Source organism: Equus przewalskii, chromosome 18, assembly GCF_037783145.1.
Source record: "Equus przewalskii isolate Varuska chromosome 18, EquPr2, whole genome shotgun sequence".
In the NCBI taxonomy this organism is placed as follows: Eukaryota; Metazoa; Chordata; class Mammalia; order Perissodactyla; family Equidae; genus Equus; species Equus przewalskii.
In genome coordinates, this window is record NC_091848.1 from 6,509,241 (window position 1) to 6,581,329 (window position 72,089).

The following is a 72,089-nucleotide window of genomic DNA, read 5'->3' on the forward strand; positions in this document are numbered from 1 at the left end:
TCCAAAGGAGGGTCCCCATATGGGCCCTCCCGTAGTTGATGGAACTCTGAGGGATTCTCTGGTAAACTATTATGAGTACTCCCTTAAACAGCCAAGGGGAAATAGAAATTAAAATTAATGAGAAATCTCCCCAAATTCTAGTTGATACTGGAGCTACTTTTTAAACTCCGCCCTCATAAAACAAGAAATCCCTCAGAGCGTAAAGGAGGTTTCTATAGGGGGTGTCTAATAAAGTTCAAAGAAAATTTTTATCTCATCCAGTACAAGTGACTCTGGGACTTTCAACAATCCTTTTTGCTGTCTTTACAGTCCTAGTCAATCCATTAGGCAAAGATCTCATTTCTAAATTAAAAGGACAAATATGTTTTGTCTCTGATGGAGACTTCAACTCGGAATTTCCTGAGCAACCTGAACCTGATCTTTGACGTTCCTTGCAGTCTGTCCCAGACATAGAAGAGGAAGAAGTTCAATAAAATTCCATTATTTTCATAGTGCCCCAAAATCTATGGGCAACTTCTAATACTGACATTGGAAGAATAAAATGTGAAGAATCTATAAAGATTCAGGTATCCCTAACTAAACTACTCCCTAAATGACCACAATGTCTATTGAATCCTGAGCCCATACAAGGCCTCATGCCCATAGTAGAAGACGGAACTGCCCCGGACTAGTCCTTGCAACACGTCAATCTTGCCCGTCCAAAAGCCTAATGGATGGGGAAGACAATTTGTACAGGACTTAAGAGCTATTAATAAGAGTTATTCCATTTGCCAGTTGTTCCAAACCTGAACACCCTTCTATCACAAGTTCCACTTGACTCAAAATGATTCACTGTGGTGGACCTATGTTCCTCAGGATCGCTGTAGACCCCAAGAGCCAACATCTATTTGCTTTTACTTGGAACAATCAGCAATAAGCCCAGACAGTCATGCCACAAGAGTTCACTGAGGCCTCTTCTTATTTCTCCCAAGTATTTTGCCAAGATCTAAGTACCCTCCAGTTTCCCAGAAAATCAATCCTTTTACGATATGTAGATGACCTCTTCCTGTGCTCAGTTACCCAAGAGGCATCCATAAAAGATTCCATTTATTTGCCTCAACAATTCTCTCAAAAAGGACACAGAGTCTCCAAGGGGAAGCTACAATTATTTCTAGACACTGTTCATTACCTAGGTCATAGTCTAAGCACTGAAGGAATTCAATGATCTCCAAAAAGAATCAAGCTAATGCAGGAATTTCCTAGACCCACAACCTAGCACAGATTCATGGATTTCTAGGTTTGGCTAGTTATTGCAGACTATATGTTCCTAAGTTGTCTCTATTAGCTTTCCCACTCTATAAACTTACTAAAGCTTCAGTCCCTTAGCCCCTTCCTTGGGAAGATAAACATGAGCAGGCTTTCGTAAAGCTAAAATAAGTGCTGCAAGAATCTTTATTGTTGTTAATCCTGCTATGTCACTACCTGTACCTGATGAAGGTGAGCTCCGTGACTGCGAGATAATAACGTCCCATTTTGTTACACCACATCCTGATTTATGAGACACTCCTTTAACCAATCCTCATCTAAGCTCGTTTGTTGATGGGTCATGCTGTAGAAACAAAAAAAGGAAATTTTCAAGCTGGTTATGCTATTCCTACCCAATATGACTTATTTGAAAAGGGAAACTTCCCACAAGCTAAATCAGTCCAACAATCAGAGCTCCATGCCCTTATCCAAGCGTGCCAGTCATCAGAAGGACAGACTGTTAATATTTGTACTGATACTAGATATGACTCTGAGGTCATCCATGATTTTGGGATGTTGTGGAAACAGTTTTTCTTACGTCCTCTGGGACCCAATAAAAAATTGGCAACAAGTAAATACTGCTGTTCTCTTACCTTTGGAAATTGCTGTCATCAAAATTGAGGCTCACACCAAAAGTACTGAATCTGAGCATCAGGGCAATGGCCTGGCTGACTTCCATGTAAAGGCAGCAGCAACAGAATCTGTAAAGATTGTGGCACATGCAGATGAAATCCATTCTGCCTCTGCAAAAAATGGCTCCTCATCACCAGACTTTTGCCAACCTGATGTCCTTATAACATAGCAACACTCTAATCCTGAATCAGAAAAATTAAGATGAGTAAACCATGACTGTAAATTAAAGAAACATTTGTGGCTGTGGGAAACCCAGGACAGCTGCTGGGTTTTCCCTGGCTCCCTGGCAAAACCCATTTTTCAGCTTTTGCATTCTTTCACTCACCTTAGTGCATTTAAGATGACGCAAATTATGCATAGACGTTGGTGGAGAGACTTGTATAAAATTGGGAAAGCAGTCTACTGGCAGTGTTTGATCTGCTAGGTCCATAACACTGGAAAATCTATTTTTGTTCCCAGAAGCCTCACACCTTCTCCCTCTGGACCCTTTGAACAACTGCAGCTGGACTTCATTCAACTGCCGCTTAGAATGGGTTATCAATGTGTTCTTGTTATTGTATGTATGTTTTCCAAATGAATTGAAGCCTTCCACTGCCACCAGACTGATGTCCTCACGGTGGCAAAGAAACTGTATTTCCCACTTAGGGTAAACCTTCCACAATCTCCACTGATCGAGGCACTCACTTCACTGGGCAAATCACACAAGCCCTAACCAATACCTTGCAAACTTCTTGGAATTATCACCATCCGTATCACCCTCAATCATCAAGCAAGGTCAAGAGAACTAAAGGAATTCTCAAACTTAAAATTTCTAAGCTTATCAAAGCTACTGGACTGTCCTGGTCTAAGGTATTGCCTGTGGCCTTGCTAACTGTTTGCATTACCCCTTTTGAGAAACATAAACTCACTTGACATGAGATAGTCACTGGCAGACCAATATTTATTGATATACAACCTTCTGCTGATCCCTTATTGTTTCATGCTAACGTGACTAGCTACTGTAAGTAATATCTTATAATCAAGACTATTATCAACAGGTTAAAGATGCTTTCCTGGATCCCAATTCAAAGGATCCTGTTGGACACCATATAGAGCCTGGTGTCTGGGTACTCTGGAAGCATCATCAGAGGAAGACAGCTCTTGAACCCTGTTGGAAGGGACCTTACCAAATACTCCTGACCACTGATACTGCTGCAAGACATTGAGATATATATCTCACCACTGGAGAAGGCTGCCCCTGACATCTGGTTCTGTACAGACACCTGAGACCTTCCAATCAAACTGATGATGAAGAGAAGTTACTGACAGAAAAGTAGACTGTTTCCACTCAAGACGAGGGATCGAGACTTCATACTTTAACTAAGCACGAGACTCTTTCTTCTTCTCTTTCTTTCTTTTATTCTGGCATTGGTGTGGAAAGATAACTCTCTCTCTTCACTTCTAAATTCCCATGTAATCTTAATCAACCATTCCAGAATTTTCTGGTCAAGCAGCAATAAAGTAATCTGTCACATGGGCCCTCTCCATCCCTTTGAGGAAGAAGAACCAATATGCATGATAAAACCCTTGTCATTTCTTTCCCCTAAAACAAATGTCCAGGCCTAAAAATAATCCTTTCTTTTCTTCTCCTAATAGCCCCCTTGTCCCACCTTTCTTCCTATAGAAACCTCCGATTTTGTACAATGCCTCCAAGTATCTCCCTGCTTGCTAAATGAGAGAGATGCTGCCCAATTCATGAATCACCTAATAAAGCTAAGTAGATTTCAGATTTACTCAGTTGAATTTTGTTTTTAAAATCTATCTATCTATCTATCTCAAAGGCCTGGTTTTATGCTGATTATATTGAGAGAGAGTATGAATATGTAGAAAAATATCTTGCTTTATTTTGTATTACATCTTGTTTAAATGAATACACAATAAATAACAAAAATAAGCAATTCTTAAAAATTCAAATATTTACTTTTGTGCTCAGCTCTGGCATATAGAGAGCTTCAAAGTCATCACTCCTGTCAGTATAACAAGAAAAAGCTATAAAAATTCAAAATCAATGACTTGTCCTGGCCAGTTCAGAAAACTGAGATCATAGGGCAAACTGAAATCTGGAAAGACAGGCACAAGAAGACAGATAAGGCAACTGAGATCTGTTTACCTGAAGCAAAAGCTCCTGAAGCTATACACTAATAGGAACGCAAATGGTAGTGATGTGCTCTGCCTTTCTTTATGCAAATCCACGTTTCTGAATTACATTGTTTTCCCTCTCTCTAAGAAACATCTTTTAGCATTTCTTGCAGGGCAGGTCTTCTGGTGATGAATTACCTTAGTTTTTTGGGAGTTTTTGTCTGAGAAAATCTTTTTTTCTCATTCACTTTTGAAGGATAATTTCACTGGATATAAAATTCTAAGTCATGTGTGCATGTCTGTGTGTGTTTTCTTTAAACACTTTAAATAATTCACTCTAATTTTGCTTGAATGGTTTCAACCAGAAATACACTCTAATTCTTATCCTTGCTCCTCTATAGGTGAGCACCCTTCACATTTTTTCAAGATTTTTTTTTCTTTTGTTGGCAGTTATGTTATGATATATCTTTGTGGAGATTTTTTGGGGTATTTATTCTGCTTAACATTCTCTGAGTTTCCTGAATATGTGATGTGGTGTCTGTCATTACTTTTGGAAAGTTACCAGCCAACATTACTTTAAGCTTTGTGCTCTATTCTTTCTTCTCCTTCTGACATTCCAATTACAAATATGTTACCTTTTGACACATTCCACAGTTCTCATTCTATTTTTTAAATGTTTCTTTTTCTCTTTATATTTTAATTCATAAAGTTTTTATTGATGTATCTTCAAGCTTATGATAAGTTTCTTAATTTGTCTGGTCTGTTGAGGAGCCTGTCAAAGGCATTCTTCATTTCTGTTACAGTGTTTTTGATTTCTAGAATTGCCTTCTGATATTTTTCTGAGTTTCCATCTCCCTGCTTACATTACCCACTTATTCTCATATGTTGTGGGCTTTTTTCTTTAGAACCCTTAACATATTAAGCATAGTCATTTTTAGTTATTTATCTAATAATTCCAAGATCAGTGTCATATATGAATCTGGTTTGATGTTTTCTTTATCTCTTCAGACTGTGCTTTTTCTTGGTTACTAGCCTGGCATGTAATTTTTTTGGTGAAAGCTAGATTTTCTATATACAGTAATAGGAACTATGGATAACAGGCCTTTAGTGTGAGGATTTAAGTTACTCTGGTTAGGCTGTGTTTAATGTTTCCTGTAGCTGTAAACACCAGAGGTTTCAAATAGCTTAATACCAGTTTTCTATCTCTCCTACTGTCTTCGAGTTTACTAAATATTTCTCACGTGAGAAAAATTTTTTCTTGAACTCTTTACTGCAATCCACTGTCATTATGCTGGAGCCCTCCTGGTTGGTGGTAAGGTATGGGCAAGGAGAAGCATTCTCTAATCCTATAATGAGATCCGCAGTTTAGCAGGACTGTCCCCTGGGCTACGGTCTGCACAGTGTTTCCTAGCTCCCCCCACCCCATTCTATAAAGATAGAGAGGTTAAAGGGTCCTATAGTCTGGGAAATGCCTTTCTCTCATGTCAGATCAGCCTGAGTCAAAGTCTTTTTCACTGAAAAGTAGGTCTTTAAATTAGGGAGAAGACTATCAGCATATTTCACAATGCTTAATTTTCCTCTTCCCCGCCGGAGCCATGAGTGAATCTTTCTTGGCTTTACCTGGGGGTCTTCCTCCTGGCAATACCTACAAAAATGTAATGGACATCCTAAGGCTACACATTCTCATTTTCATGTTAGTTCACACTCAGCCTCCATTAATTCATTTAAATGTTCCTACCAGTTCCTGGCTGAAGTGATCGGGTCTATATATGCAGATCTCTGCCGGTACTCTCAGGCTTTATCTGCCTCTCCAGGTGTAGGGCGGCAGTGTGCTCTGCCATCTTAGTTCTCTAATGAGTCCAACAAATGTAATTGATTCTGTTTGCTCGGCTTTTCTTTTTTTCTAACCTATTTTAAGAGAAGGAGTAACAACTTTCAAGCTCCCTACATGTTTACATGGGGTTATCTTCAATAATCACTTTAAATGTGGTTGTATAATGACCCAAGATAAAAGACAGGGATTATCAGAATGCATTAAGAAATCATAACTATTTGTTGTCTTCTAGAAACTTACTTTAAATTTATATACTCAGATAGATTAAAAGTAGGAGGAGTGAATAAAACATACCATGCCAAAACTAATCAAAGAAAGCTGGAATAGGTATATTAATTTCAGATAAAGCAGAGTTCACATAAAATTAGTCAGGGATAAATAGAACCATTACATAATGATAAAAGGGTGAAGTCTCCAAGAAGACATAACATTTCAAAGCATATTTGTATCTAAAAAAGATGCTTCAATATATGTGGAGTAAAAACTGACAGAACTCAATGAAGAAACATAGAATTCCCTGTGGTAATTGGAAACTTCAACATCCTTCTGTCAGTAATTGATATAACAAACATGCAGAAAATTTGTAATTATATAGCAGACATGAACGACACTATAGATCAACATACTGTAATTGACATTTATAGAACACTCTATCCAACATCAAAATACACTTATTTTCAAGATCATATAAAATATTCACAAAGGTAGAACACTTCATGAGCTATTAAACACACCCTAAGAAATTTAAAAGAATAAAAATCATGTAAAATGCCGATAAGTGCACCCATTCTGCTTCTGGCGGCCGGGGCTTGCCAGTTCAGATCCCGGATGTGGACATGGCACCGCTTGGCAAGCCATGCTGTGGTAGGCGTCCCACACATAAAGTAGAGGAAGATGGGCACGGATGCTAGCTCAGGGCCAGTTTTCCTCAGCAAAAAGAGGAGGATTGGCAGCAGTTAGCTGAGGGCTAATCTTCCTCAAAAAAAAAAAAATTTTTTTTAAGATTCAGAAATGGTCACCTTATTTCAATCCAGACAGCTCAGCATAGTACAAGTAATGGCAGAAAGATCCATTTGTTCAGATTCAGCTTGCTTTTTTGTTTTAATACTGGGAGATAAATAAAAAAAACATAAATAGTTTTTATCATTTGTATCCTTCATTTCTTTCACTGGAGGGATAGATTTCTTATTAATAAATAAGAAATCAATAACAGCTTGGAAAATCTCCAGACATCTGGAAATGAACAATGCATTTATAAATAACTCATGGGTCAAAAAAAAGTCTCAAGAGATATATAAAAAATATATATGTTGAAATATGGAAAACAAAATGAAATTTATTAAAACTAGTTGGATGCAGTGAAAGTAGTACTTAGAGGGAAGTTATAACAATAAATGGACCTATTAGAAAAGAAGAAACCTCTAAAATCTATAACCAAAGCATCTGCCTCGAGATACTAGAGAAAGAGAAACAAGTTAGGCCTAAAGCAAGCATAAGAAATAAAATAACAATTAGAGCAAGAATCTAAAGTTGAAAACAGGAAAACAATAGAAAGAAATCAGTAAAATCAAAATCTAGCTCTTTCAAAAGTTCAAAAAGTTGATAAACTTCAAACCAGGGTAACCAAGAAAAAAATTAGATACAACTTACTGATATCAGAAATGATAGAGGGACCATCACTACTGATCTCAGGGACATTAAAAGGACTTTAAATGAGAATTACAAATAGCTCTATGTTGAAAAATATTATAACTTAGATGAAGTGGGCTAATTCCTTGAAAGTCACAAGTTACCAAAACTCACAAGGAGAAATATATAATCAGAATAGGTCCATACCTGTTAAAGAAATTGAATAGATAATAACCTTTCTAAAAATAAAGCACTAGGCTCAGATGGTTTTCTGGTGAAGTCTACCAAATATTTAAGCATGGTTGTATATCAGCTCCCATTATGTCTTCCATTTAATAAAAGAAGAATTAACACTGCCTAACTCATTCTGTGAGGCCAAAATTATCCTAATACCAAATAAATAAAAACATTAGAGGAAAAGGAAACTAAAGACCAATGACTCTCATGAGCAAAGACACAAAAATCCTTTGAAAAATATAAGCAAATAAAATTCAGCAATACAAAAAAATGCAGAATGACAAAATGTGTGATTCATTCCAAAAACGCAAGCCTGGTTTAACATTTATAAATCAGTCATTGTATTTCATCATACAAACAGACTAAAGAACATGTAAAAAAAATCAATAGATGCAGAAAAATCCTGTCAACATAATTAGACACTAATTCATTATAAAAGACAAAAATAGGAAGAAAAAAGAACTTCCTTAACCAAATAACAGCAATATACAAGACACTTAGAGCTCTATTTGGAGCTACCATTCTCCTTAATAGCGAGAATATCTGGATACCTTCCTCCAAACATCAGAGAAAAACAACGATGTCCACTCTAATGATTCCTATTTAACATTATATTGGAAGTGTTAACTAGTTCAAAAAGACCTATATATATATATATGTATATATATAGTATACCCTCGTTTGATGGAAATAAAATTGTCTTTATTCATAGCTAACATGATTATCTATGTAGAAAACTCCAAGTAATCTAGGAAAAAACTTCTGGAACTAATAAGCAAGTGCAGTAAGACCACAAGATACAAAGTTGTATCTTTGTATATACAAAAAATCAATTATTTTCTATATTCCAGAGATGAGTAATTGAAATTTGAAATTAAAACTCAATACAATTTATAATGGCACTACAAAAGTACTTTAGTATAAGGAACAAAATATGTTCATGATTTATATGTGGAAAACTACAAAACAATGATGAAAAAAATCAAAGGAGAAAATTAATGGAGAAATATTCCATGTTCATGGATCAGAAGACTCAATGTTGATAATATGCAAGTTTTTCCTGACTTAATTATATTCAGTGCAAATTCTACCAAAATTGTAGGGCAGGAAGACACTTTCTCTACCCTCTCTAAGTCCTTCTGGCTGGCCTAAGAATTAAATTGACATGAGGCAGAATAAAAGGAGAAAATTAAACAAAGGTTTATAACATGTACACATGGGAGAAACCCAGAAAAACTGAGTAACTTGCCAGAGTGGCACAGGTAGCCAACTTAAGTACCATTGTTAGGTAAAAACAAAGGAGTGTGTTGGGGGTTGTAGTCTGAGACTTCAAGGGGGAGGAAGGCAATTTACATGGAGAAGGAAAACCAAATGGGCCAACTATAGACAATAACCTGAGAGACACATTTTACATTACATTACGATTATCTTATGGTGTTAGCTTCTTCCTGGAACAGGCCCTTCTATTTTAAATTATTTTAGGCAGTTGGAGAGTGGTCAAAGTTTCTTTCAGAGTCTTTTGTTCTTAAAAATAATCAAGCCCGGGGCTGGCCTGGTGTCGTGGCAGTCAAGTTTGCACATTTTGCTTTGGCAGCCTGGGGTTCGCTGGTTTGGATTCTGGGTGTGGATCTGCACACCACTTATCAAGCCATGCTGTGGCAGGCGTCCCACATATAAAGCAAAGGAAGATGGTCACAGATGTCAACTCAGGGCCAGTCTTCCTCAACAAAAAGAGGAGGATTGGCGGCATATGTTAGTTCAGGGTTAATCTTCCTCAAAAAAAACTTTTAAAAAATCAAGACAGAGAGACACATTTTGGGTTGGCCAATATTGATCCCCCACAAAAATCTTTCAGAGCTATGTTGGAGATATCAAAAAACTCTTGATGAAATGTATATGTAAAGGCAAAAGACCTAGAATACCAAAAAAGAATAAAGTTAGAGGATTAAATCTACCCGAAATCAAGACTTACTCTAAACCTACAGTAAGTGTGGCAGTGTGGTATTGTGAAATAATAGACAGATAGAGCAAGATAAAGGATAGAGTGTGGAAATATACTTATGCAAGTAAATCCAACTGGTATTTGACAAAGGCACAAAGGCATTTCACTGGAGAAAGGATAGTGTTTTCAGTAAGTGGTGATGGAGCAATTGGTTGTCCATGTGAAAAAAGATGAACCTAGACAAAAATACAATAAACACAGAAATGAAATAAAAATGAATGATAGTCCTAAATGTCACAAAATGCAAAACAACTTCTAGAAGAAAGCATAGAAGGAAATATATATGACCTTGGATTTGTTGATGATTTCTTTTTTTTGTTGGTGAGGAAGATTTTCCCTGAGCTAACATCTGTGCCAATCTTCCTCTGTTTTGCATATGGAATGCCACCATATATGTGGCATTTGTATGTGGCTTGATGAGTGGTATGTAAGTCTGCACCCAGGACCTGAAACTGAGAGTCCTGGGCAACTGAAGTGGAGCACGCAAACTTAACCACTATACCACCAGGCCAGCCCTGATGAGTTTTTAAATGCAACATCAAAAGGATGGGTTTTTTTTGTTTTTTTTTTAAAGATTGGCACCTGAGCTAACAGCTGTTGCCAATTTTCTTCTTCTTTTTTTTTTTTTCCTGCTTTTTCTCCCCATATGCCCCCAGTACATAGCTGTATATTTTAGTTGTGGGTCCTTCTAGTTATGGCATGTGGGATGCCGCCTCAGGGTGGCCTGATGAGTGGTGGCCTGACAAGGGGTTCCATGTTCTCACCCAGGATCTAAATCAGTGAAACTCTGGGCCGCCTAAGTGGAGTGTGCGAACTTAACCACTCGGCCACGGGGCCGGCGCACAAAAGGACAGTTTTTAAAGATAAAAAATTAATAGGTAGTAATTTTATTTTAATTACAAACTTCTAATCTATGAAATACACTGTTAAGAAAATAATAAGACAAGGCACAGACAGGTTAAAAATACTTTTAACTTATATATGTATTAAATTACTGTACTCTAAATATACAAAGAACTCATAACATCAAAGATAAAAATGAAGAGACAAATTGAAAATTGTGAAAAGTTCTCAACAGAAATCTCACCAAGGAAGATATACACATATCAAATAAGCATATGAATAGATCCTTATCATCATTTGTTATTGGGAAAATGTAAATCAAAACAATAATGAAATACGACTACATACTTATAGTGGCTTAAAAAAACCCAAAACTGACAATACTGATTGTTAGTGAGGAGGCAGAGCCTCAAAAACTCTTATTCATTGATGGCAAGAATGCAAAGTGATACAGTAATTCTAAAAGGCTGGGAGTTTCTTACAAAGCTAAACATTGTCTTAAATGATCCAACAATTGCACTTCTAAATATTCACCCAAATGATGGGAAAACTTATTCCACAGAAATACTGGAAGTAAATGTTTATGCAGCTTTATTCACAATCCCCAGAAACTGGAAGCAGACAAGATGTTCTTCAATAGATGAATGGATCAATGAACTGTAGCACATCCATACACTGCAATAGGCTTCAGTGATAAAAAGTAAGGAGACTTCAAGCTGTGCTGAAACATGAATGAAACTTAAATCCATATTGCTAAGAGAAAGAAATCAGTCTGAAAGGCCACATACTGTATAATTCCGTTTACATCACATTCTGTAAAAGGCAACACTATGGTGATGATAAACACATCTGTGATTTCTAGGGGCTTGGGGAAGGGGAAGACTGAATGAGTGAATTGCAAATAAATTTTTTTTAAGGCTGTGAAACTATTCTGTAAAACACCGTATTTGTGGACATCTGACACTGCATGTGTTAAAACTCAGAACTTTACAAACAAAGCCTGAAGCTTAGTCTATATAAATTTAAAAAATAAAGATCATTTAGAAGTTCAGGGATCCTAGGATGAAATGTAGATTGTAAGAAACTAATCTAACTGTATTACAAGTGTATTAAACAACCTCATTGGAGAGATTAAGGAAAATAGGTGCTGACTTAGGTAACTTTCATGAGGAATGGAGACCATAGGACTAAGTGCCAAAGGAACCATACATAAGCATTGTACTCTAGTTGATAAAGTTGGTTTCAGGCGTATGGGTTAACAAATCTGAAACTACATATGTACACTGGAAATGGACAATTAAATAAGTGGATGGTGGATAGTCAGTCAGTTTTCTCATTATAGGGATGGGAAGTTATAAACCCTCAAGGAGAGAAGGCTAGAAGGAGCCATGGTGTATTGGATTAGATTTGGAGACATCACTATGAACTTGCGTTTTGGTTAATATATATACAAATGGAAATACATGGAATTGTTTATAGAGATGTATGTATACAAGGCTTAATATACACATATATGTTTCCTTGCTCTTCCTGATGAGAGGGCCTAGAAGCAAGAACACTCCAGTAGCAATGACAACACCTAGTGCCTAGAACTTGGCTTCTAAGACCATTTTGCACTAATAAGAATCAGGGCTCATTGGAAAAATTGCTCATTCTATGACTTGAACAGGCAATATACAACGTGAACCTAGAATGTCTTATAGTGCCCAATAGTAAAGATATGTTCAACACAAACACAAACACAAGGATAGAGATATGTCAAAAGGACACAGATCTCAATAGTTAAAGTTGGTACAATATGAGTAACAAAATAAATAAATTAGTATTGGATTATAATGCACAGTAAAAAATATGTCATCATATGTCCATACTGTTAGAAATAAGTGACTGAAAACAGCTCCCATGGAGAAAAATTCTAGTAATTACCCTCAAAGAAGTGGAACAAAACTTGTCTATTCTTAACTGTGGCTGTGCATAGTGACTTCCTGCCAAAAATTACACAATAGAAAAAAGCATAATGTTTTAGTGGAACAACTTGGTAAGCACTACCTAAACCAGGTGGTCAATGTCAATATCAGTGGTGGTAATTCATGTTGATAGTATGCACCCTTAATATGATGTGATGAAAATGGCATTTCACCCCTGTAGTCTTTGTTGTGAAAACCCAAAGCCCCAGTCAATTATGGGAACAACATTAAACAAGTCCCCAGGAGGGACTTTCTACAAAATGCCTGAACAATACTCCTCATAACTAGCAAAGTCATAAAAAAAGAAAATCTGAGAAACTGTCCCAGACAAGGGGATCCTAAGGAAATCTGATTACTACATGTACTGTGGTACCCTAGAGGAGCTCCTGAAACAGAAAAAGTACATTAGGTAAAAACTAAGGAAATCTGAGTGAACTATGGACCTTAGTTAATAATAATAATAATTTATCAGCATTTGCTTATTATTTGGGACAAATTTATCACATAAAATGGTAGTAGAGAAATTTAGATTTGTTGATATGGGAAAACACTGTACCATCTTTGCAACTTTTCTATAAAATTATTCTATAAAAAATATTTTTGAAAATTAAACTAGGTCCGATAAATCCAATGCAATGTTGCTGCTACACAGAGGAGTCCTTCCTGTAAATATGAGCTTCTCTTTTAACAACTATCAGCTATGATTAGCTTTCTAACAGAGATCTGGTACTAAGCAAAAAATTAGAATATGCTTCTGTCACATATTAAGTCTAGGTGAGCTCATAATTACTGACTGACTGTTAAATATGTTAGAAATTATTGTGTGAATATTCTTCTATGGAGTACATTTTTAAATATAAATTATCATATGAAAGATACATATCATGAACATGCGTGCTTTGATAGAAACATTTCACTAATTTTACATTATGATGTTTTTTCATAAACGTTATTCACTACAATGTGAAGCAGACATTCTGTCCTTGTTGAACGTAACCTATTTTCAGTCTCTTCTTTATTCCTCAACTTCTACTTCAAAAATTTCAAGTTTATCCTGATTTAGAAACTTATCTTTTACTTACATTCTTTAATTATTAAAATTTTGCTCTAGTTCTCTCTTTCGTTCATATAAATGTGTTTATTTGTTGACTAGTTTTGTTTGTTTTGTCAGACCACTAGAGAGTAAGTGGATATCACGACACTTTGCCCCTAAAATTCTGTGTATGTGTATGTGTGCATATGTATATCATAAGAATAAGGCCATTTTTCTACATAAACAATATCATTATATGACATTAGAAAATTGACAATAATCTTAGAAAATATCTCATATATAGTACATGTTCAAATAACCCAATTGTCTCAAGATATCTTTTATTGCTATTTTTAAAATAAAGATTCAATTACAGTTCCTGGATTGCTTTGTCATGACCTTTTTGTGTATTTCATCCACAGTTGCCCCTCACTTACCCGAATAGCCAAAGCAATCATGAGAATAGAGAACAAAGCTGGAGGTATCACATTTCCTGACACCAAACTATATTACCAAGCTATAGTAACTAAAACAAAATGGCACCCGCATAAAAAGACACATAGATCAATGGAACAGAATAGAGATCCCAGAAATAAACCCACACATAGATGGTTAATTAATTTATGACAAAGGAGCCAAGAATATGCAATGAAGAAAGGATAGTCTCCTCAATAAATAGTGCTTGAAAAACTGAACAGCCACCTACAAAAGAATAAAACTAGATTCCTATCTTACACTATCTACAAAAATCAACTCAAATTAGATTTAAGAAATAGAACATAAGACGTTAAACCATAAAAATCCTAGAAGAAAACACAGGGAGTAGTTTCCTTGACATTGATCTTGGTGATGGATCTTTGGATTTGACACCAAAAGCAAAGTCAGCAAAAGCAAAAATAAACAACTGGGACTACATGAAACTAAAAAGCTTCTGCACAGCAAAGGAAACCATTAACAAAATGAAAAGGCAACCTACCAAATGGGAGAAAATATTTGTAAATCATATCTGATGAGGGGTTACTATCCAAAAATATATAAAGAACTCATACAACTCAGTGACAAAAGAAAGAATTCAATTATAAAATGGACAGAGGACCTTCATAGATATATTTCCAAAGAAGACTTATGAATGACCAACAGCTTTATGAAAAGGTGTTCAACATCATTAATCATCAGGGAAAAGCAAATCAAAACCACTATGAGATATCACCTCACACCCATTAGAATGGCTATTGTTAGAAACACCAGAAATAATAAGTGTTGGTAAAGATGTGGAGAAAAAGAGAACCTCGTGCACTGTTGGTGGGAATGTAAATTGGTGCAGTCATTATGGAAAACAGTATGGAGGTTCTTCAAAATATTAAAAATACAACTACCATATGTTTCAGCGATTCTACTCCTGGGTATACATCCAAAGGAAATGAAATCACTATCTTAAAAATATATCTTCATCCTTATGTTCATTGCAGTATTATTTACAATAGCCAAGCCATGGAAACAACTTAAGTGTCGATCGACAAATGAATGGATAAGGAAAATGTGATATATATATATATTCATTCAGCAGTAAAAAAGCAGGAAATTCTGCCATTTGGGACTACTTGGATGGATATTGAGGGCATTACGCTAGGTGAAATAAGTCAGATAGAGTAAGACAAATACTGTATGATCTCACTTACATATGGAATCTTAAAAGAAAACCAAACTCATAGATATAGAAATTAGACTGGTGGTTTCCAGAAGCAAGTGAGTGAGGGGTAGGGGAAATTGGTGAAAGTGATCAAAAGGCAAAAACTTCCAGTCATAAGAAAAACAGGTTCTTGGGATGTAATGTACAGCATAGTGACATTAAAAAAGGGAAAAAAGAGACTGGTGTCTACGTTTTTTTTTTTTGAACACTTAAGGGATACTTTTTTTTTTGCTTTACTATTCCAATAAAATGACATCAAACCCTTATCCTCTATACTAGGGTAGTTCCTTGCCAACACATTCTTGAGAATTAAGTCCTTCTGGACAACTTTTGATATCCTTTACATTTATACTTATTTTACCATTTTTGGCTTGACAAATTTCACTCTTAGTGAGAAAATCCCAGCATAGGTACTATGTTTATGGCTTTCCCAGAGCCAGAAGCAGTGTTCTAAACAGATTGCACTCATGACAGAACTTTGATCATAGTTTGATTTCCTTGCTTCCTTTAGTTCCATCTACTCTTCTAAGCTCAGTATTGCAGAATCCCTGTATATTCAAGTTACAAAAATATCCATCCATTAGTAGCTGGCCTGTTGGCATAGTGATTGAGTTCATAGGTTCAGATCCCTGGCTCGCGACCTAGCACCACACATCAAGCCATGCTGTGATGGCATCCCACAGAAAATAAAGGAAGGTTGGCAGAGACGTTAGCTCAGTGACAATCTTTTTCACAAAAAAAAAATATATCCATTAAATTTGTCCTTTGCCTAAGTTAGGAAGGCATGGTTTCTCTTATGTGTAACCAATAACCTGGGCTTATATAAAAATTGGTACCAGAAGTGAGTTGCAGGTAAGAAATATAATCACAAACTAATTACCTGGTCTTTTAGGAGATGAATGTGATAAAAATACTTGGAAAACATTCAGAGAAAATACTTAGAAATGTGACCCTGGCAGCCCAAGTCATCAAATGTCAAAACAGCTAATTAAATAATCAGCTATTGTCATCTTAAATGACATGCCAATTGAAAGCAAGGCTTTGGGGGACTCATCTGGCATGGCCATAAACATTAGGAAAGAAGTGAGAAATTCAAGGACTGAGTTGAAGAGTTTTCATTAAATTTTGATAGGCAATGTGAAGAAAGAACCACAAGCTTGAATCTATAAATTCTCTAGTTCAAAGCAGGGACTGAGAATCTGGATTTCTTGTGAACACAACAAAAGGTTTTTTTTTGAGCTGCAGGGCTATGGATAGCCAAGAGCAAATGTTGAGTTTGATCCTTCAGAGTGCCAATTTACAATCTTAGTAGAATGTATAGTTCCACAAGGTGCAAGATAAGGGATTTATTAAAACCAATTGAGGTCCTGAAAATTCAAAACTTTTATATAAGAGAATTCTAAGGACACAGATTATCTCAAACATCAAGTCCCATTGAGTCTCACTTGTCTGCTGAGGAGGATTTATTCTCTTGCCAGAAGATATTTTAATTTCTTAATATGAGAAACCTACCATTCAAAAATAAAGAATTAAATTATCCTCATGGCATGGGTTCCCTGTCTTTATATTTTGTGGATTTTTCCCCCTAAACATATAATTAAGTCCTATCTCAGCATTCACTGTGTCCATTTACAAAGTCAAACCTAAAATGCATGACACATAATGAAGATTTTTGCAATTTATGTCAGCAAAAATTTATGGAATGTATGGTAGAAATGGATTCTTAGTAGAATAAACCAAAAGGCAAAAATATAGTTTTGTTTATTTTTTTATCTTTAAATAGGAAGAGATAATAGATCATTTTATTAAATAGGAAGACCTAATATGTTTCCATGAGATATAAATACACATGCTTTATATATATGTGAAATACAAAATGAAGCATAAGCAATGAGCAATACAGTTTTAGATTCAGCTGTGTCAGTAAATACTGTGCAGATATTTATTTAGTTAAATGTGATTGTTCACACAGTTGACAAATGTTCTTATAATTTCCCCAAATGGGCACTCAAGTAGTACAAAATAAATGACTTTGAAATTATATAAATTCCTGGGATAATATAGATATAAGAATATGAAAGTTGGCGGGCCAGCCCCGTGGCCGAGTGGTTAAGTTTGAGCACCCTCTTTGGTGGCCCAGAGTTTCACTGGTTCGTGTCCTGGGCACCGACATGGCACTACTCATCAAGCCATGCTGAGGTGGTGTCCCACCTTTCACAACTAGAAGGACCCACAACTAAAAATATACAACTATGTACCAGGAGGCTTTGGGGAGAAAATGAAAAAAAAATAAAAATCTTTAAAAAAAAAGAAAAAGAATATGAAAGTTGGAATCCTGCAGTGGATTTATCTTGTGAAATCTTATCATTCGACTCCTTAAATGTGTTTCCTCATGTTATTCTAGAAGATATCCCCTTCATCAAGGCTTGAGGAAAACACTGGTTTTGAGAACACTACATCTTTGAAGACTGCTTAGTGGATATTCTTTGAAGACTGGAGATGCAGGAAGCAGACACAATAGCTGCAATAATCTGTCTGCTTTTTTTGGGTAATGATGGGGTCCTAACATACCAGAGGTCATGTATTAGGGCTAACAACACAGGAAAAGTAGAGATGATTAGCACAATAGGCAACAGATCTAGCACGGCTATCAGAATAGTCTAATACCAATGCCTTTTTGAAATTAACTAATCGATCATGGGATTCTCAGGACAGCACACAAAGGACCATCTTGCTTTGCATAAGTGAAAAATTCCAGTTCCACTATCATAAAGTTACTCACTTTCAAGATCCCGTTTTGAGTTCACTCACCTGGAATAACCAGTGAAGGGCAGATGTTGAGGAAGGACACTGCCATAACAATACAATTACGTTCTTTGAACTTTTTCTCCAAGTCTCCTTGTCAGTGACCAGTAGACATGAACCAAGGTAGTTTTACTGGAAAAGGAAATATCCAATATTTTGAATTATTGGACATTGAAAACTGAACAAAACTAATTTCTAACAACTCAGAAGTCACCAGTCAGAATAGAAGCTTATGGATAGATCACCAATTTTCACTAATTTAAAGTAATATGCACCTTGCAATAGATCCAATAAAATCTAAATGAATTCCCACAGTGGCTGCCAGATCTACAGAGTTAGAAATATGATGGAAAATTTGGCAAGCCAAGATGCTTGGAATCCCTCCCTATGAAAAGAATGAGATGAAATTAATTCCCTGATTCTGAGGACTGCAAAAGATAAGTACCACTATCAAAATTTTGAAAAATGTTTTAGCTCCATAATGATTTCTATCTCCTCCTTGACTACATTCTATAATTTAAACGTGGGTGGATCTTGGAGAAGATAAACAATTGTAATAAATTTAATAAGATGGAAACTTTTAATTGTAGCTACAGTTCCAAATGAGATATTTTTTTGGAGTTTATCAGTACAATAGACTCTTGTAGTTAGTATGCAGTTATGATACGGCAAGTGCTTATTTTCTCTATGACAACAATTGTCAAAGTGTAGCTTGTGGGACTCTAATGGGGTTTTGTGTGTGTGTCTATTTGAGGGCTAAAGCAAATTATTGATTTTTTATTTAATGTCCTAGAAGATATACAACTCCTGAGAATCTTTCTGGGGAGTCTGTGAGGACAAAACTACAGTTACTTAATATAGAACATTTGCCTTTTTCAGTTTGGTGCTATTTGCCCTAATGATGCCTAAGAAAAACTATTGGCACGTTATCACAAATCAGTACAGTGGCCCTTAAGAGAAGAGAATCAGTTTGGTGTTTGAAGTCAGAAGTGAATAGATCAATGCTTCCCAGATTCTGAAGAAAATAACGTATAACCCTAGTTTTTCCATTTTTTAACTTTTTCAAAAGAAGTTGTCCCTGAAGCACATGACTATAGATAGAAAGTCCCAAACACTGAGGAAAGAACATAATGTTGCACATATGACCTAGCTAGCAATTTGTCTGGACATAGAATTGCGGAATTATGCCAACATACCCACTGTTTTCAGAAACCTGTAGAGAAGCAGAAACGGCTGGGAGGAGATGGAGACCCACAAAGAGCTGATTTAACTCTTACAGCTGCTCTGACTTAGAGAGCTATTTTCAGCGACTCTCCAGCGTTTATGAGCCATTAGATAACACAAAGGAGTCTGGTCAATATTGAACTAATCCCTCATTTCTAATGTAGTATTATGATTTAATGTAAATATGAGCCTGAAGTGTACTGTTTGGAATGCATTTGCATTGAGATGGATTCTTTCTAACTTTGTTTAAAAATTTGGTTCTAAGTATTAATGAATGTTGAATACTTTTCCACCCTAGAGTCAGAAAACAGACTGAGTACAAATTAAAGTTTTTATTGCTATTATATCTGACTGCTTGTCAATGTAAGATAATAAGATAAAATTACTCCTCATTCTTAACTATTTAATACTTTTAGGAAAATTAAGAGTATTTTTGCTTTTCCATCCTTGATTTTATAATTTAAAATGATAGCCACTTTGTAGAATTCTCAGCCGAAGTTTGTTTTGGAATAATTATTTTATGTGCCTCCTTTAACTTATTGTCAATCTCAAATCATTCTTCATTTCCTCTACTAAAAAATGAGAACTATTACCCCCTGGATTTACTTGATAAACATTAAATTCATCCTTATATATATAAAATATATATTTTCTGAAAAAAGCTTTAAATGTAACTGCCATAGGATATTGTTATTATTACATAAAATATTGTTTTGTCTTAGAATATCTTGAAGAGAAATTATACTTGCAAGTAAGAACATTCTGTAAATACTGTGAAATCATTCTGTCAACTCTCATAAGGACATTTCCTATAGATGCTTCCTAAGTTTGTATTGAATAAAATGATTACATTATCTAAGGACTATCATTTACATTATTAAACCTTGATAGTTGCTTTTTCTCAATCAGTTTTATTCATTTATTTTAAAAAGAATTTTTTGAGATAATTTTATATTCACAAGCAGTGTAAGAAATAATGAGAGGCACCATGTACTCTGTACTTAGTTTTACCCAATAGAAATATCTTCAAAACAATACGGCAATCTCACAACCTGGATATCGGCATTGATACAGTCATGATTCAGAATGCTTCCATTACCAGAAGGAACTCTCTCAATGCTGTTTTATAGCCATACCAACCACCCTCCTGACCTCACACCCACCTCAACTCCAGGCAATCACTAATGTGTTATCCATTTCTAAAATTCTATCATTTCAAGAATGTTATAAAAATGGAATAATATGATATGTGAACTTTAGATATTGGCCTTTTTCACTCAGTATAAGTATTGGAAGATACATCCAGGTTGTTTTATGCATCAAGAACATTCTTTTTCATTGCAGAGTAGTATACCATGTGGCCGGTATAACACAGTTTAACCATTCAGCTTTTAAAAGTGGTTTCCAGGCTTTGGCTAATACCAATAAAGCTGTTATAAATGTTTTTGCACAGATTTTTTGTGAACATAGCTTTCATTTATCTAAGGTATATGCCAGAGTGTAATTGCTAGCTTGTATGGTAGTTGTATGTTTGATAGTATAAGGAACTACCAAACTTTCCAGAGAAGTTGTATAGTTACATTCTCACCAGCAATGTTTGAGCGATACAGTTTCTTCACATCCTCTCTAGCATTTGGTTTTCACTATTTTTTATTTTAACCATTCTCATAGGTATGTAGTGAGATTTCATTGTGGCTTCAATTTTCGTTTCCCTAATGGCTGATGATGTTGAACATCTTTTCATGTGATTATTTGGCATCTGTGTATCTTCCTCAGTAAAATGTCTCTTCATGTTTTTTGCCCATTTTTTAATTGGGTTTTTGTTTGTTTTACTGTTGGGATTTGAGAGTTCTTTATATATTCTAGATGCCACTCTTTTACTGGACAAGTGATTGGCAAATATATTCTCCCATTCTATTTGTCTTTTCATCCTCTTTCAGAGTACTTAGCAGAACAAAGTTTTTAAACTTCTAATGAGGTCCAATTTATCAATTTTTACTTTGATGGGTCACATTTTGGTGTCAACTTTAAGCACTTTTTGCCTAGCCCTAAGTACCAAAGATTTTCTACACCTTTGTTTTTTTCTAAAAGTTTTCTAGTTTTACATTTTACATTTGAGGCCATTTTGAGATGAGTTTGGCACAGATGTGAGACCAAGATGGTAGTTCTTTTTTTGTGTGTGTGTGTGCCTATGGATGTGCAATTGCTCCAGCACCATTAGTTACAGAGGCTGTCTTTCTTCAACTGAATTTTTTCTTGAACCTTTGACAAAAATCAGCTGGGCATATTTGTGTGGATTTATCTCTGGTTTCTTAATTCTGCTCCATTGATCTATGTGTCTGTCCTTCCACTAACACCACAGAGTCTTGATTACTATAGCCGTATAATGTCTTGAAATCTGTTAGACTGATTACTCTCATCTTCTTCTTTTTCCAAATTGATTCAACTACTTCATTTGTTTTTTCACATAAATTTTAGAATAATCTTATCTATATTTAAGAAGTCTTAGTGGGATTTTGGTAGGAAATGTGTTCAACTTATATATTGACTTGAAGAGAATTGGCATCTTTCCTATTTTGAGTCTTCCCATCCGTGAGCACAGTATGTCTCCATTTATTTAGTGCTTGAGTTTCTTTCATCAGTGTTTTATAGTTTTTATTATATAAATTACTCTTTAAACATGTTTTTAGATTTACTCCTATGTGGTTTTTTTTTAAGTGATTGTAAATGGTAATGTATTGTTAATTTTAGTATCCCTGTGTTCATTGAAGATATATAGAAATACAATTGATTTTGTATGTTTATATCATATCCTGCCTACTTAACTCAGCTAAGTTATTAGTTCTAGCATATTTTTGTAGATTCCTTAGGGTTTTCTATCAGGACAATAATTTCATCTGGAAATAGGAACTTTTTTTCTTCTTTTCTAATTCTGATTACATCCCTTCAATTTTATTTTCTTGTCTTGTTGCACTGCCTACAAATTCCAGTACTATACTAAGAGTAGTAAGAGTGGGCATCCTTGCTTTGTTTCAGATATTAGGAGGAAAAGCATTCAGTCTTTCACTATTGAGTAGAGTTAGTTGTAGATTTTATTTAGGCATTATTTATCAAGTTTAGGAATTTCTCCTCTATTCCCATCTTTCTGAGAGTTTTTTTTTTTTTTAAGATTGGCACCTGAGCATTTTATTTCCAATCTTCTTTTTATTTTTCTTCTTCTTCTTTCCAACCCCCCCCCCCCCCCAGTACTTAACTGTATATTCTAGTTGTAGGGTCTTCTAGCACTGCTGTGTGAGATGCTGCCTCAGCCTGGCCTGATGAGCAGTGGTAGGTCCATGCCAGGATCCAAACTGGTAAAACCTTCAGCTGCCAAAGCAGAACACACAAATTTAACCACTCAGCCATGGGGCCAGTCCCCTGAGAGTTCTTTTAATCATGAATGGATTTTAAATTTTTCAAATGTTTTTTCGGCATTGATTGATAGGATCATATGATTTTTCTTTTTTAGCTTGTTAATAAGGCGTATTACATTGACTAATTTTGAATATTGGACGAGCTTGGCCTTCATAGAATAAACTCCATTTGTTCATGGTATATAATTATATATTTCTGAATTCTATTTGGTAATATTCTGCTAAATATTTTTTAATCTATATTGATGATGTATATTGGTCTGTAGTTTTCTTACTTTGCACTGACATTCTCTCTCTCTACACTTCTATTTTCTGGAAAAAATTGTGAAGAATTTGTGTTAATTTTTCTTTAAATGCTTGACAGAATTTCCAATGTATACATCTGGGACAGGAGATTTCTTTTTCATGAATATTTAAATTAGTAATTAAATTTCCTTAATAGTTTAAAGGGCAATTAAAATGATCTATTTTACATTGTGTGAGTTGTGTCATTTGGTGATTTTCGAAACTTTTATCCATTTACTCTAAGTCATTGAATTTATGTGGAGTTGTTTGTACCATTCCCTTAACATTATTTTGATGTCTGCAGGGTCTGTAGTGATATCCCCTATTTTATTCCTGATACTACTAATTTGTTTATACTTTTTTTTAATTCCTGATAGAGGTTTGCCAACTTTGATATTTTCAAAGAAACAAACTTTTTGTTCATTTCTTTATTGTTTACATATATATTTTTTTTTTTCCAGAAGATTAGCCCTGAGCTAACATCTGCTGCCAATCCTCCTCTTTTTGCTGAGGAAGACTGGCCTTGAGCTCACATCCATGCCCATCCTCTTCTACTTTATATGTGGGATGCCTACCACAGCATGGTTTGCCAAGTGGTGCCATGTCTGCACCCAGGATCCAAACTGGCGAACCCCGGGCCACTGAAGCAGAACATGTGAATTTAACCACTGCTGTGCCACTGAGCCAGCCTTGTTTTTATATTTTCAATTTCATTGATTTCTGCTCCTATATTTATTATTTTCTTCCTTCCTCTTGCCTTAGTGTTATTTGTTTTTGTTTTTGTTTTGCAGAGGAAGATTTGCCCTGAACTAAGATCTGTGCCGATCTTCCTCTATTTTGTATGGGGGTTGCCACCACAGCATGGCTAATGACTGATGTAGGTCCACATCCAGGATCAGAACACACAAATCTGGGCCACTGAAGCAGAGCACACTAAACTTAACCACTATGACAAAGGGACAGACCTTTGCCTTAGAGTTATATTGTTCTCTTTTTTCTAGGATCTTAAGGTGGGTTCTTAGATTATCGATTTGAAACTTTCCACCTTTTCCAATACACGTATATATTGCTAAAAGTTTTCTCTTAACATAGCTTTGGCTGTGTCTCACAAATTTTGGTAGATTGTATATTAATTTTCATTTACTTCAGTGTAGTCTTGTTTTCTTGTGTTATCTTTATCTAGTTTGGGTATCAAACTAATATTGGCCTTGTAGAATGAGTTGGGAAGTGTTCCTTCTTCCATGTCTTTTTTGGAAGAGTTTGAGAAGAACTGGTGATAATTCTTCTTTAAAAGATTGTGGATTTACCAAGAGACACTTTTGGTTCTTGGATTAGCTTGTGACAAATTATTTTTTGTAACTATTTCAACTCAGACTTTCAATTTCTTCCTGAATCTATTTCAGCAGCTGTGTCTTTCTAGGAATTTGTCCATTTTATCTAGGATATGTAATTTGTTAGCATGCAGTTGTTGTGGTTGTTGTTATTGTATTCCCTTATAATCTTCTTTATATCTATAAGATTGGCAGCAATGCCCCTTCTTTTATTTCTTATTTTAAATAATTGGGTGTTCTCTATCTCCTCTCTCTCTCTCTTTTTGTCATTCCAACTAAAAGCGCTTTTTTTTTTTTGTAATCTTTTCAGGGAATGAACTTTTGGTTTCAATGATTTTCTCTATTGTTTTTACGCCCTTTATTTGATTGATTCCTTCTCTAACATTTATTATTTTCTTCTTTCTGCTTGCTTTGGGGTTTATTTCACTTTTTGTTTTCTAGTTTATTAAGGTGGAAGGACAAGTAATTGATTTTAAGATATTTCTTTTTTTAATATAGGTATTTACAGCCATAAATTTCCCTTTCAGCACCGTATTAGTTGCATACCATAAACTTTGGAATGATGCTTTTTAGTTCTTTTTTTTTTTCATCTTGAAGTATTTTATAATTTCTTCTTTGACTCACTGGTTTTATGGTAGTATGTTGTTTAGTTACCACATATTTGTGCATTTCAGAAGTTTTCTTCATTGTTGTTTTAAATGTCATTCCAGTATGGTCAGAGAATATACTTTGAGGATGTCAGTTATTTTAAATTTATTGATGCTTATTTTATGGTCAAACATATGGTCTATCCTGGAGAATGTTCCATGTGACATTTAAGTGAATGTATATTGCTTTTGATAAGTAGAGTGCTTCTTTCTCTTCCTCCAATTGGATACTCTCCATTGACCTATCCTGAAGTTAGCAGATTCTTTCTTCTACCAGTTCAAATCTGCTAGTCAGCCCCTCTCTGAGGATTTTCCAAGATACTGTAACGTCAGCATCAAGGGAAATAATATGTAACTTCAGCACTGTGTCCTGGCTCTTCCCCATGCCTCCTCACAGTGAAGATTGAGAATATGAAAGAATGGCAGGGCCAGTTTTGTGGTGTGAACACTTATGCCTTCTTCATTGACTCATTATTTCATTCAAACAAATATTTATTGAGCACTGTATATGGATTAGCTGCTCTTCTAGGATATAGCAGTAAACAAAACAGAAAATATTCATGTGGGTATCCTATAGGAGGTAGATAGAAAATAAAAAAATACACACAAGCACACACACACATATCCAGCAGCTCTGTGTTTTTTTTTTTATAAAGAATAAAAAAGTAATAGGGAGCTACATACACAGATACTACTATTTTATATAGAATAATTAGCACACTACTTTCTAAGAAATTTTCCCACGAACAGTGACCTGAATAAAATGAGAAAGGCTGCTAGATAGGAATCTGAGGGTTGAGGGAACACTCAAGGCAGAGGCAAGGGCAAGTGCAAATGCCTAAAGCAGGAACACACTTGAGGGTTCAAAGAAGAACAAAGTGGACAAAGAGGATGGCTGGATCTCGATGAAAAAAGTGATTGATGGAGAGATCAGAGAGGTTCAGAGAACCGGATCCTAGAAGACCTTGCAAGCCATGCTAGGAACTTAAACTAGTTTATATTTATTTTCATTTTGTTTTAACTAAAGAAAATTATACATCTTAAAATAAAAATTCAGAAAGTGGAAGAATTTTAGAGAAATTTGCCTTTTGAATACATTAAACTTACCTGAAAAGAAGATACCAGCCCAAACCAAATTAAACTATCATGCTTAAAGGTACTCCTAAACTGTAATTGCCCTTTTTCCACAGTCAGTAAACACAAAATGATTGGCAGAATTTAATTACTCAAGATTAACTCTCATTTTTTACTTTAATTTTCATGGATGCTGTTATTAAGTATTGACCTTCTACTGCTTTCAAAATATCTACTAACATTCATTTTCCAGAATAAATTTATTTCATTAAAATAATTATACTAGTAAATAAATGCAAGATAAAACAATAAATTTATTATTGTAAATTTTAAATTCATTTCTTTTTAATGTTCTCCTCAAATCCTGGTGTCCACATATGTGTATATATGGATTTTATTACTGGTCATCATAAAAGAAACCTAATTTTTCATCATTTCTTTTCATTTAACATTGTGTAAGAATTCCTTATTTTCATTATCATGCTGACTGTGTCCATTCTATGCTGAAATCTACAACTACATTAAAAACAACTGCATATTATCAACTCAAAAATGCAGCTTATATTTCTATAATCAACATAGGGTACCTAATATAATATTAATTTACACATTATATTTATTACTCAGGAAAAAATTAACTCATAATAAATTTTTTATAAATTAATAAAAATTCATTAGCCTCGCTTCAAAATACCTCCTTATAGACTAGACTTTAGCACTAGATGACTTTTTCTAAGATTTTGCACTGATTGTTCCTATTATAAATTTGACGTAAACCAAAAGATTATATTTTCTTTCAGCACCAGTTTAAAATTTCAAAGTTCAAATGTGCTATTATACAGAACTTCATTGGTTGAAAAAATTTTAATCTTGTCTCCAGGCAGTAGCAATGCATATTCAAAATGTTTCACATGCTCTACCATAATTGTACATTTCCTGTTATGATTGCAGAATAAGTACACCTTCATTTCAGTTTGTTATTTTAGAGATATGTCTTGTGGGTAAGAAAGAAAGTAATAATTTCTTGTCACAAGAAAGCTATAACTATGTGTATTTATATTTAACCTTTGGAGGTACTACTCATTAGCATCTAGTTGCACCGCATGGTTTACATTTGGATGTTCAACTTATGCATAATGCCCGTAATGACTATGGCAATCTTTGACTTGTGACTCTATTTTTTTCTTTAAAAGTACTGCATCCATGTCAGAATGAAAACTTTTAAGAACAAGGCGTTGGGCGGCAGCCACACCTTTTTCTACTATTATAACAAATTCAATCATATGAATACCACTTTGGGGAAACATCTGCTCTTCCGTTATAAAATAGAAAAATAACACTGAAAGAGCTGATCCTCAACAGCAAATGCTGAACAGGAAAAACAGAACGACTCTGACTCAAGGGAACTCAAACCGATAGAGTGATAGTGGGAGGGAGATTTACCTACCTGACTGTTCATATGTTATAGTGACAAATAAAATTAAAATTCTTCTCATCAGCTAGTTTTACTGTCTTGAAATCAAAAGCAAGTAGAGACCATCATCAAGTAGAAATCTGCATTCTTTTCTAAGTAGCTGTTCTGTTCCTTTCATCATGTGTCATCACTGTCGTGTAGGTTCTGCATTATTAACAAGATTAGACAGGTTTTGCAAAAATGAAAGAAAATTTTGCCATCCTAACATGTTTCTCAATAGCTCATATGCCCAAAAGTGTGTTGGATTTAGGAAGTCACAATGCTTTTAACCCTTTGAAAATGTTGTTTAGATTTTGTTCTCACTTTTAAATGTGTTTAATGGAATAAAAATAAGTAGAAAATACTGCAATTAGAGCAAAATGTTCAGGAATCATTTTTTTGCCAGTGAATGGATTATTGTGTCATATGTTCATGGCTGTGAACAAGCCATTTTTGTCTTTTAGAAGGGTATAAATAGACGATCCATTGTTTTACCCAAAACTTAAAATCTGTCATGTGTTTTGTTTCTACATATTAAAATTTCATGCACATTCCAGAAAAATAAGGGAAAACATAGAATTTACACATTTTATTTCCTACAGCTATTGGATACACATAACACTTGTATCTATATTAAATATAAAAATATATTTTGTATATACATATGTGTGTGTGTACACTTGGTATCCACAACATAATCAATGCTTGCCTTTATTATTTATAGTGATATTCCTCTTTTCCAGTACATATAATTTGATTTTAATTTACAAACACCTAGTTGAGTATTATTATCTTATGTGATTCAAAGTGAATTTCTCTCAATCTTACTCTGACCACCAATTCCACTAGGGCTATGGACACAATCTGGCTGAAAAGGCCCCCCCTCAATTGGCAGTTCTTACCAGAGAAGGTTCTTAGGGAGGAATGGAGTTTCCATCATGTTTGGGACTAATCTGTCTTCTGTCAAAAGCAGATCTTTCTTTCATTATCTCAAGGTAGATTGGGAGTTGATGGCGTAATATGTAGCACCTAATGTCTAAGTTTCTAAGGTATGCACTTACTTAAAATGCTTACATAAATTTGGACATTTTCATTAATCCTGCTTCCTTCCAATGTGTTTCTTCTTTCTTAAGTGGTTTTGTAACACGATTAGTGTGAAAAAATTCACTGTGAATATAGCACTAACATTTATCCATTAAAGTTAGCTACTCTCTGATGAAATTCTCCATTTATTTCCCAAGAAAGCCTTAAAAGAATTTAAATTGGTTATCCCTATTTTAAAATATTTGAAGGCATCAATACCCATTCAGCATAAGCCCTCAAGAACTGCAAAGATATAAACACATGAAAATGTGCTTTCTTATGATTAGTAATTGAGGTCAATGATGACATAACAGATTCTCATAATGATTAATAAGGAAAATTTCTTTTTATAAGATTTTATTTTAAATATGAGATTTCTGTCTCAAGTTATTTACTGAAACTAATTTTGAATAAAGAATTTTGTTGATCTATAGATAATACTTCTTTTTATAAACTGCCTTTTGCCAATATTTCACATTAGATGGAAAGTAAAAAGTATTGTTAAAGTGAAAACAAACAAATTGAAAACAGGAAAACACAGATTGAAAAGTGTCTTAAAAACACCTATGGCTGTGATTACCAGCATATGAAACTGACTCACATCAAATGTGTAAGCAAATTGACTGAGTTGTCAAGAGATTAGGAAAACAAAAAAATTGAAGAATAACCGCCACCACCCCCCAAAAAAACAAGTAAATAAAATGAGAAGACTAACAACCCTATGAATTTTTGAGTCGAAAAGTATTCTTGGCTCTGATCTTTCATGGTAAAGAGTAGACCACAAAAGCTCTGTAGACTCCAAGGAGCCCATATTTCCCAATACCCTTTTTTGCTGTCACCATACAGGATAATGGGAGAGAGGACTTCCCAGTGATGAAAAAATGTTCTCCAAAAAACAATGTGCAAGTAAACTTCCTCCAAAGAGCAGCATCTGACCATGAATAAGAAACATTCTACCCCCTCAAATATTTAGGAGAGACTTCATATCGAACCAGTTTCAGAAAACAAAGAATGAAGAAACATTCTCAACTTATTGTATGAGATCAGCATAATCCTAATATCAAACCCTTACTAAGACATTATACAGAAATAAGATTACAGACCAAGATTTTTCTTGAAGAAAGACATACATCTTTAACTAAAATACTGGCAAAACAAAATCTATCACTATTTGGAAAAAGATGAAATATCAAGGCCGTGTAGAGTTCATGTGAAGAATGCAAAGATTGATATTTAAAAATCAATCAGTATAGTTCACCCTGTTAGAGAAAACAAGAAACAAAACATTTCTTCTAACAGAAAGAGGTTTAAATAACATCATACATTCATTTATAGTAAAACTCTCAGCAAACTAGAAATGTAAAGAGATTTTTCTCAGCCTGATATCAGGCCTCTATGTGATTTGGGGATATGCAAAGATTTCTTAAGGAGAACACAAAAATCATAAACCATAAAAGGAAAAATATATACAAATTTACACTATCTTGTAATGAGCAGAGGCTTTAATTTTAAAGAAGTCTAATTTATCATTTTTTGATTATTTACTTCTGTTATTTATTTCTGTAATTAATATATTATTTTTGGAAAATTTATCTATAAATATCTTGTGTTTTGGATGCTCTCATAAATGGAATTTTAAAAATTATTTGTGCTCGTTCATTACTAGAATTTAAGTATTATCAACTTTTTTATGTTAATCTTGTATGTTGTGGCCTTGCTAAATTGGCTTATTCTAATCATTGCCTTGAACATTCCGTAGGATTTACTACAATAACTATCATGTGATATACAACTAAAGACACTTTATGCCTTCCTTTGTAAGCTTCATTCTTTTTATTTCTTTTTCTTGCTCTATTCCAATGGCTAGGAGATCAAGTTTCAAAGTTGACTATAAACAGCAAGTGTAAGGATACTCACATTGTTTACAATCTTATGGAGAAAAAGTTCAACACTTCAACATTAACTGTAATAGTAGCTGTGGCGCTTTTTTAGTTGTACTTTATGAGAAAGAGAAAGAGAGAAAAAGATAGAGAAATGTTCAGAGTGGTTTCCTAGTCGGTGTAAGTAAAATAAATTGAAAATTATTTTGTAACAAGATAATTAAAATTTGATTAAAAGCATAATTAGCCTTCACAAAAGAAAAACTTTATATAAAATACAAAGCCTAGCAAAATGATTTTGTCCACTTTTTCACAAAATTCAACTTTGTAACATAGAATATTAGCACTGTACGCAAAGCTAGGCATTTGCCCTGATTGAGGTGATGCTAATCTCACTATTGAAATGATATATTTACTTAGACATGAATATATCTTACATAATTTAATTTTCCCTAGGTAAAATTAGTAAATTTAAGGTAAAATGTAAATAATCCACATATAAATTGTTAAATCATAGAAAAGAAATAAGAATTAATGAATTAAATGTTTTAGAATTAGGAATTGATAAATTTGCAGAAAAAATAGAGAATTATTTTTCCAGTATTAAAACTTCGACCTCATAATAATTATTTAGAATAGATCAACAACATAGTGATATTTCGTGAAAAACTAGAAATTATAGGATGGAAAGTCATGCATTGAATATTTCCAGTTTATTCAAAATTACAATTAAGAGTATTTGTACCTTAGACGTTTTATCCTTTTGCAATAACTATTTTGCTAATATATTTGAAATAACTGGCAAAGCAGGAGACATATGAGGATTATAAAATGGTCTTGTTTTTTAGTTCTGTTCACATTTCTTTAAATCTTTCATTAACACGTATGTGTCACCTATAGATTGTTGTACAGACCTCTTCTTCACAGCCAGAGGTGATTATAGCCTAACATCTGGTTTTGACATTGCATTTGACTTCGATCAGATAAGCAATAATTTTCTTTGAGTGTTGTTTAGGATTATTAGTATTACCTGAACAAATATCTAATAGCACTTGCCTCTTTGCATTTTCCCTCTTAGTAAGGTTGCTTGAATCTAATTACTTATATGCCCTTATGTCTTCTTTTGTTGTAGAAATCTTAAACATTTAGATTTGCTATAATAGCAATGAGCAGGTATAAATAAAACAAAAAATGCAGGCAGATCTCCAGATTTCCAGATTTTAGGATTCAGTCGGTTGTGATCCAGAATTAGTGCATTAGACGCGAAGGATCACAATTTGGCCCCCCAGTTAGGACCCAGTTAATAACAGCAGGAGTTTAATAAGCATAAGTCAAAACACCTAAACTTTCTTATTCAACTTACGGACACAAAAATACTACATACTAGCAGCAATTCTTTAGTTCTTTAAACTTTCTATGGTCTGATACATGTTATTTTTACGTGTGTTCTTCTTGTGTTCTAGCCTATAAATTTTTTCAACTTTTAATTACTTTTATTAAGAATGAATGAATACAACCATACTTTATATTGACTAATGCTTTGGTACTAGTTTGCTCCTGATTTATTGAGGGGTTATAAACATTATAAGAATATAGAAAACTTTATAAACTTTATAAAACAAACATAATTTTAATTCTTACAATAAAGAGATAGCAAAAAAACCCCATTTTTTTAGTTTATTTTTGCAAGAGATTATTGACAGGATATGCTGCATTATTTCTGAAAGTCAAGTAGTTATTTAGTGTATGACTGATCAGAAATATTTTACCATTTTTATTGCATTTGATATTTTAACTAAGGTTTCTTTCATCTGTCACTTCCTCAGAATAGTGAAATAAACGCCACCTGGGGATTAAGGAGAACTTTGAGTGCCTCACATGAATAACAACATAATTCTAGTTGTCACAGGTGCTTTGATTAATGTACTGGAGAAAATGAGTTAGGCTTCACACTCTGGAGTTTTATACTTCTTTAAGCTGATGTGCAGGATAGCATAACTCTTCTAAGATTCTAAGCCCTGAGTGGAACTTTATATATCTCTTGGTGATTCTGTGCAGAGCCAAGTGACATAACAGTTGCAACACATCCTTTTGTTTCTTTTTCTATCCTCCATTAAAAAAAATGAACAAACAATAAGATGTTAGGATTATCCATTCCCACAAGATTGCAACTCACAAAAAATGCGTAATTGTAGAGAGTGCCTATGACTAACGGTTATCAAATGAAGAAAAATTATGTATAAAAATTAATGCTAACAGAAAATTCTTAAAATTATTTTATACTGTGGAAATATCATCTCAATTTAAAAAACATGATTATGGGGCCAGCCTGGTGTTGCAGAGGTTAAGTTCACACATTTCACTTCAGCGGCCCAGGGTTCACTGGTTCAGATCTCCAGTGCGGACGTACACGCTGCTTGTCAAGCCATGCTGTGGCAGGCATCCCGCATATAAAGTGGAGGAAGATAAGCATGGATGTTAGCTCAGGGCCAGTCTTCCTCAGCAAAAAGAGGAGGATTGGTGGCAGATGTTAGCTCAGGGCTAATCTTCCTAAAAAAAAAAAAAAAATTATTTAAAAGAATATTAATTAAGCCCTGGTGTTCAGTGTTGGTTAACACAATTAAATCCTGCCTTTTGTTTGTGGCATCATTGCTCTTTAACACACCAGTGATGTAACAGTTGTGTGGATAGTACAATCTTACAATCATTTTGGGAAACAATCTTAATAGTACTCACTTCTTTCAAGTGTTGATAACAAGAGAAAAACAGAAATACCTGCACATAGTGATTATTTCTGAAATACACTGTCTTGAAGAAAAGTTGAAAGTTGTTGAGATTTCCTGCAAGGAGAAACACTGAACTATATAAAGGTTTATAGTTACTTGTTTATTAACTCTGTAAATTGTGTTCTCCATAGAAACTGATGAAACTGTCCTTTAATATTTATTATTCTTTAATATTTATCTTGAACAATTAGAATTACAAGATTTTTCAGTTGCTTCTTTCTGAGTGTATAACTGTAGGCATATTAAGAGAATTTGTAAACATAAGGAAAGCACGGTAAAGGTTTCATCAAGAATTTTCTTGTGTAATAATAATAATAAATACAGAAATAATGCTTCACCACTACATCTTTCCCTGGTTACAGTATCATCACATTAACTATATATGCTCATAACAGTAAATTTTTAATATAACACACAATATGATTCATTTTTAACATCAAATGTAGATAGAAATTTTAAAATTGGAGATAGCGAACGAAATATTCAGATAGAGGCTGCCAAAAAAATACAGCCAAAATACAGCCAAAAATACAGTATCATTGGGGGATGAAATTATTTCTTTAGGAGACAACATAAGCAAAGGTAAATTGAGGATACTCACCTGCTTGGAGCAAAATTCATTCTGGTGAATATTGTGTGATAGGATGGAATAGAGTGGCAAAGGGTGAACTGTGGCGCATGAGAGCCAACCTAGAGGGAGTGGATTTTATTCCTTAAAGAACCTTGGCAGAGGCTGAAGTGACAGAGGAAGTTCTCTCTCCCCTGAACCACATAAGAATATTGGATAACATGTTGAAATTAACATCTAAATGCATAGTTTGTCTTGAAGTTAGGAAAAGGACACCACTGTTTGGCAAATACAAAGAAAGAACACAAAACTGTGAGGTGAGCATAAAATGAATTCAGAACTAAGGGGACTTAAAAGAAGAGGCTATATAGTAAGGAATCAGATTTAGCCTCTCTGATGATGGAAGTTGAGACTCCAAGCTTTTTCATAATGATGAGTGAAAAAAGAATTCCCTGCATAAACTCAGGATGCACAGCCACTTCTGTGAAAGACTCTAGATCAACTCGATCTACCCATCTCGGGTGCAGTGAAGAAGCTACCTGAAGAAAAAGGAGAAAAAGCAGTCTCCCATAAAAAGAACTCAAGGTCTGAGGCAGTCATTGGCTCGGACTCCTGATTTTCACTACCCCTATTGACCATGTTGACTGGAACTGAAAAATTAAATAAAACAAACATAGTAACTAAATTCAGCTAAAGAAAAATTCAAAAGTTCCCAAATAGGAATGTCAATGATCAAGGTTATGCATACACTACACACACACATACACACACACACACATACACACAAATACAAACATACGTACACATGCATTCTTTGAGGATGAGGCATAAAGATAAACAGCCATAAAAGAGAATCAACAAATTACATACATGGTCAAGTTACATCTTCAAAGCAGCACATACTAGAACAACCAGAAACGGATTTCTACCTAAGCATATTAAAAACCTTCAGGATGAATAGAATAGGATCCATCATGCGGTAAAAGAGTACCAAACATGTTATAAACAAGCAAATAGAAAATCCAGAAATAAAAAGTAAGTACAAATTTTATTAAGTTTATAGAGTATAGAAAACTAAAAAGAAAATTAATATATTTAAAAATTATTACAAATTGCCCCGAATATAGTACATAAAATAAAGATACAGAAAACGTTAAAGAGGAGTTAGAGGACAGAATACGGAGTGGGAAACTTCCACAAGATCTAGTAGGAGTTCCTGAAGGAGGAATGGTGGAAGAGCAGACTTAGGAAAGGCAATAATCAAGGAAACAGGGAGATAAGAAATTCCCCCAAATGGTTTGTCACCCAGACCAGCAGTGTTTGTACGGGAAACGCTAGAGAGAGAGGAGTGATCTAATGTTTAATGAGTTTCTCCAGTAATGTATTTCTTAGCTAGCTAATTGACAACTCAACAAGACATAGAACTACCTAGATTTAGGAAGTCTCCAACATGAGTATAGTGTGAAAATCTATGTACTGCTAATGAAAATCTCACATTTAAATTTTAGATGTTTATTTCTACATATATTTAATTTTTACATTATCCTCTCTGCTTGGCACTCTGTCTGACAGAGGCATCAGAACAAAGCGTGTCCTACATACCCCATAGCCTCAGCCAGTGGTTCTCTGGGAAGAACTTGTTCTGTTTTATAAATACATAATCATCTCAATTTTGTTCTGTCCTTAGAACAGGAAATAGCAATAGAGGTCAGGTAGATTGCCACAAATTAATTGTGAAATAAATACATTACAAAGCCCAGAAGTTAAATTTGCCTAAATTCTGAGATTAGTATATCCAGATTGTTTATCTCCATTAAAATCAGGTTGTCTTTATATTCAACGTATTTATTTTAACTGAATCCATGAAGGACAGATGTATAAAGAAGTGAAAATACAAATATTTAACAAATCATATTCTTTTTTTTTTTGAGGAAAATTAGCCCTGAGCTAACATCTGTGCCCATCTTCCTCTACTTTGTATGTGGCACACTTGCCACAGCGTGGTCTGACCAGCAGTGCGTAGGTTCACACTCAGGATCCAAACTGGCAAAACCTGGGCCACAGAAGCCAAGCGTGCAAACTTAACACTGGGCCAGCCACAACAAATCATATTCTTCAAGTGTAATTATTGATATCATCCTGTTAAAAAGGGCTCTATGTTCACTTTATCCAGAATAGGTGAGGTCTTTATTATAATTTAAGTCAGTTTTAGGTGAAATATCAGGGGAATGGAGTGGCTGAAATAGAAAAAAGTCTTATGTGGGAAACCAGCTTTGGTCTTGGCTCAGAAGATATGGAAAGCTATATCATTTTATGACACGAGTCTATTTCTTCATTAATTCAATAAATGGTTATACATTTATTGCTTTGTTCTATTGCTCACACACACACACACACACATACAAATATGTGCATGTGTGCACACACATATGTAGTGAGAGATCCTCAAAAGTAAACAGATAAAATTAATTTAATTTTGTTGGTGATACGTGTTATGAATAAAATAAAGCAGGGTAAAAGAGTAAATGGTGGGGGTAGATTATAGTTACATTAAGTGCAGTGTTCATGAAAAGCATTTCTGTGATAACTGGAAAGGGAATGGAAAGTAAAGAAAGGATCTGTGATGTGGTAAACACCTAGACTTTATTTCCTAGCATCCTAGTCGTATGACTAAATTTTGGCCAATAGAATGTGAGCAGTAGTGATGTCCCATCATCTCCACGCCTCGCCCTTGAAAACTTCTGGAAAAATCGATCTTTCATATGCCCTTTCTCCATCTTCTAGCTGAACAGAGAAGTTATGATTCCTTACAGGCAGCTGGAATCCTAAGATGGAAGAATCACAGGTTTCTGAATGCACAGACCTGAGTAGAGCCATAATTAAGCAAGAAATGAACTTTTTCTTACTTTCAGCCACTGATATTTTGGAGTTACTTGATATACCATTTTGCCTACTCAGATAAATACAGATATTAGTATGTGAACTTGGACAAGTTAATTAACTACCCTGTCTTAGTTTCCTCATTTGGGAAATGGGTTTATAATAATATATTCCTGTGAGATTGTTGTGAGGATTAAATGAATTAATGCATGTAAAACATTTGGAATAGTGTCTAGTATTTAATAAACATTGAATAAGTTTGACAATTTTTATTGTTATCTTGGAGAAGAGAGTTCCTTGATAAGAGTGCACCAACGATAGAGCATCTAAGGCTCTGACAAGCTTGTTGTGGAAGGGAGGGTGTAATGGGAATAAAGAGGGTGATAGGACATGAGCTCAATGATTAAGACTGAGACCAGGGCTGGTAGGGTCTTAAGACTCACAGAGTGATTCAAAGATAGTGGTAAATTTTGAATATGTGAATTTGTAGCTTAAAAAACATCAATTTGACTTTTGGGTGGAGAACAGGCTCTTTGGAGTTAACATTGGGTGCAGTAAAGCAAGTTATGAGATTTTTGCAAAAACAAGTGAAAGATGATGAAGCTTGAACCAAGATGGAAGCAGCAGAGTTGATGTAGTGATCAATGCAACAGTGACTAATAGCACTATATATTCTTGCACATGCCTTTATTGGTCAACAATATTTGATTAAATTACTGCTACATGCCAGCCACTTCCCTCTATATAAAGACACTGCAATGCATTCATAGGAAAAAGAAGCAATATGTAGGATTCACATGTGCCAGGCACTTTATGCGGGTCTGAGAATAAAGAAAGAATAGAATTCTTGTTCTCAATGTATATTCAGCCTACAGTCTGGCCAAAAGTGACCAGGTAATTACAAAACCGAACAGTAAATAATATGCCAGCAGCTGGAATGAGACGTAGAAGGAAAACACAGGAAGTCACCAGCATAACTTGGAAAGTTCCAAGATTTCCCAGAGATGTTTATACTTCTCTTATAAGATTAAACAGAAGAACAGACACTGCACTATAATTATCCCATTTTCAATGAATAATCAAGACTTGATTGAACAATGTTCAGAAATTTAAGGATTATTAATAAATGTACATTACCGTTTTTAAGTTATTTCAAGAAGGCAAATTTCATACACAGAGGTGGCTAGCCGAGTGCTTGCTTTATTATATGATAAACTGATGCACTTGCTCTGCATGCAGTCCATATTCTTGGGTATAACACATTGTCTATTTTTTCCTCTGAGAAGGACCTTATCAAATTTCATCTGGCACGTCTTTTACTGTATCATGGGTAATGGATACTGGCAGTTAAAGACAGCAATTTTTGTCCCAAGCTCAATGCAAGCCCTGAAGAGAATAATATATAACAAGGGAATGAATTGTGGGTTTTCCCTTTTATACCAGGAAAAGATGGTTATTTGTATCTGCAGATCTGCAAAGAGAGTCAGGCTGAATACATAAAAGGAACTTTCACACTGGTGTGATAAATTCATTTTCTTATGTAAATGAATTGCAGAATTTTAAACAAACAAGAAAATACAATATAGAGGATAAATTGAGAAGCATCCATGAATTTTCAGAATCCTCATTATTTTGGATTGCTGGAACTGTCACAGGAGAATGGCTTCCTGGAGAATACCGACGTGCTCCACAGAGCTTGGCGTAGAAGTAAGCGAGAAGACTTTGGTATATTAAAACAATTTAGATACATAATCAATTCTCAAACACTAATACATCTTTCCATTCCTTCCAAATAATCAAAATAACTGGAAATATTTGAAAGAAAATAAAATGTTTCACAAACTCAAAATGTTCAAGAGGTTAATTTTTTATTGATATTGCATTTTATTTAATACAGTATGTCTCTGAAATAATTAGGAGGGTTCTTTGCCAGTAAAAAGCCAAAGACGTTTCCATAAAAATACTGACCTCATAATGTGATTTATTTCCCATTTTTATATGTCTACTCTAAACTTTGCCTTCTGGCATTTAAGATCAATGCATGGATTCTTATAACCTTTGTGATCTTGGGGAAATTACGTAAACTCCTTGATAAAGTGTAGGTAATAATAGTACCAACCCTCACCAGGTTTTTATGAGAATTTTAAAAAGTCATTCAAATAAAAGTGTGCACCATTCTGCCTGGCTCAGAGTACATCTACTGATTAATAATAAACCCATTCACTTACACTTAGGCAAAACAGTAAGTCTTTAGGGTAAATCAGACCAGCACATTTTGATTAATGATGTGCACTTGACATACATGGAGACTTTTGTCTTAATGCAGACAATCTGGATTTACCTCTAATCTACTGTTTCATAGCTGCTGGAGGCGGCAGTGACCCCAAATTAACCACTGTCCTAGATCATAGCTGTTATGCTTAATGTTGAGTCCCATGATCATGGGAACAGAAGCAGAGAGAAAATATCTCTGGTCCAAAATATGTGTTTTCTGAATGTCCTTTGTTCTTGCTTCTTAGCAATCACTTTCTGAAATAGTATTTTTATGTGGAGGTGGAGAAGTTACATATACACATATATTTTCATTGCATTTAGGGTTAGTGTGGTAGGGTGGAAACAAGATGGATTTTAAATAGACCCAGACATAATCCCAGTTTGGCCACATATTAGCAATAATTATTCTATCTTCTTGGACTTTAGCATTCTCAGAAGTAAAATTTCAAAATCTATATATTTTTATGAGAATTAGACTAGATTATGTATATACATAATGTTCTTAGAACGGTTCTCGTTATAGTAGTCATCTAAAGATGCCCTTCCCTTTCTCTCCTCCCTTTGAATCCAAGCCTTATCACTTTCCAGCTCTATATTGCTGGTGGATTCTTTCTTTAGTTTGCATGTCCACTTAGGAAGACCTCACAAAGTTATTGTAGTAAATTAAGGAAAGCGCTTAATTGTGATTCTTAAAAGCAGTAAACCACTATAAACCAAAAGTGGCTATTTTAATATTTCTGCTATTAGTGTTACACATATACATTTGCATTTGGAAAAAATTTCCATAACAAATTGCAAAGTACTAGTCATAGTTGACTAAATTATATTTACTCTGAAATCCAAACTTTGTGATGTTCTTACCTTCCCCCACCTTCTTAAGTTATACTTTTAGAAACCCAATGCTACATATTTTTCTGTCTTTCAATAAACAAAACATCCAAAGTTTAACATTTTACCACTTTCAAAAAGTGCTGCGTGGATAAGCATGTGTTAGCTTCTTTAATGTGTATTACATGCCTCTTACTTTTGAAATTAATGTTCTGGATAAAAATTAGTTTGATTGTACAAGATATTAGGCATATTTCTCCAAGGGTACAAAAAATTAAAGTTATAACTCTTAATAGCTCTTCATGGAAAACTGCTCAGAGTGGTGTCTGGTGGGCAATGTGCTATAGTTGATGAAAGGTCTGTGATAGCTAAGTTTCAAATTTGGCTTATTCTATAAAGAAGAAAAAAACCCAGAACACTCCCATGTACCTCCACCCCCTGAAAAACAAAACAAAAGCATCAATCTAAAAACTAAAAACAATTGCAATTCTATGTAGCTAATGGGGAACTTATGGGGCTTGAATTCAAAGGTGAATATTATCAGACTGAAATTGTTGCTATCTTTTATACGGAATGAATAACTATTTTCCAGAAAAACTTTTACATTTTGGATATATTGTAGTTTGAGAAAATGGGGATAACAAAAGAAAGAAAGGCAAAAACATTAGGTTTACTACAAGGCACGTATTGATTATTTGGTGAAGACTAGTATGTGCAAAGGAATAAATGCTGATCCAAATAGACACACTTTTCTGGTAGTTGAAGAATGTCTTATTTCTTTTAGATATGATACACGTTCTCCATACCAACCGCATGATTAAAACAAGTTCAGTTTTTATAGTATCAAGAATTTCAAAAACGGAAAATGAAAAAGGAAAAAAGACTTTAAAATAGGAGTTAAGAACAAAGAAGAAAAGGAAAAAGCTTCACCAGTCATCTATTTATCTATTCCAAATCCCCTGGTCTGTAGGCAGGCTATGCTCACCAGACCTCTCTTGCTTTGGAGAAACTGGCTGGCAATGAATGAGATTACAAGGATCATTCTTGGATGTCACTTCTCTAGGCTTGGTTCCCATTGTGCTGTTATTTGCCCTGCCATTTAATTCTGTTCAGATCTTGTCACATCCTCCCCTAAACCAAGATATTCCTCTTATCAGCTCTACCTTCCAAGAAGGATTAAACTTTCTACATTGTCCTTTCTCTCATTGGTTATTAGCTACAGGAAATAGATCTGAACCTTCCAGTTCAACTCCTTTATGGTCTCATTGCCAGTGTTAAGACCTTGTCTAGAATATCTTACCTGGTGAATGCAAAATTATTTAAGTATTAGTATTGTTAGTAGTGGTATTATAGTAGCAATTATTTCTTTCTGTACATTTCAACTAAAATATGCTCAGCATGTAACTGTACCCACAGCTGGCATATTTTTTTCCAAACAAGAATTTTAAAAATAACAAGCTTTGGTGAGCAAATATCCATATATAAACTGACATTTCTTTTTTTCTTGCCCACCCCTAGCCCTGCTGCTGTGATGATCACACAGTGCTCTAAGAAATTATTGTTATGTCAAGCGCCGACTGTAGGTAATTCTTCTTTTCCTCAGTTTTCCCAGGATTGTTTCAGCTTATAATGTTTTGCTGTCGTTAGGCTCGGTATGCGTCATAGATTCCTTTTTATTCTCCTGAAGAAATTTTTAAGACACTTTAGAGAAAATAAAATGCATTGTCTGTATATGTGTTACTTTTACATTTCTACTGTTTTTATGCTGTCTTCAGCATCTTTGTTTCTATCCTTTTATTTATTAACTTAATGAGCATTTACTCAATTCTTAAAAACCGTGTGCAGTGCAACTTCTTCTTTCCCCATTTCTCCTCCATTATAGATATAAAACCTTGCTCACATTTATAGATCCTTTTCATTTATTTTGTGTGTAAGAGGCCCTCTGATCAATAGTGTTTTTCTTTTCTTTTAATTTTCTATTGTTACTTAATGTTAACCTTTTTCATTCTAGCTAGCTAGTTTATTATATTATATTATTATAATTTATATTACATATTATATAGTATATTATAATATTATAACATATTATTATACATTAAAAATGATACTAAGGAAACATGTGATAAAAATATCTCCAGAACATGTCCAGGAGGGCACTAAGGGTGGCATTTAAATAGAATCCCAGGAGAGCTATGACATTCGAAGAGGAGGTATCTGTCTTAGGAAGGCATCTTATTTTATGCATAGATCTTATTTTTGTCTGTTAGGGTTTTGATTAAATAGTAAATGGGAAAGCAACTAAATATAAATGATTTTACAGCAAACTTTTGACAGAGGAAAGACTGCTAAGAAATATTTCCCAGCAGGATACTAATACTAAACTTAACCGGTCGTTTAAAGCTTGCACTAAATAATGCATTAGTGGCTGTCTTTCCTAATTGAAAATAATTTTCTTTCAAAACATGTAATGAAATTGCATAGTCACAATGGCTGATACAAAAGCTGGAAATGCAGAATACATTTTATTTGCAAGTGGTAGAATTTTCTTTGAGGAATACAAAGAACTTTTTATAAATGAAAGCCATAAACAAAAACTACCAAAAATCTCAGATATAGTTTTAGATATAGCTAACCATGAATTAAGTCATGATGATACATGTTTAGGTGGATAGTCACATCACTACTACAAAAAATGAGTATGAAAGACATAAACAATGGAAACTACCAAGATTAATACAATAAATTAGGAAATAAGTGCTTAATTATTTAATTTCTTAATTATTATTCCTTCATATTTGTTATAATAAATTCCCTTATTATATTCTAACAATATATCATAAGTGCTGAAGTAGAGGAGGACAAAATATGGCTTATCCATTGCCAATATTATTGCTGATATAGTCAGCATAACATAAGATTGAGTAATCATTGAGAGTAATAAATTAGAGTTTTTGAAGTTCGACTAATAATTTCAGGAATAATCAGATAAGGTCCAGAAATGGCAGAATGCAATGTTATAAAATGTTTAGAATTACCCCTTTAAAATTTAGTATAAATATGTACAGAAGATATTTCTAAATAATAGTTTTACTCCTCTGATGATCGAATTTTAAACAAATACAGAAAATGAAGATAATTTACAAAAATGATGACAATTTTACCCTATCCCAGACACTTGGTGGTATTTAATTTTATCTTTGGTATCTCATTTATAAGTAAATTAAAATGGCGATACTATAAACTAATTCTCAAACTATTAGACAACATTTTGTAAAATCAATTAGCTATTTTATATTACTTATTAGAAAATTCTGCATTTTGGGGAAAAAATCAACTTCAGTATTTTGAGGCTAAATTCTCTTACTTGTTTACATTCTAATTTTCAAAGTTTTTAGTCTTAAAAGTTTATTATGCAAAATGTAAATATTAATAAAATTACCCATTTGAAACGGAATGGAAGAGTCTGTGTTGTGGCAGCTTTACATGTGGAAAATATAACAATAACTTAGACTTTGTAAATCATGTGTTTAAATTCCTTTACAGGTACTTGTGGATTTTTTGATCTTGAACAAGTCGCTTTTAATAAGAAGCATAGCCTGCAATATAAGAATATTAATGATTGATTTGGTTTTTATTTCTTTGGTTGTTCTATATCAATAAGGCATGAGACACTGCGGTTAGGATGGTGAGCACGGTGTGCCAGCTACCTACAGTTATGCGGGTAGTTTATGTTGTTAGACTTTTGTCAAATTTCAGTGAAAAGAAAATATTTGATTCTGCCCATAACTTTTTCCTGGCCAAAATGTGTCTGTCAATTTCGTGAATATAGCAGTGATCAGGTCAAAGAAGCCATTGTCTCTTTTCAGCAAAATCTTGCTGCACCACCACAGACACCAGCTGAATGTGGAATAAAAGGTTAGACCTGCAAATTCAAGACCCTTCCTGCCTTTACTGAGAAGCAAATATTTAAATGATGTTTATTTCTTGCAATTAACCCATGACCTACGTTAATTACACATGCTTTACAAATGCTCCTTGTTTATAGATTGGTTCATTAGATTAGTTAAAAAGTAACTGGGGTGAAAACAATGAAAGGTGAACAGAGGTCAAATGCAGACTTTCAACTTTAGGAAATCACCTCCACTAAAAAGCCTTGTTCACCCCATTAACTCTGAATCTTTTTGAAAAGATTGCAGCTTCTATTTAGCTGTCTTTTAATATCAGAAAGGTTTTAAAAAATTAAAACCAGATTAATCTGGTATTACTGATATTAAATGATTTTTCCAAATTTTTATTCTCCTCTTTTGCTTCTACATTACTTGTACTTTCACAAAGCATTGGAATTAACTTTTAATTTCACTTTATTAATGAGTAGAAACTGTTTAATGTTGAGAATAAATAATAAAAGTTCCATATCATATACTGAGGGATTATCAAAATTTGGATCTCTGCCTTCAGAGAATATACTTCCTCAATGCAGTACTCCTCAGAATTTTTGTTTTGTAAAGAGAAATTTTAAGAAAAAAACTCGAATATCTTGCTAAAAGTAGGTATATTTAATAATACAAAGAAAATTGATTCGTATATTTCTCTATAAACGTGCGTGCATGCACAAAAATGGAAAGTTATTATATTTTCAAAAATAACTTTTTATTTTTATCAAAAGTAGAGGTTTATTCTAGAAAATATACAAAACAGAGGGAAAAGTAAAGGGGAAAAATCCTACATATATAGAGCATGTTCATTTCTTAGTTTATTGTTACTTCTATAAAAATAAGATATTACAAACTATTTTAAATCAAGCTTTTCCCCTTCAGCAATATCTGGTGAAGATCTCTAAACGTTATCTGGCGTAGAGCTAATTTATCATTTTCAAATATTTGAAAAACTAAAGTTTGTGCTGTTCCTTATTGATTAGTAGTCACTTTGATTCTAGTCACTTTGACTCCAATATTTCAAAAATATACTTATAATTTATCCTTATATACTCATTTTATTTCCAGCAGACAGTTCTTAAGAAAAGAATTGCTGGAATGAAAGATGTATGAATATTTAATTTTCATAGAAGTTTTTCCTATATTTTTCTTGGAACACATTGTGCATTTTCAACTTTTTTATTCAAGCTTCTTAGATTTTTATATCTGGTTATATTTTTTGTTTAATTATTACCGTTCTCCCCTTCAAAGGCACCAATAATGTGCATACTGATGTCCCTTTGCCAGTTTATCATTTTCTTTCTAATCATGTTAACATTTTGTTCATTTCAACTTAATTGTGTGTGCCTTCCTTGGCTCTACTAGTCAAGCTCTTGCTGTATTTTCATTAGTGATCATTCTGTTACTCATACTTCTGATTTGACCTTCATTTCTGTGACGGCTTTATTTTACTCTTCAATATTTGTTCTTGAATTATTCTATTCCATTTTGTTGTTCCTTTCCTAGATTTTTTCTGTGAGTCACTCATTCGCTTCTATAAAGATAATTGCTTCATTATTATTTTTTTTAAATTCACAATAATATGCAGCCATGCTTCCTTTGTGGCAAGATCTTTGAGATAATGTTCTCTCTTTGACATATATTTATGGTTTATTCATCCTTTTCTTACCTACTTTATATATATATATAATATATATTAACACATATATATATTAATTTGATTTACTTTTAGTTGTCATTCTTCCTTCTAAAAGTTTCTGTCTCCCCTGAATATTCAGAAAGTTCATATGGGGGTAGCAAGATAAACGTTGCTAGCAAATATCAATTCCCGTGACACAGTTTTGTCTTTATGAATTAGAGTCTATTTAGCATTTTTCTTCTGAGAAAAAGCAGATATCACTGAAGAATATCTCACAAAACAATATGCCCTCTCTGATATATATATTTTTTCAAACAAGGCTAAACTAAGGCTATTTTTTTAAACGAATCTTAAAGGTCGTTGTTTTCATCATTGCAGTGGCTATTCTTCCTGGATTTTTCATAATTTTTCAACTAGTTTCCAATAAAATGGTTGCTTTCAACACATTTCTCATGATAAAATTGATGATAGGTTAATAATTTTCAACATAATACTATGCATCAAATTTACATATATATAAGGCTGACCCAGTGGCGCAGCGGTTAAGTTCAAAGGTTCTGCTTTGGCAGCCTGGCGTTCACCGGTTCAGATCCTGGGTGCAGATGTGGCACTGCTTGGCATGCCATGCTGAGGCAGGCGTCCCACATATAAAGTAGAAGAAGATGGGCACGGATGTTAGCTCAGGGCCAGTCTTCCTTAGCAAAAGGGGGAGGATTAGCAGCAGATGTTAGCTCATCTGCCTCAGAAAATAATAATAATAATAAATTTCGATATATATTTTTTCATTCACGTATGCAGATATATATTTGTCTGTAAGGCGTATATATATATAAAGTGTGTATGCATGCATATATATGTGCGTGTATGTGTGTTGTGCATAGTGTGTATGTGGATACATACATATATACGCACGCAGTACTCTGGGGTGCATATTTAGTGTTAGTAAGTTCCTTTTGTAGGGGAATTTTAAAAAACTAATATATGGATATATCTCTTTATTTATTTACCCATGTAAAATGCTCATTTGTTTTGCTTCTAAGAACTGAATTGGATTTTACTGTTTTCTTTTCATTGGAAATAGCTCTGTTCTTGTCTAGCTCAAGTATGTTTACTAACCATTTAATCTCAGGTTTTATGATTATTTGATGTACCTTAATACTGATTATATATACTGTTATGAGAGGAAAAAGAAGAATAATAAAATCTACTACAAATGTACAAGAATTCTTTTCAGATTTTATGTAAAGAAAGTCCATGGAAATATGTTATTTTCCACAATTGAAAGAGTAACCAGATATATAAGCATTCGGTGAATATATGCTCACTAAGATAAAGGAGAAGCTATGAAGTATTTCACATACTATGAAAATGACCTAGGAATAAGTCAATATTGAGTGATAATAAGTTCAAAATAAAATTTGACTTTTAGGTCAAGAAAAGCAAGCAACTAGAAAAGATTTTTCGATATAGAATAGAGGAGATTGTCAGTGTTTAAATCTAGTTTTAGAGAAGTGTTCCTGAAAACAGCCAACTAATATGAATTCCTATAGGGGAAAGATAATAATATATGAATTCCTATAAGGGAAAGATAATAAAATATGAAGTCCTACAGGGGAAAGATAATAAAATATGAATTCCTATAGGGGAAAGATAATAAAATATGAATTCCTATAGGGGAAAGATAATAAATGGGCTGATAACGGGACAATATATATATTTATATACATATATATATCAGTAAATATAAGAGAAAAATAAGATTGCATTTGAGGAAAAGATATGTGATTTGTTACACTTATTTGGTAGTCTTTTTTTATGCTGCCTACTTTGAAAATACCTAAAAACAAAGCTGGTTATTTGAATAAAATAAATATTCACCTGAGTTTCCTTACTCAAGCTACTTACTACTAAGTATTCATCTCCATTATCTCTAAGATTCCTCCACTGAAACCCATCTCACACATATAAAAGAGTGGTTATCACTGTTTCTGGGGAATACTGGCGTCAAGTTTTTCTGATTCTAACCAAAACCCAAGTGTGTGAATGTCTTTATGCAGACCCATTCCAGCATCACCAGGGAAACATCACGCCGTCAGTGAGATAATGAGCTGATAATAAAGATAGCAGTTGAATAATGGACCCAACACCGCAAAGAGAGATACACAGCCAAGAGGCAATTTGAGGGGAAGAACAATGACAACAACCAAAATACATCAGTCATGTGCAGTGATGGAACAAATTATACACTATTCTAACATCAAGATATTATGTTTGAATATTGCTGGCCTTGGTACTGATTCGTGATGTTCCCTGCATGATATAAATAGAGTTCTTATAACCCCTTTGGCTTTCTGTCTTGAACTTTTAAGTCTTAGGAGCAAAGGAATTATACTATATGATGTAACCTGTCTATAGATCCCAAGTCACTTCTCTTTGCATGTGTGGAGAGTGTAAACTTTGAAAAGCTGAACCATGTTCAGGAGAACAGAACAACTTTATAAGATCAATCACAATCCATGATAATTCTTTTGTGTGTATCACAGTAGGTATATTTTATTATAGTAACATAATGCTCAAGTTAGCCCAGCTAAAACACTAATGGAATATATTGGCCATGTTAGTGAAAAATATGAGGTCAGGTTGGCTTCGGGCGTGTTTTGTTTCAACAGTTAAAGCATGTCATCGTTATCTTGTTTGTTTCCATCTCTCTCTTTTACTAGCTGACATTTCATCTGAAGACTGACTTACCGTTATGATTACAAGATGTCTGCCAAGAGTTCCCAGATTTCATTATTCTGTAATTAACTAAAGAGTAAGATTTCCAGATGAAATTCAGAGCACCAGTTAAATTTGAATTTCTGATAAACAGCATTTTTTTTGGTATAAGTATGTCCTATGAAAAATTATTCATTGTTTACCTAAAATTCAAATTTAACTGGTCGTCCTGTATTTACTTGCTAAATCTGGCAATCTTACTAAGGGAAGAAATACAATTTTGCTTTGGGAAACTCTTAAAAACTAAGAAACTTCTTTTCAGAAGTTCTCTCAAAATATCTTCTCATGTTTCATTTTCTCAATTTTGTCATGTATCATACCTGAATAAATAATGATTCTCAGGAGATGAGACTTTGAATGTTTTGTTTAGACTGAGCTGCATGTTGCACTACATTTCCGGAGAAGAATAACCATAATACCCTAAAATTTTGGATGGTTATGAAGTGTAGGATACTAGGTAACTGTTGAGGAAGTGATGGCAAGAGTCATATTTCAAAACATAATGGCAGAGGCGATGTAGTATAATTTTAAATAATACAGAATTTGAAGCCACACTTTGTGGATCTTCTGTGTGTTAGCAATGCAACCTCGGGCAAGCTGCTTAACCCCTCTGTGCATCAGTTACTTCACTTTTGAAACTGGCCTTATAATAGTATCTACTTCATGATAGTTTTTATTTAATGTATATAAAGTACTTAAACAATAGTTTCCCTATAGGAAATCTTTATCTTATGATAATCAGCGTAAGTAAAACTCACCTCAAAATGATATTTTGGAAAATCTACAAATGAAATATTATTAATTCATAAATATCCTAATTTAGACCAAGTGGAAGAGTATCCTTAAAACCTATGTTATAATGATGTTTCTTGAGCATCTTGTTGGAAGAAAATTTATTGGAGCTGTGGACATTAATTTAGATACTTATTGCAGTTTAGCTAGTACCTAATTGTGTAATTTTCTTATTGTAGCAAGACTTAATAAATTTCTATGTGTACAATGCAGTAAGTAAATCTACTTAATAAATTTCTATGTGTACAATGCAGTATTGTTAACCATGGTCGCCATGTTGTAGAGCAAATCTCTAGAACTTCTTCATCTTGCATAATGAAAACTTTACACCTGTTGAATAGCAGCTCCAATTTCCCCCTACCCCAACCTCTGGCAACTGTCATTCTTCTCTCTGCTTCTATGAGTTCGACTATTTTAAATAACTCATGTAAGTGGAATAGTGCACTTATTTGTTCTTCTGTGGCTGGTTTATTTCACTTAGCATAACGTCCTTCAGGATCATCCATTTTGTCACATATGGCAGGATTCCCTTCTTTTTTAAGGCTGAAAAATATTCCATTGTGTGTATATGCCACATTTTCCTAATCCATTCATCCATTGATGGACATTCATGCTGTTTCCATATCTTGGGTGTTATGAATAACGCTGCAATGAACACGAGAGTGCAGGTATCCCTCTGAGATCCTGATTTCAATTCTTTTGAATATATACCCAGAAATGGGATTTATGGATCACACAGTAGTTCTATTTTTAATTTTTTGAGGAACCACCCACTGGTTTCCATTGTGGCTGTCCCATTTTCTTTTCTCACCAAGAATGTACAAGGGTTAACATTTCTCCACATCCTTGCCAACACATTAAAACAGTATGGTATTGGCATAAAGATAGACATATAGACCAATAGAACAGAAAAGAGAGCCCACAGGGTAATAAGAATACACAATGTGGAAAGGATAGTTTTTTCAAAAAACGCTGGTGGGAACACTGGACATCTATATGAAAAAGAATGAAATTGGAAACTTAACTTTCACAATACACAGAAATCAACTCAAAATGGATCAAAGACAAACGAAAACCTTGAAACTGTAAAACTAGAAGAAAGCATGGGGAAAAGCTTCTTGGCATTTGGCTTAGCAATTACTTTTTGGATATGAAATCAAAAAGCAAAAGCAGATATGGGGCTATATCAACTAAAAAGCTTCTGCACAGCAAAGTTAATAGTCAATAAAATGAAAGGCAAGCTGCAGAATGTGAGAAAATATTTGCAAACTATATATCTGATAAAAGATTAATATCCAAAATATATAGGGAGTTCCTATAACTCAATAGCAATTATAATAAAAATAATATTCTCATTAAAAGTGGGCAAAGGACTTGAATAGACATTTATTCAAAAAAGACATGCAAATGGACAACAGGTACCTGAAAAAGTGCTAAATTTCACTAAGCATCAGAGAAATGCAAATTAAAACCACAATGAGGTGTCGGCCCGGTGGCGTAGCAGTTAAGTGAGCACATTCCACTTTGGCTGCCTGGGGTTCGCTGGTTCGGATCCCAGGTGCAGACATGGCACTGCTTGGCAAAGCCATGCTGTGGTAGGTGTCCCACATACAAGGTAGAGGAAGATGGGCACCAATGTTAGCTCAGGGCCAGTCTTCCTCAGCAAAAAACAGGAGGGTTGGCAGTGGATGTTAGCTCAGGGGTAATCTTCCTCAAAAAAAAATAAAAAACCCACAATGAAATATCACCTCACACCTGTTAAAAATGTGGCTATTAAAAAAAGTCATTGTTTCATAATTTCTGTAAATAACAAGACTAAATTATTCATAGCTTTATGTCATAACTTCATCTTCATAAGTTCCTTACAATAATTGTTCAGTAGCCACATATATTTGCATATTCTCACAGACTAAGGTCCAGTTGAAAACTAGAGACTATCAAAGGAACAAAATGGAAGTATACTAATCAAACCTAATGATGATGGAATCTCTATCATCTTATCATATGTACTGGTAGCAGAGAAAGAGAGTTCCATGCATATTCGTATTCCACTTTTCCTTGTAAGAACCACATAATATAGTAATTAGGTATCTAGTGCAATCTAAAAGTTTATTCTACATTCTGATATTGTTTTAGTCCATTCAGGCCATTATAACAAAATGCCATAAACTGAGCAGCTTATAACCAACAGAAATTTATTTCTCACAGTTCTGGGTGCCAGGAAGTCCAAGATGAAGGAGTTGGCAATTCAGTGTTTTGTGGGGGCCCAGCTCCTTCGATGGCTGTTTTCTTGCTGTGACCTCACGTGGTGGAGCACACTGGTGCCTCTTTGATGAGGGCACTAAGTGCATTGCTGACTACTTCTCAAAGCCGGCACCTCCAAATACCCTCACAGTGAGGATTAAGTTTCAACATATGAATTTTGGGGGAACATAAACGTAAAGTCCACAGCAGATATTAAGAAAAAGTTTAGTGTCTGCATTTCTTTCTAACTCATCTGTTATTTGCTGTGAATTCTCTACCTGTAAGTAGTTTTCAGTAGCAGGCATAGGATGGGAGTTTTGGGCGATGTTGAAAGAGTCAACAGAATCCACTGGATTTATTTTAGTGTTTTATACACAATCTTTGCATGGAAAACGCAAGGAAATTTCGATGTTTTCACTATCTGTTCCTTCAACATGGTCCTGTGTTCATGGAGTGGAATAGTTGAAAAATACTGTTAAGACAGAAAGAGAACATGGCAATGAAGAAAATAGAGAATCTCCAGACGCATAAGGTGGCCTCTAGGTTCTCCTGGGCTGGTGTACTCCAAGGAGGGTTTGGCTCAATCCCATCCCTGGGTGTGCAGCTGGTAGATGTGTCTCATGTTTACGGCTTCCTTATGTTGGATCTCATCTCTTTTTACATCAATTTAGGCTGGTAGTCCTTATTAGTAATCTTCGCTGCTGCCTCATCATCACTTGGCCCTCATCTCTCAATGTCTGCCAGGTTCTGCATTTGGATTCTTGCCTGGGTTGCCTTCGGCCTCCATTTCAACAGTGACTTTTACCTTTTGAGCCATCGCACATTTATTGAGGTCTTCTTGGCTCTCAGTTTGGTTACTTCTATTGACTCTAAAAGGCACGTGGAGATTTCTGGGTCTCACTATGCTGAAAGGAGATGAAAGATATTCAAGAGTGTCAGCTAATCCCTCTTGCCAGCTAACAAAGCTGATCTTCTCTCTTTTCTTTACTGGAGCCCACTGACGTGGGAGAAGAGCATTGTGTGGAGTATCTCCTTCATAAATCTCAGATATACAGTGTCTACAGACATATAAAATACCTTTATTCCAGGTTTGAAATTTGCGCAAGTCAGATTAAGACATCTGCCTAGATTCTTGCTTTTATATCATGGCTTTCTCCCATAAAACTCCTGGGACCAGGACAGGTTGTGTTTCCTTCTTTTCTTTCACTATCTGGTTGGGAATTCCCTTATGCTAAACTCTATCTATGATCAGGTCCTCAAAGCTTAGCTCTTGATACAATAAATGCAAAGAATAGGAATATAGGAAATGATTAATTTTTTTCTAAGCTTTATATTCAAAAGCTAAGTAATTTTCTATTCTTCACTATCTTACAAAAAAAATCCATCCATGCATATAATTAATGAATTCTTTAAGATATTTAAGAACACAAAGGTGAGTTCAATGTTAATTTGTATATACGTATATACCTATATACATATATATGTGTATTTCAAGATATTTCCTTTGGTACATTAATATGTAGATAGAGCAGAATTCTCAGCTGCTACACTTTTTTGGGGGGAACATGATCACATTTAAGGAAAACTTGCCAAAAATGTTAAAAAAGAGAAAAAAATGTTGTAGAAGCTTGCTAGTGGCAAATAAACAGAGGCTATCCGTAAGGGAAAATCTCCCTGATGCAGTATCCCTAATGATCATTTTGCTGGGCTTTAGAAGAGTGATTCTTTTTAGGAGAAAATTCCCACAAATTTTATTAGAATCTTAAAGTTACTGAAAATCAGTTTTACAAATTCTGCTCTAAATTGCTTAATCTTCTAGCTCCTTGTCAAGGGGTAATTTGGGGGAAATAGCTATGGGATATCCATGTTGGAATATCCATATTTTGTACCCCTTATCTGAAAGATGGTAAAGCATTTGCCTATAAAAATAAATGAGAAACTTAGAATTATAAGAAAAAAAACCTTAGCCACCAACTCTGTCAAATAATATACTATGTTCTATATTTGAGATTTTATTAGTCAAGTAGAATTTTAATTTTGATTTTTGCATGAGAAGGCTTCTTTTCAAGTACTATTTATACCACTTATTATTAGAGACAAGTCACTTACTCTTTCTAAGTCTCAATACCTGTATCTATGAAATGGCTCAGGTGGACAGTATATGAGACACATGGAAACAATGTTTTATTTTTGGAACACAATAGCCATTGTATGTATTAACATTAAGGATATACTCATCTGAAAAAAATCTGTTTTGTGAGTGTTTGTAGAGACTTCTATAGAGAGAAGAAGTGTTAGATATTTTTAATTGGTAAATAAACAAGCTAATGAGCTCTATTTTATAAAAGAAACAGAATAGTAAATATAAATGACAGGACTTTTATCCTGATTAGAATACAAAAATATTATTATTTGACAGAGTAAATTTAGCATCACTTTATTTTCCTTACCGTGGAATTGGATTTTAGCAGACATGGGTATATTTGATATATATGGCATGGAGTATCTTAACGATGATGACATTTTAAATGGTTTTCCAAAGTGGAAAATAATTTTAAAAAGAAAAAGTAAAGACATAATTTATTTTCTGTACCAGATGAAGCAAGTGCATAGTGGACAGTTTTTTTTTTCAAGATGACTTAAAAGAGTATGTTTGCTATATTTAATTTTTTGTCACTAGATGGCATACTATATGTAAAAATAAAGAACTTATGACAGTAATGAGATTAAATTAATGGCAAATAAACACAATTGTGTAAATTGTCAGAGAATACCATTTAGTTCAAGTAACAATAAACCCTGAAAAATTAAAATTCATTATGTAAGGCTTTATTTCAAGGTCATTTTTGTCACAATAATTTAATGATAATCAGGTGTAAATCTAAATTTTCATTTTTAAGCACCAATATGGATATAGTATACAAAAATCATTATATTCCAGTATAGAGTAAACTTGGAAGACTGTTACATTGAAATAAATATCAAATGAATGAATATAATTTTGTTTTAAAAAACCTCAATTTAATAAAGGGGGAAAAATTTATGTGCAACCTATAGTGAATGCTGAAATTATTTCAGTCATTCACGTGTTATTTATTTTAATAATGCTACTAGAAAAATAATTTTTTCATTCTAATTTACTCTAACCTACATTGTTTGCTGGCATTGGCATGAAAGAGAAAGAGGTGAGACCTAGTATTTTCATTATTACTGCTGCATACAAACTACCCTAAATGCGAAGTTTTTTAAAACAACAAATTCTTTGCTCTTGAGTTTTTAGTTTTTTTTATTTGAGCAGTGCTCAGCCAGAACAGCATATCTCTAGTCTATGTGGAACAACTTAACTGTGGCTAGAAGATATCCAATAATTCATCGTGGCTGATTGTTGGCTGGAAACTCAGCCAGGACTATCAACTAGGGCTTAAATTTTCTTCGACATAGTTACCCGGGCTCTTTTCCACTTCACAGCAGGATAGATATCAAAAGAGAGGACACAGAACTTGACGGGCTTATTAGAAATTAGGTCTGAAGCTAGTACAGTCATTTCCGCTATATTTTATGAAACACTCACAGTTCTGGTTACACAGTTCAGATTCAAGGGGGTAGAGAAACAGACTACACGTTTCTGAGGGGAGTGACAAAGAATTTACAGTTCTCTTTAATCTACAATAGTCTACCCTCTATCCATAATTATTTACATAACACTCACCTGTAAAATACCCTATAAGACATAAAGATTTATCTCATTAGTTGTCATACTCAAATCTGGAATATTTTCATTTGTTTCAGGAGATGCAGATGTGGGGGTTGTTTTTAGATGTGGTTTCTATTGTTCTAAAAAAACATGAAGTAAAATGAAAAGTTTTGTGCCCTCCATATACCGAAATAAAATGACAGATATAGGAAAAAGGTAATGGACATTTTCATTCAAAAAGGAGGAGAATGGGAGGCAGAGAGAAATCATTAGCTCGTAGCGATTCTGAAATCTCTGGGTGTGTATTCCCAGTTGCTTGATTAGTGCTCAGTGCCGCACTCTGGGAATGGTTTTCTATGGCTCTTCGTTTCCCTCTCTAAGGTCTTGGCTCTGCCCTTTCCCATTAGAAATATTCCAAAGTTGCAGCTGCACAGCTTTCTCAGTCTGGGTCACGGTTATGGGAAGTTAAGGGCGTAGAGACCACTCTTCGTTTTAAGCTCTCTCTGTCCCTTTCACTTCAAGTGGATTAATCTTTTGAAAATTTCTGAGTTTCTTTTCTGCAATTTATATTCAATTCAATGAGAAGAAGTGTGAGACAAGCCCAGATTTCTTTCCAAGGAAGGCCCTTCTCTACCCTACATCATGTTTTAGGCTGCCATTGGACAACACTCTTCTGCTCCTCAGAAGCTCTTCATCTAGCTGCACGGGTCAGTGAGACAGGTCCATAAATCTTTCTGAGGTCTTAGCAAAGGGTCTTACAAGATCCACCATTGACATTTTTGACTCAGAGACCACTTTACTGGATTTAAAGTCCCACTGAATTGAATCTTTTACCTGAAGCCTTTTATTACTTTGGTAACTTATTGTTGTTTAAAGACTTGGAATGAGAAAGTTTTAATTTCAAACACAGTCCTGCTCTTTTATTTTTCCTTTAAATTCCACCTGAAGACTGAGAGTTCATTTTGGCTCTTCTCAAAGCTTTGTACTTTTTCATAAGAAGCTCAGAGAAGTCAGCTAGTAGCTGCAGCATTCTTCCTGGAAACCTTGTAGGCCATATCTGTGAGTTAATTAGATACCATTTCTATTTTCCAGAACATCTCAAGCAACAGTACTGGCAAATGTTATTTCACTTTCCTCTTATATTCAATAGCAATATCATTGTTCTTCCAGCTTTCACCGATAATGTCCTTGAGAGCTTTCCCCACCACTCCATTTCAAAGCTAATTCCACAAGTTTTAGATCTTTGTTCCAGTAGAACACCATCTCAAGAACTAGTGATACCAGTAGGACCACGTATTCTATTTATAGAATAATGTCACATATCTTTCTTCATAAATAACATTTTTTAAATTTTGGAATACTTCAAGAATTACAGAAAAGTTGCAAGATAGTTCCCAAATAATCCATACTCAATTTCCTCCACTGTTAACGTCTTACACTGCCATGGAACAATTGCAAAAACAAAGAAACTGGCATCGATACATTAGTATTAGCTAACTCTAGACTTTATTTGGATGTCACTAGTTTTCCCATTAATTTTCTCTTTCTGTTCCAGATTCAAAGCTAGGGTACCACATTATAGTTACTTCTCAATATCTTCCTAGTCTGTGATAGTTGCTTAGTCTTTCCTAATCTTCTGTGACTTTGACAGTGTTTAGAAACACTGACCAATTATGTAGAATGTACCCAACTGGGGATTGTCTGATTTTTTCTTTTCTTTTTTTTTATGGTTAGACTAGTATATGGTTTTTGGAAAAAATAACACACAGTACTCTTCTCGTTACATCATATTGGGTGCTACATGATATCAACAAGATTTCATTGGGGATTTTAACCTTCATCACTTGGTTAAGGTAGTGTTTGCCAAATTCATCCATGCAAAAATTACTAATCGACCTTTCTATGGTATATTCTTTGGAAGCAAGTCACTACGTGTAGCCCTCCCTCAAGCAGGGCCTAGAAGGTGATTAACTTGTACCTCCTGAAAGAGGAGATGTATCCATATATTAATGTGGTTCTTCTGTCAGGAAGATTTGCTGCTTCTCCTCATGTATTTATTTATTTAATCATTTATTTATGTTAGTATGGACTCATGAATATGTATTTTCTATTTTTGGTTATAATCCAATACTGCATTATTTATTCATTCCTCAAATTGATCCAGCTTTGTTTACCGGGTGCTCTTTCAGGTTGGCTAATGTGTTCTTTTAACATACCCTATTCTTCTGAATTTTTTAATAAACTTATTAAAATTTTAGGATAGATGTAGATTTACAGAAAATTTGTCAACATGGTGTAGAGAATTCACATACACCCCACATCTAGTTTTTCTATTATTTATATCTTACATTAGCATGGTATATATGTCACAATTAATAAACCAATAGTGGTATATAATTAACCAAAGTCCACACTTTATTCATATTCCCTTAGTTTTTCTCTAATGTCCTTTTTCTGTTACAATATTCCATCCATTTAGTTGTCATATCGCTGTAGTCACATCACATTTAGTTGCAGACTGTGACAGTTTACAGAATATCCTTGAGAGTTTTGAGTAATACTGGTCAGATATTTTGAAAAATATCTCCTAGAAAATTTTTCTGATATAATTCTCATTTTTTGACTAGGGTAATGGGTAATGGGTTTTGGGGAGGCCAACCACAGAGATAAATTGCCATTCTCTTCATATCATATCAAAAGTATGTCTTACGACTATTGATCTTAACCTTGAACACTTGACTAAGAGAGTGTTGGTTAGGTTTCTATACTGTAAAGTTACTGTTTTCCCCCTTTTCTGTACTGTACTCTTTGAAGTAAGTCACTGTAATCAGCCCACACTGAAGGAGCGGAGAGTTATGCCCTCCTTCCTGGAGGAGGAAGTATTTATAGAAATTATTTGGATTCCTCTCCAATGGGGATCTATCTATTCTCTCCCACTAATTTATTTATTCAATCATTTATTTGTATCACTATGCACCAATGGATATTTATTTTGTACTTTAGATTATAATCCAATAATGCATTATTTATGTGGTTGTTCAAATTGTGCCAATTTGTTATTTCAGTTAGCTCCTGTGTCCCTTTGACATATTCCTTCATTTTGTTGTTTTGTGAGTTCTTCCATACTTTCTGGCACTGTAAGATGTTCCAGACTCTCGTCACTTTTGTTTATGAAAAGTCAAGTCTGATTTAAAACTGAGATCTCAAATTCAATTTAAAATTCATATCTTTCCCAGTCTCAAAAGCAGACTTAAAACATCCCTCTAGTTTAATGGTGATAGTGATTTGGGAGATAAAAGGCAAAACCTGATTTTGTGACACTTTTTAGTCCCATCCTCCTTAAGGTCAATCTCCTTTGGTGCTGGAGGTAAAGAGCGGGAGGAAACATGAACATCTCATGGAAACTGCCATTGAACATGGCAGAGTAATATCCCTGTTCCAATTTAGGCCAGATGGCCATCTTATATTTGCTGCTGGTGTTCTATACTGTTTGGGGAATGTAAACACTTCACAGTAGCCACAGACACAGATACTAGTGAAATCCACTTTTACAATCTCCAATTAAATTACAATGGAGTGGGCCCTTTGGTTTTATTCTTGTTTGTATGACAATAGTTACATCTCTCACCTTTAGCAATCTTCTAGTACATTGAGATTTTTAAACATCTTATATTTCATATATTGGAACTCAACATCACATTACCATGTAAAATACTCTCTTATACATATTTGCATGTAGCTCCATAACAATATGCAACAATCGAAACCACTATCAGAACTTGTAACCAAAGAAGTGTATATAGTGAAAATTAAGCAACATTATCATCCTTTCTTCATTAAGTTTCACTAATATAGAGAATCTGAGGCTTCTTTCACGGCTATAAGTTAAGGACAAATTCCTCATCCTACATATTGATAAAACAATTGATGAGAAATATTTTACGCTGTCATAGAGTAAGAATAGAAGTCACAGTAACAGGCATAACAACTATGTATACATAATTATGTCATTATGTCAAAATATAGGAAATATTTATATCAAAGTTGTGATGAAACAGAATTTGGTTCAACTTAGTTAAAAATGTAAATATTAACTATATTCCAAATAGAATGTTATTACTTGGAATCTCATCATAAAGAAAATATATCTTACAGTCTAGGAATTCCATCCAGTAGAAGCACCAAAGATGATGATAAATATATACAATTCTGATTAAAATTTATGTAAGTGAGATGAAATAGTAAGATTTGTAATTTGTGAAAATGAACCATATTTCTAAGCATTCTCATCCGTTCCAATGACAGGAATGTCAGAATGCCTTGTGAAGGGCCTAGAAAAGAGGAGAGGAGGGGAGGGAGATTGGCCACAAAGGATTTGACTGTTTCTCTTTCCCACACTCACTGCTAGCACCTTTTTAAAAAACACAGATTGTTTAGATGTTCAGTACACTTGAAATATTTATGTGGGCTAGGGACAATTTGAATTCTAGTTTGGAAGGCATTTGAGTGTGGAACCTTGGAGTAAAGCAAGTGATAATTAGTGAAGAGAAGAAAGAGGTGGACATTTTAAGCAGAGCATGCGGCATATGAACAGATCTTGAGTCAGGGAATGTGGAACGTCAGAGACATAGCTAACACACACACCTCCTTCATGTCTGTCTTTCTGCTTCAGCCTCACCCTGGCAGGCACTTGTAATATAAAATATGAGAAATATTATTAATAAAGAGAATTCTTTATCATATGGATGTACTTTGAAGAAGAATATAAGAATACCTAGTGCCTTCCTAAAATTAAGCAAGAAAATTTTGTTTTCTTTGTATGCTTGTTATAGTTCTCAGAGAAGGAGATGTTGGCAGGTGGTGACAGGAGGAAGAATGAGAGAAGTACAAAAATCTAAGGAGCAAGCAGGGTCAGGACACTACTCACCACTCCTTGTTAAGTAAAAGCTGAATAGCAATTGAAGAAAATAGTAATAGCAGGGGTAGTAGTAGCAGTATTAGTAATGATAATAAAAGAAGAAATAACAATGACTTCTTTTGATTACTTATATGTTTTAGATGTTTTCAATAGAGGACCTCACTCTAATAAACTCTATTGAACACCACTCTATTGAACACCACCAACCCTATCAACACGCTGAGATGGGTGATAATAGTGTATACGTTTTACTGTAAATTTAGGTTTAGAGAAGTTATTGTCTTACTTAATGTTAAACACCTAACAAACGGTGGAAATGAAAAAAGAACCAAGGGACTGAGTAAATGGTTGGAACCGTCCTCACTGCGACCTGCATTACTATTACTATTAAGATTTTCTTTCTTTAATTGGTCTGCTCTATTTTTCTGGTAATGGACTCCAGGTCTCCAACTTCTCTCCCCTCCTTCTCTCTTAATTCCATCCAATCAGGCTCTTGACCTCTCATCACTCCAACGAATCTGATTTCATCAATGTCACTCATGATATACAGCTTCTTAAATTTAGTGATCTATTTGCATCCTGGTTTTATTTGATTTATTAGAAGCATCTGACACAACTCCTTTCTCCTTCTTCTACTTTTTTCACTTGACTTTCAGGACTGAATACTCTGTGGGATTTTCTCCCCTATCGTTAGAGTTGCTTCTCGGTTTCTGTGGCTGCATCCTCTTCTCTTGGGCTTTTAAACTTGAAGAGGCCTTAAGCCTAGTCCTTGCTGATCTCATTCATCCTCATGGCTTAAATACTACCTGTGTACTCACAGCTGTCAAATTTGTATCTCTAATCCACAATTCTTTTGTGAATTCCCATACTTAGGTTCTCGTACTTAAAACGTATATTCATCACCACCTGGTTGTCTCTTAGAGATCTTAAATTTAATATGTCCAAGTATAAACTCAGGATCATCTCACAAAAATCTTATCTATCTGCAGCCTTAACTATTTCAGTTGATGGAAAATTCTTCCTTCTAGTTTCTCTGGCCAAAAAAAATCTTTGTTTTACCCTAGAATCCTTTATTTATTTTTAAAACACTACATCTAAACCATCATAAAATCACACCAGCTCTACCTTAAAATATATTGAACTCCAACCACTTCTTCCCATTTCTACTTCTCCCGCTCTAGCCTGAGCCACCATCACCTCTCGCCTGGATTTCCATAATAGCCTTCTACGAGTTCTTCCTAATGCCCAAGAGCTTAGACCCTGAAAACACAGCTGCCAAAGTGAATCTTTTAGAACATAAATCAGATTACACCACTCTTTTGCTTAAAACTCTGTATGGCTACTCTATATTCAGCATAAAAGCCAAGATATCTGCAATGCTTATCAGTAGAGTGATCACATAATTTATGATCCAACCCAGATTAGAGAGTGAAAGAAGGACTTATAGCAATTATGACAGAAGAGTAGACATAAAAATAAATTGGCCAGGACAAGTGGGATGTTTCCTCGCCCTACTACTGAAGTGCCTGATGATTTGCCCCCATTGCCTATCTGATCTCTTCTGCCATCACTCTTCTTTGTATTGATTCTGTTTTCATTACTTGCACTTCCTTTCTGTTCCTCAAACACACCACGCAGCCAGGCACACATCTACTTCAGGACTTGTGCTCCCACCCTGTTCTCTCCGCCTAGAATATTATCTTGAGAATTCACTAGGATTACTGGGTCCTACCCTGACCCTCTATTTAATACTGAAATCTAAACCCTCATCAACATTTCTATAATGCTGTGAATCTTATACTGGAAAACTATGCACATAACAAAGTGCTGAGTATATTGTAAAAAATAAATGCTAGCTATTATCATCAGTAGCATCATTATAACTAGATATTCCTTTGGTAAATCAATAAATTTTGAAAAGCTTTAAAGAATGGCAGATACAAAGTATGGCAGTTACATTGGTATGTTTACCTAATTATTAATATGCTATTAATGCTCAGAATACCTAGAAATGGGTTTAGAGATGGATACAAGCCATTTGACGTTGAACAGTAAGATCTAGGTATACCACGTTAGAATCAGGATAGTGCTAACTCTGATATATATCCATATATGTGATTTGTAAAATATATATTTTTTAAAAAGTAAATACAGAGTTTTACAAGATATTTTCTTAAACAATCAAATATTCTGCACTACAGCCTTTAAAAATTTACATAGCCTTTTCATGTCCTGAAAGAAAGAGTCATACAGTGTGGGTTTTATCAATCTGTATTCTTCAGAAGTATTCTAAACATACTCATCAATCCACCACAGACAACCTACTACCTAAACACCTTTCCCTTTTTTTTGTAATTTCAGATAAACTCAAGAACACTAAAATAATAACAATAACATACCAATGAAAATACTAATAGTATCTTCCTCCAGGCAAATATTTTAAAAATAGGAATAAGCATTTTATAAAGTCTGTTCTTTTTAGAATTACAAATAAAATTTGTTTGAAAATAGATATTTAGATAGATAGTTGTATATGTAATGTGCACAATGTATATTAATATTAAATGACTAATCTCTTGTCTGAGATTTCCATAAGTAAAAGGGAATGCTAGCTGTGTTAGGCAGGGTTCTCCAGGGAAACAGAACCAGCAGGATATAGAGATAGAGACAGAGGCAGAGACAGAGATAGAGGTGTACAGAAAGAGATTTATTATGAGGGATTGGCTCATGTGATTATGGAGGCTGAGAAGTTCCATGATCTGTAGCCTGCAAATGGGAAGCCCAGGAAAACTGGTGGTGTAGTTCTAGTCCAAATTTGAAGAGCTGAGGAACTGGAGAGGCAATGATGTAAGTCCCAATCTTAGTCCAAAGGCTCAAAAACCAGGGGTGCTGAAATTCAAGAGCAGGAGAAGACAGATGTCCCACCTCAACAGAGAACAAATTTGCCCTCCGCTACCTTTTTGTTCTATTCAGGCCCCCAAGGTATACAATGATGCCTACGCACATTGGTGAGGATGATCTTTTTCACTCAGCCTACTGATTCAAATGCTAATATCTTCCAGAGACACCTTCATAGACACACCCACAAATAACGTTTTACCAGCTCCCTGGGCATCCCTTAGTCCAGTTGAGTTGTCACAAAAAATTAACCATCATGCTGATCAGTGATCTCTTTCTAAATTAGTGATTAGTTTATTCAGCAAACATCTGCACAAAACCTATAATATCAAAGCAATGTACTAATGTATTTATTCCTTTAGTTTACTAGATTTACAACATAATTTAAACCAGCTGGTTACCTTCTATCTTCTATTCATCAAAATCTAATAGTACCATGTAATATTTTTCCTCCGTAAGGGGAATTACATTCTCGGATGCTTCTCTAGATGATTTTTAAGGCACTTGAATCTACTTCTTGCCTAACATTCTACAGTGTTTAATCTGGACCATTCCTGGGAACTGCTCTACAAAGTCTTATAACTTTTCCGGGAAATTAAGCTATAGTGTCCTAACTAAGAAGATTATTTCGAGGACAAGCATAACATGGGCTTCTCCTTTTGCTTGTCTGAATACTACACATTATCGCAAGGTTATGGAAATTGTTCAGTAAATAAATATCCACAATGTGAAAGTGATAAAGAAATGCAGATTTCAATTTCCATTATTCCTTTGAATATTAAATATCATCTCTGTCCGACTTCTTTAGAAAGAGGTCCTCAGAGTGATCAGAGGACATAGGTAAGTGTTTTTTCTCCTTTGAAGCGAGGTACCATGGTATAAGTGAAGCAATGTGTGATTCAAGATTAGGAAATTGGAGCTTAAATTTTGCCTTTAATGCTGTCTTATGCTGTAGTCTTAGACGAGTTAACTCAAAGTGGAGGTGAAAGGATAATGATTCCTTGAGAATTTTTGTGAAAATGAATTGAGATGGGATATCTAACCCTCAGATTACAGGGCAAATAGTTATTGCTGTTTACCCTCTGGGCACATTTTAACTTCATATAATTTTATGTCATTTTACAAGGAATTTACAAATACAATCATAAAGACTTACTGAAATCAACTTTATTAAATATTAATACATTTTAAATATAGTAAAACTATTTTAATCAGTAAATTTTTGTCCATAAACATCACTGGAGATGAAAGAATACTTTCATCTTTTAACAATGTGGGACTGTCCAGATTTTTATTTCAAACTGTTGCGTGAAGTACTTTCCTTTGAAGGACTAACTGGAGGAGAATACTGTATTTCCATTTTTTTTTCTTGGAAATACATTGTTTAGGGATCAATTCTTAAGTTTGAGAAAATTTATTTAAAATATCGTCATCTGAAGACACATAGTCTGATTTCATTAATATGAAAATTTCATCGTACCGTTAGAGCCTAAGTGCTGCAATCTTTTCCTTTACATTCATTCATTCTTCTGATCGTATTCACCTTATGGCTATGGAATGTGAAATTTCTTCTCTTTGTCATCATGGTTGGAAAATAAAAACTTCTAATTCTCATATTGAGTGGATCTGAAAGCAAACTACAGAGATGCTGCCCCTAGTATTTTCTAACACTTTCTTAAAAGATGATGCAATAGTTGGATAACACAATAAAAACACAGAAAAATAACAATTTATTCCACTCTTGTGTCCTCCTCCTAAGTGATTTCACCATTCTTTTGTTTTCTTATTACTTATCTTTTTTCAGCTTAGTTGTAATCACTGATGAGTGATCATGAGTAATGATGGAAGAATTCTTAAGATGATGAATTAGAAAAATGTTTCAAATACAGAGAAAATAAAATCATGATCTCATAATTCATTTTAGATTCTTTACAGAATCCAATGGACCAAAATGATAATCGCAAGGGAGTATGAATTATATTCTACGAAAAAAGGTAAATGCTATTTTTGTTCTTTGGAAGGACTCAAAGAATAAAAGTCATGAAACATGGATCCTTGAAAACAGAGTTGTTCAAAAGAGAAACTGGAAAGCTAAAATCGATCCAGTGATCCTAATGTTTACCAAGGGTTAATCAACTTGGCACACCATATATGTTCAATAAAAATCAGCCTTATTTTCTTTTTCTAAACGACGTCTTGATTTATCGAACCCTGAAGAAAGAAGGGTTTGGGTTTTGGAAGATAGTAGAAAGAAGAAAGCAATAGAGGCAATATGTGCATCTATATATTTAAACAGTGTAAACTATAAAATAGTAAATAGTATTTAATATGCGTACATACATACATATATGCATGCATACAGTATATATGAATTTACATATACACACATACACACACACACCATCTCCACTCTTTAAACTGATGCCACAAAATGCGCATTTTCATAAATACCGTTTTAAGATATTAGAGTGGTTTGGCTATAATATCTGCTACTTCACTAGAATTTATTTAAGATTGTCATAAATTAAACCAAAAAAAAAATATCAAGAGTAGGATCTCTTATTTGGGGGGAACGTAATGCATTAGGATGAGGCATACTAGTTTTGAAATATATTAGTCTTGGAGAATTGAAGCAACTCACTAAGCTGAATTCACTGAAATAAACTGGATTAGTGGAAGAGGAAATCACCATCTGAACACTAGCTGAAATCTGAAAACATAAATGCTAGCTACATTTTTCAGTAGCTGTTTCATGTGGATGTTACTGGTCCTAAGTGTCTATGCCTTCTAATATAACTATAAGCTATCCTCCAAAAATCAATTTCTAATAAATCTAATTAATGCTCAGCCATATTAGCTGTGGAAGAAGAAACAGAAATGCCTGTTTTGCCTCCAGGAATGCCGAAGGTAGTCATTTTACATTTATTTTGAACTATACACTATATTTATGTATATGATTTTCATTAAAACATTTCCATTTCCACTTTGCTACTGCAAATGAGTAGTTAAAAGGCCAAAATGTTCTTTCAAAGTCATTTGAGGTATTATTTAAATGTTTATTTCATTTCCCTGAATAAGCTATATAAGTAATCATATGATACAGGATTAGAAATTTTATTTTCTCTGATTCTCAATGGTGTTTTTGCAGTTACATTTAAATTAGCCAATTGTAAAAACTCACACAAAGATTAAAATAAAATCAGCAAATATAATAAGGGTAAAAACTATAACGTTAAAAAAATTGTTCCAAGTGTAAACGTCTATTTTGATCTATTCTTTTCACAAGAAATCTAGAATCCCAAACCTTCTGAGCACAAACAACATGCGTGTTTCTTTAGACATATCCTATGATAAATGGGGTATTTTATTTAATAGATAAATTAGACATGTAAAATTATTTCCAACATGCATACTTCAAGTGTGTTAAAAATGAGACTGAATATACTTTTATTTGTGTGGGCATATGTGTGTGTGTGTGTATTTGTGTATGCACGAATTGACAAAGTCTTAGAAGCAATTTCTCTTATTAATATTGAGTAGGTCTCAAACATTCCTTTTAATTTGTTCCTTTGGAATTATGTGCATATTTTCCCTCAGATTCTGTACTATGCCTGGTATTTGAGTTCTAGTTGACCCACTGAAAATTTGAAAAGCTTAATTGAGTTTGAAAAGTATAGCTACCAATAATTTCATGGTAATAGATGATTTAAGCATAATTTGTTCATTGATAATTAATTCAGTCATTTGGATGTTATTTTTTGACGTCTATTTATGTCAAGCACCACAGTAAAAAACTAGGCAGACACAGTCAATACTGTTCTGGGATTTCCATCTAAAAGAGACTAAAATATGACATTACATAGTATTTATTATTCTTTGCCACAGCCTCAATTGAAGAGTTGTTTTATTCTTTCCTCAGACATCATATTTGGAATAGATTTCTTCTTAATCTGCTTCCCTTCATTTTCTTCCACCAAAATATTTTAAAAATAAGAAATTCCTTTTACTATCTTTTAGTAGTCTCCAAGTTTTTGGATGATGAATCTCATGATTTAAAACTCAATATGCAGTAATAATTATTGTATTTATTGAGTGTTTGCTATAGGGTAGACATCATTCTGTGTTTTAATTTATCTAATGCTCAATTAAATTTTATAAAAAAGGTAATTTCCATTTTTCACTTGGGGAACTCAAGGCACAGAAAGATTGTCTTACCTAAAATTATAGAAACACACAGATTAAGCTCATATATCCAGAATTCTAGACATGCCTCGTGAATCTAGAGGCCTCTCTTAACCACTATGCCTTAATAACTTGCAAATATGAAGTATAGGAACACATACACACACAATGATATGGCATATTTATTAGTAGTATTAACATTATAAAAGCACCTGTAATAATAACACATATATATGCATGTACTGTCACACAGTGTACTGACATTTCGGTCAATGACAGACCGCACATACGATGATCATCCCGCAAGATTGGTGTTACTTAACCTAGGTGTAGTAGGTTATGCCATATAAATTTGTGTCAGGATACTCTATGATGTTCGCACATGACAAAATCACCAAATGATGCATTTCTTAGAACGTGTCCCCATCATTAAGTGATACGTGACTGTATATACATACATATATATAGGGGAAAAGAGAGAATGGATTGAAAGATACATGAAAGTTATAATATTTCCTTCCTGCACTGTATTTGATCATCTTGGACACTCCCTATGTGAGTGCACTACATGCTTTCTGGAAGAAGAGGCTTAGTCAAGTTTCATCTATAAGACATTTATTAGTGATCAAAATGTGTGAAAGAAAGTGAGGAGCAGAATTAGGCAGAGAAAGAACATTGACTATGATGCAGTGCCGACAGTTCCTTTGCAAGCAGTGCACTTCATTATTTTCCCACATCAGGCTGAAATAACTGGGTTTTATTTCCCCTCCTGCTTCAGCTGTGACTTTCCCAGGTTGATCTGATGGTCTATCATGCAGGAACTTCTGCGTGGTGTTCTATATGATATGACCAGTCCGTTCTATAGCCATTGGTTTATTAATGTGACTCCATTGCTGTTCAGTGGCTGCAATGGTCTGCCATAATTTTTTGTGAGACCTAGTGCTCTCAGATGCTTACTGAATCTCTGTGGTCAGAAAAGATAAATCCATAGCCGTAATAAGTTTGTATTCCTATGAGAATAAACTATTGGCTTTAATAGCCTCGAATATTAGCAATGAAGTCAATTTGCCATCAAGTAGACAGTTTGTGTCCTCGAGAAATGGTACCATATTGTGGAGCTCAGATTGGTCTCTGTTGTCAGCAGACTGGACATTCAGCAGTGGCAGAAGCTAGATTGCCTTGATAAATGAAAGTCATGCTCGGGTCCATGCATAGCCACCATCTCTGACTCCATAGTCATCACTCTAATTTTAACACCCATTATGATAATTGTGACCCCTAGCTTCTAGGCTAAATCTCACTTCCTGGTTTCAATAGTTGCAGGGCTCAATCATCCTCAGTAAGCCAAGTTGCATATCAGCTTCTCCTATTGTCAGTCCTGGTCGACAGAGAAAAAGCACCTGTGATCCAGTGATACTCATGTCTCTCCTAGCAGAAGTTTCCTTAAAACCTTGGTAAATGGTGTGCTTCAGCTTTCCCATTGAACATAATTAGCTGAAGGGTCTTCTGGTTGTAGAGCATACCCATTTCAATATATACACATTCCTGAGCCTTTCTTTTCTTCCTTCACCATTTACCATGGTGATTTTGATATTTCAATTGCTGAGCATGTACCCAAGAATTTGCCCTACTTTTAAGTTTTAAGTTTCAGCCCCTCCGATCAAGTGCCCTAATAAGCTGTCGCATGAACACTACCCCAGCTCCTATCGGTACATTCTGGTTAGATCTTGCAGCTCCTTTGAGATTTTTTTGTTAAGACTTTGAGATGGTCTTTTTGTTTTATAATTAGGTGCAGCTCATTCTCAGCTGAGATGTACTACGTCTCCAGTTACAGTCCTAGTCACCATGAAGGGAGGGGTAGGACACTCTGAGGAGGGCATTCATGGCATCGCTGCCTGGGAGGGAGCAGAGTCCTCTGTGCTATCTTCTAGAATAGAAGAAGTGCTAACTCTTAGTAAAAAAAGAGGCCAAATGGCTCCGAAATTTAAGATGTTTCAGAGATTAAAAGTATTTGAGAGTGCTCACCCACGTGCCTCCATTTCATGTGACATAATCCCAGGTTTTGAAAATCAGAGATACACAGACCTGGGTAAATGAACAGAATAAACTGAAAGTTGCCAAGGCATTGAGGAATTTCTGGGCCAAAATCTGAGAAAGGAGAAAAACCTAGAGAAATGAAACCAAATTAACAACATTTTCCCCCACCCCATTGGGCATTATCTCACTCTAGATACTGAGTCTATAACACGTTTATGAAGTGATGGAACAATAGTCAGAGCTCAGGTCGCCATATATCCAAAGTTTTGGGTAGGAATTCGCATGCTTAAAGCTCAGTAGTATGGATGAAGTGGATAGACAAAGCCTCAGAAGATTGAAAGAGGGAAAGAATAGGGTCCAGAAAGTATTTTAGCACGTATTGCAAAAGAAATACAATGCAACACTCACACGCACACACACACCCTAGGAATCGTAGGAACATTGTTGGGGGTGGGAGAAGACAAAGGAAAATATGAAAGAAAGGAAGACAAGATATATTGCTTTAAAGGAGCAACAATAAGATTTCTCAAGTGAAATAAAGGAAATAAAAAAGCAATGATATGATGTCTTCAAACATTTCAAAGAAAAATACTATCAAACTAAAATTAAATAATAATCATAATCAGTCCTTCCAAAATGAGATGAAACAAAACTCATTAAGAAAAACAAAAATAGAGAGAATTTGGTCACCCAAAGACTTCAGTAGAGAAAGTATAGCAGGTTTCCTTTTGCTGAGACAACATGCCAATAAGTTGGAAGATTTCTGTGAAGTATAGTCTTCCAGGAAATTATAAATGCCCAATATTGAATATAAGATATAAAAATTAGAAGATATAGGAATCCTGAACAAAGTAATAACAATCAAATAAATTAATAAATAAAAACTCAAATAATTAGTAAAATAACACCAAGGAATATAGATCAAGATGATAGATTGGGTAGGTAAAATAGAAAAAAATATAAAAATCACCAACAAATAACAGTATGAGGAAAATCCAAGCTCCATTACAGAACAGAAATTTTGCAGACTTATTGAATGACAGATAGTCAAAATGTCTGTGTGTGTATGTGTATCTATATATACATACACATACATATATACATACAATGAGAAACAAAGCCCAAAGAAACAGTAGCTTAAAATGCATGTAAGAGAACACTATTTTAAAGGAAGGGGGAATTTATGGGTACTCCAAACACAAATTCGATGATTATAAGAAGTAGGAGGGGAGGAGACTTAGGGGAGTTTTTCAGAGTGATAAATAGTACGGAGAACTCTGATGAGAAAGACTGTGAGTTTATGGTTTGAGAGTACTACAGATATTGGAAATACAAATATGATTTTTGAATTTGAAATTGAAATGCATAGTGTAAAGCAAAATAGATTAAATGTCAACTAATTTTGTATTAATAACTTTGAATACAGAGTCAAGTAATTCTTCCAGATGTAACTGCAAAAGAATTAATAAATGAAAAGTAAGGGGAAAGTTTGGAATAAAGTTTGGGCTATATTTGGAAACTATACAACCAATAGGAGTTTCAGAAGAAGTTTGGAGAAAAAAATTAAAGAAACAATATGACAGATTCTCTCCTATGTGGAGTAAATGCAGTGGTCTTCAGATTGAAATGGGCTTCCAAAGAAGACATAGCATTTAGAGTGAAAAATCCCCACATAGACACAACAGACTAGAAATTAAGGACACCAAGTGCATAGATAAATCCAAAAAGATACCAGATAGAGAAGGGTGAATAAAAATGAGACACACTCTCAGACAAATATACACACCTACACACACACAATCTGCAGAAAAAAATGAGTGTACTAGCCTATGAGTGTGTATCTTCAACCTACGATGCTGATAGACTTCAAAGTTCTGAGGAAATATGAATTGCATCCTTGAATTCTAAAAGTACCAAATTAGCGCTCAAGTGGGATTGGTGATAAATACAGCCATGAGCTACATAGCCGCATTTTAGTGAACAACAGATCACAAAACAATGGTGGTCCCCTGAGATTAGTACCAGATAGCCCAGTTGTGCAGTAGGCTCTACCATCTAGGTTTGTGTAAGTACATTCTACGATGTTCACACAATGGTGAAATTGCCAAATGACACATTTTACAGAACATATCCCCACCATTAAGCGAGGCATAACTGTGTTAATATATGAAACAGTTAAAAATTATAACATTTACATTTATTTTATTAATAAGCCATTTGATATACTGTAGTAAACTGAAAATTAAATTATGTAAGAAAAGTGTGGGGGTGGGGAGAAGCAGAGGAAAGACAATAAACTAGTTAAAATTATAGTTACATTAAGGACTTTCAGTTCTGAGAATAATACAGTAACTGATACTGGACATTCCTACTCGCCCAGAAAAACCCTATAAAGCTAGAAGAAAATATGAAAAGTAAATATTTCAGGCATTGAAAGTATCTACTCTTAGGACAACCCCAATCTCCCTGGCTCCTCCCAGTTCTTGCTTCAGCTACTTCCTGTACCAGCCCTAGCTTATGTTTTTGAGGTATGGAGTGGGATAAGGGAGTCTTATAAAATACTGTGAATAAACTCATTAAGAAAGCTTTGATTTTGTGATGAGCATGATGGTGGTGAAAGCACTCGCTGGTTTATAATTGTATTATCCTAAAATTCTTTTGTAAATAGTGTTAATTTGCTGAGCAATGACACTATCTTCTGATGGAAGTTAATGTCGGGTCTCCTTTTGCTGGTGCATTGTTATTGCTGGTGATATTTTCGTTTGATTTTAGGTTTTTCTGAGAGTAGTTGAAATTATTGTTTTAATATAGAGAGGTTCTGGGCTATTTTTCAGCAGTGCAGTTGGCCACTATTTGTCAAAACAGTTAACTCCAAATTGAATGTGACAGTAATAATTTTACTTTCTTGTTTATGAAAAGACTGAATGTTCAAGAAATTTAGAGAAGGAGTGGATTTCATGTTTATATAACTATTAAATTATCATTCACAGAGCATAGTTTAAGAAACAAAGTGTAAGATCTGGCAGCATAAGTGTGGTATTGTGTTTATATGAAGTCAAATTATGTCAGGTGAAATTGAATTTAGGGGATGAACATAACCACTCAAATAACAAAAAGCCAGAAGTTTCCATTAGGAACGTATTTAGAAGTCTTTGAAATGAAAACCACTTGCTT